This window comes from Mus musculus, chromosome 15 (assembly GCF_000001635.26).
Source record: "Mus musculus strain C57BL/6J chromosome 15, GRCm38.p6 C57BL/6J".
Classification (NCBI taxonomy): Eukaryota; Metazoa; Chordata; class Mammalia; order Rodentia; family Muridae; genus Mus; species Mus musculus.
Window position 1 is genome coordinate 56,382,282 of NC_000081.6, and position 72,089 is coordinate 56,454,370.

The following is a 72,089-nucleotide window of genomic DNA, read 5'->3' on the forward strand; positions in this document are numbered from 1 at the left end:
CAGAACAGAGAGGCAACGAGTACCTGAGATTGAAACTAGCCAAGTACAGCTGGCATAGGGTTGGGATGGCGGGGGGTGGGGGGTAATTTCAGAAGAGTAGTGTGTGAATAATAACTGCAGATGCTCTACAACTACTCCTGCCCTACAACTGCCCCTTTAAAGATCTGATTATTAGTAGGAGAGCAGGAAGAGATGGAAGGAGAGGAGGAAGGGGGAGATGTGATCCAGATGTAAAATAAATTAATAACATAATAATAACAACAACAATGATAATAATCTGATCTTTTTTTGTTTGTTTGTGCAAAACCAATCATTTTCGTATAAAACAGGTATCAGTTTGAGGATTGTCAGCCGTGCTTAAGCTTTTCTAATGTAAGTGAAAGGACTTGCATGGAATTCCCTGCATCTCTAAAGATGACTACCATTCCGTATCTGAGTGAAGTGTTTTCAAAACAGTTTGAAAATACCAAAAGGCAAGACGATTCATTGTCATTTCCCGGGTTGAAACAATTCTCATTATTTTGATGTTTTAGAGAACTGGCCTGTTAACTGCCTGGCTGGCTGATGGTGGAGTTTCTAACATAAAGCATGTAAGAGGTTATAAATAGAATAATCAAATGTCCAGGTGTGGAATGAGTGCTCCGACTCCCAGACAAGCAATGTTGTGTGGGCCTCATGAATATGGCCATTTTTAACTCAGCCAGAGTAGGAACAGGGGAATCTATGCTCTGTGGAAGACCAGTATCTTCAGTATAATTGGGTCCTCTGAGCGTCCAGCCTGGCTATGTGAGCCACACAGTGGAGATGTTGTCTGTAGACTTTGCACAACCCTAATATAGACTTCATTGTGCTACAACATCACTATCTGGCTGAAAAGATCACTTGTACCATAAATGGTGGTCCACATAGCTAACCCTCATCAGTAGATGGCTCCAAGAGGCTCCACATCGTTTCTGATTTTTGGACACTGATGGGTACAGGTAGTTAGATTTATTTTTATGTCATTGAATTCTCTTCCATAACATAAAAATAAAAGTTACATAAATTGTAAAAATTATCCTTGCCCCCATACTTTTTATTCCTTCATTCCCCTCCTTTCATTGCTTATTTTCATGTGTCAATTTAAGAAGCAGTCTAAAATCACCTACTATGTGTCTCATGCTTTGCCAGTGAGGACATGACAAACACAGAATATCAGCTACAGTTATTCTCATAGGCGAGTGTTGGTGAGTATAAACAGTCAATGGAATCTAAACAATACAAGTATGGTGTCTTAGATAGATGTTCCGTTGCTGTGATAAATACCCTGACAAAAACAGTGTAAGAAAGAAAGGGCTTACTTTGGCTTAGTTCACAGTTCAGTTCACCAGTGAGCTTGACCCAGCTGATCGTGGTGTACTCCCAGTAGGGAAAAACGGAATAAGGAATGCTCTCATTTGGATATCTCCCTCCTTTTTATGCAGGACAGAACCCAAGCCCAAGGAAATGGTGCTACCTACTTTTAGACTGTCTTTCCACTTCAATCAGCTGGACCTAGAAAGCCTCTTCTAGGCCTGACCAGAGGCTAATCTAATCAGGATAGATCTTCATAGATCTATACCCGGAGTCTTATTGCCTAGATGATTACAGAGCTTGTCACTTGGAACATCAACAGTAAAAATCACATGTTGAAATGGATTTTTCCCTTGGAAGGAGTTACAGAGACAAAGTTTGGAGCTGAGATGAAAGGATGGTCCATGTAGAGACTTCCATATCCAGGGATCCACCCCATAATCAGCATCCAAACGCTGACACCATTGCATACACTAGCAAGATTTTATCGAAAGGACCCAGATGTAGCTGTCTCTTGTGAGACTATGCCGGGGCCTAGCAAACACAGAAGTGGATGCTCACAGTCAGCTAATGGATGGATCACAGGGCTCCCAATGGAGGAGCTAGAGAAAGTACCCAAGGAGCTAAAGGGATCTGCAACCCTATAGGTGGAACAACATTATGAACTAACCAGTACCCCGGAGCTCTTGACTCTAGCTGCATATGTATCAAAAGATGGCCTAGTCGGCCATCACTGGAAAGAGAGGCCCATTGGACTTGCAAACTTTATATGCCCCAGTACAGGGGAACGCCAGGGCCAAAAAGGGGGAGTGGGTGGGTAGGGGATTGGGGGTGGGTGGGTATGGGGGACTTTTGGTATAGCATTGGAAATGTAAATGAGCTAAATACCTAATAAAAAATGGAAAAAAAAATCATCTCTTCAAGAAGTACTTACTATATACCAAGCACTACTTAAAAAGTCTTGCAGTAACTGAGTCTTATTTAAGTTCTCTAAGGTAATCACTACAAATGTCCCTACTTTGCAGAACAGGAAATTGAGGTGTTAACAGGGAAATAATATCAAATGAATATACATTTAAACAAGGCATATTGATCTCAAAACTAAAGCATAATCCGCTTTGGTGTCAGACTACTCAAATATGAACAGATTGTAAAGTGAACAGGGGGCAAGCTGGTTCTTGCTGTTGAGTATTGAAAAAGGCTTCAAGTAGAGGCCTTCATCAAATGATGTGCCTTTTGAACCTCAACACCAAGTTTGAGGTTCAGTTAGTAGAATATATGGCATTAAAAGCTGAACAATTTGCCTTTATTCATTTCAAGGAATTTATAGAAGAATAGGAGGGGTGGTAAAGATTGAGATATCTGTATCCGTAGTTAAGTCATAGAATTAACAAGAGAATACACAGTGGCATGCGCATATATATATGTGTATATATATGAGAAATCTTTTAGTGACCTCGTTCTCATAAATTTAATTTGCTTCATTTTTATCATCTACTCTTGGACCCCTGGTATTTAGCACCTTTCTCATTGATTTCATCACTTAAGAAGGAATGAATTACTATAATGCTTGTCATTAAAGTTCCCGGTAGTTAAGATGCTCCGAAGTCAACAGAAAATGTTTATGTGATCAGTGCAGGCTTCCTGCCAGGAAAGAGGAAAATAGACAACAAAGAAAAGCAAACAAAAACACCCCAAGCAATTTGACAACCAATGTGATTGGTGGCCTAAAATTCTGACACAAAAGGTATCTATTACTTAATGGAAATAAAGAAAATTGAGACTAAGAACTACTCCAGTAGGATTCTCAAACAGTAGCCTAAGTTTCATTTACTTAGGATAAAAAGGATAATTGAAAGTGATTTATGGGGTGCTGGAGAGATGGCTCAGCAGTTAAGAGCACTGACTGCTTTTCCAAAGGTCCTGAGTTCAAATCCCAGCAACCACTCAGTGGCTCACAACCATCTGTAATGAGATTCGATGCCCTCTTTTGGTGTGTATGAAAACAGCTACAGTGTATTTACATATAATAAATTTATATTTAATTTAATAAACAACTAAATATTTTAAAAAAGAAAGTGAGTTATGATTTTAAAATTATAATAAAATATTTTAGTACATATATAATGTTCATCTTGTTCTACACGTATGTGTTTCTTTCAATTGTGTGAAAGCAAGGCCTCTATTTTCTCAGAAAGAAAAAGTTATGAAACTGTAAAGATTGCAATTCTTCCTTTAATTTATATGGTCTGATTGTGCTATTTACTGATGTCCTAAGGCTTTACCTTTTAACCAACAGTGCAAAGCTGAGCCTTAAAAAAGCCAGTTCAGATTGTTATAAGTAGCTATCAATTAGAGAGAATTCATAGGCAGCTCCTCCCATATGCTTAGTATTTCCCAGGGGCCATACTTTAAATGTCTTATCTTTCTGAAAAGGAATGTCATTGAGATGAAACAGCTAACAAGCAGTCCATCTTCTGCCCTCTTATCTTTTCTTAAATCCTTTTTCCTACCCAATTTTATGCTGCTGCCAGGCACATAGACAACTTTTCTAAGGGGATAGTCGAAATGCATACAAGAAATTCGAGTTGCATATCTGTACACTCCTACAATAACACCTAAAAAGGGTTTAAATTGAATACAAGGAAATAAATATTAGACAAATTTTAGTCTGCGCTAACCAGTTAGTCCGAGATTATATATTATGGCTCTGTGTCTCTGTACATTTGATGGCTTGGCCATGGGTGTGAATTTTGAGACTGTTATTCCTAAGTAAATGGCTACATAGGAAAAAGATTTCAGCTTTTCTCTTTAATCTGTTTCATAAACAGAGGATGCTGGGACTTCAGACTAAGACTAAGTTAAGTGATGAGGGTGAAAAAAAAAAAAACACTGCTAAGTTACACTTCTGTAAACATGTTGGGACAATTTTGTTCACATACATCAAAACACTGCCACTACAGAAGACCTCACCAGATTGAGGAATTTAAACAATGAGAAGCAGATTTGATATCTGTAGACTATGATGAACGCAGAGCATGAACTCATAACAATATTTATAAATTTAAGACTTGAAATGTGTTAACTAAGAGATTAGTATTAAGTGGAGTCTAGAATCTAGGATTGTATCTGTCACAGGAATATATAGATACATAGATAGAGAGATAGCTAGCTAGCTATATAGATAGATAGATGATAGCTAGATGATAGCTAGCTAGCTAGCTAGCTAGCTAGATAGATAGATAGATAGACAGACAGACAGACAGCATTGTAGCCAGCTTGTTTTAAAAAATCCACCTTTTTTGTTCACTGTGTTTTGGGGCTACTTGTTTCATGTCACTGTGCTTAAATATACCAATCAAGAAATGACTGCCCTCTGAAAGACCCAACAAGCAGCTGAGAGAGTCAGATGCAGATATTTGCACTCAACCAATGGACAGAAGCAGCTGACCCCTGTTGTTGAATTAGGGAAGGCTGAAAAAAGTTGAGGCGACCCTGTAGGAAGACCAGCAATTTCAATTAATCTGGACCCCCTAGATCTCTCAAACATTGGACCACTAAACAGACAGCATACACCAGCTGATATGAGGCTCCCAACACACATACAGTAGAAGACTGCTGGGTCTGTGTTCATTCAGAGAGGATGCACCTAACCCTCAAGAGACTGGAGGCCCCAGGGAGTTTAGAGGTAAGATAGGGTGGAGGGTGGGGGTATTCATGTGGAGACAGGGAAGTGGGGAGGAGGTGTGGGATGTGGAGCAGATGGAGGGTGGGAGGGGAGTGGGGAATGTAAGACGGAGTGTAAAAAATATAAATTAAAAATAAAATAAAATTTACAAAAGGAAAGAACAAAACAAAACAAAAAAGAAATGGCTAATAATCTTATCAAAGTCATAGCAATGCTGTGTGCTAAAGAAATATACACACTACAAATGTATTTTATGCAATTATTATAATTTGTGTGTTGTTGTGGATAGCTCTGGGGCTAATTGTATTAGATGTTAATTCTGTTCTCCTGTGAGGGGCTGCAAACAAGGAATGAGTCAGCACTCAGGTGATTTCCAGTAAACCTTCTTCACATCTTAATTTATAAATAAAGGCTAGAGACGGTGATTGGGCAGAGAAAGAGGGGAATGTGGAGCTGAAGGTTTTGGGAGAGAAAAAGAGAGAAAGAGAGAGGGGTGTCTTATATGGGGAAGATGGTAGTGTAGTGTAGATCTGCCCAATCTAGGCGCACAGCCTGTATTCATATTAATTGAGTTGTGGTTTCACTGCCCGGGCTTATTTGGGTTGGAGATTTACCTAAACAGTGTGTCTACACAGATGTATACAAAACCTGAACAATGTGTAGCAGACGATGATCACTATATAAGCACTAAAATGTTTTATTATAATTTTAAAATCATTTCTCTTTCAATTCAGAATCACGTTTTTTTTATCCTTTTATTCCTAAATAAATGAAGCTCTGACTACTGTGTGAGAATCCTAACTTCATGATTCTCAGAAGAAATGTGTGTGTGTTATATGTGTGTATGGATACATCAGGCAAATATACCACAAAGGTTGTATTTTAGTATTATTTCATGTCCATGAATATATATGCACACATATATAATTTTTATTTTGATTTGAGAGAGATAATCATGATATAGCCTAACTTGGTCTTGAACTTACTATGTAACCTAGGCTGATGTCAACCCTTTTGAACCTTCCATCCCTGTCTCACAAGTGTTGGAGTCACAGGTGTTAGTAATCACCTTAGGTTCAAGCATGTAGATATCCCTCTGTATCATTGTTGAATTTGTTCTTTATTATTTCTTTTCATGGTTCACCATGTTTAGTTATGGTGTCTTCTTGTGTAGAGGAAAGCTTGTTTGTCAGTCTACATTTTGGGCTCTAAAAACCAATCAGGTACCAGTTTAGTTTTTCAATTAAACTATATTTGGTGTTCTTCTATCTGTATATACTATCCTTTTTGTTCCACTGTCCTTAAAGATCCCAAAGCATGACTTCTCTTAGGTGCTCATGCTCTGATGGTTTTTATTCCCATTAGAATGATAAAAAAAATGAGCTAAGATGCACTCCAAATGATGTAAACTTGTCCACAAGAAATGAAATATGAAATTCAATAAAATGATTCAATTAAAATTATGGACAAGGTTAACAATATACTAAGGAATATTGAAATAGCCAAAGACATACAACAGTAGACTTTGTTAAAGTGTAGAAAAAAATTATATAGTGTGAGACCAGCGAGAACTAGAATCATTGCAATCTACTGTCTTGCCTATAGGAGATACTGTTGTGAAAAGAAGCCACAGACTAAACAGGAAAGACATGGGAAGCTACCACAGTGCTGACCTCCTAGATTCTAATACTCTGTCAATATCTTCAGTTGTCCAAATCTTACCAGAGCTTTAAATCTTCAGGAGCTGGACTCCTTGAGCCCAGAATAAGAATGAGTGCTACTCATTAGTGCTGTATCAACAATTAGTAATCAGTATGCCTGAAATATGCTATGACAGAAATGTGGCATGTTTGTCATTTGTAGCCCTGTTATCATATGAAAAGTAACCACAGTGTTTGTCTTTTTATTAAAATTATCAAACCTGACTCTCATATTGGCTGAATAATTTTCACAAGTACAATTCTCTGGAAATTGACAAAATCGGGATATATGTTAATCTTAGATTTTTAGACTTAGTCTTCATGTATTAAAATGTTTTCCCGTCTCCTAATTGAATTCCTGTCTTTAGACAGTGTGCATGAATGTCATCCAAACCCCATATTCAATTCTTTTCATCCACCAGTTAAGCATACCCATTTCCGTTTGTTCAAAGTTGGCTCCAGTTCCTCCACTAGCTCATGGTGGTGATTTGGATAGGTTTGGCTATCATAGATTCATGTATTTCAATGCTTGGTCATAGGGAGTGACACTATTGGGAGGTGTGGCCTTGTTGGAGGAAGTGAGTCATTATGTAGGCAGACTTTAAGGCCTCCTACACTCAAGCCCTATCCAGGGTAGAATTGAGTCCATTCCTGGCTTCTAGTCGAAGGCAGTTTCCTCCTGGCTGCCTTCAGATCACGATGTAGAACTCTAGAATTTTCCAGTGCCATGTCTGCCTGGACATTACCATGCTTCCCACGATGATAACAACTGAGTGAACTGTCAGCCAGCACCAAGTCAATGGTTTCCAAGAGTTGCTTTGCTCATTGTGTCTCTTCACAGGAAAAGAGAAACCGTAGCCCAGACACTCACCTTCTTATGTCTCTAGATTTTCATTATTTATCCTCTTGCTATCTTGAAGTGTGATCAGTTTGATAACTCACAAAAAATTAAGAGAAATAAAGTCTAGATTGGATAAATAAGTTATCACAATAATGTACCTACCAGGAAGTAACAAAGAAAGTCAATTCCTGATCCTAATTGGCCATAATCAGAGTTATTGTCATGTTAAAATTGTAATTGTACAGACATTACAGTAATGACCTGATATGTTAAAAGATACAAATCATCTTTTGACTGAGTTATAGAAGAGTTAATAAATCAGCCCTTCTTGGGAAATTGAAAGTTTGTCATTAAGTGACATGAAGTAGGTATGATAACATTTAATGTGGCTTTTATAATTGCCAATCAGGGATAATATCATCCTGTTTTGACCTTTGGGAAATACATATTAGATTGCATTTTCAAAGTTGAGAGCCACAGGGTTACTGCATGACATATCTAAATTGTTTCCTATCTAGCTTTTTAAACACTAAAAGCGTATCTGTGATGAAGACCTGTGGATTTAACTAAGACCTCCCAAATTTTTACAAAGCAAATTTTCACTGCATTCTTACTGTACCAGCTTTTCAATGCTGAGGATACAAGTTTCTTTCTTCTATGTCTTATTTGGTCTGCTTCCAACACACAAAAGATAAGTGGACTCCATCTTAGAATCCATTCAGCTCCACAGAGGAAAGCCAACAGTATGTTGTTTCAAAAGCTGGGATGTTATACCTAAGTTCTAAGCATTAAGACAGAGGCAGGCACTGTGGATGCTGAGGGAAAGCCATAGACATTTGTTGCTTCAAGATGAGAGTACAGGGACTGTGGGTGGATAAAAATAATATCAACTTAAAGAAGAAAGACTATTGGTAAAGTTTATATTTAATGATTGAAAGGAAGTTTCACAGTTGAGAAGGAGAAAAGTGAAAGCTTTATAGTCAAAACTACTCTTACCACATTTAAGAAGTCTAGTAAGTAAGAAACCATGTCAAGTTATGAATCATCCATTTATCTTTCTCCAGTTTTCCCCTAAACTGATCAGGAAGAACTTTTTTTTTCCCTCTATGACATTTCTATGAACTTGTTAATTGTTATCTCCTATAGAAAAAGACAGAAGACAAAATTTCAACTGTAAAGATAATTTGGGATTTGGTTTTTTATTCTACTTTCTTCTTTACGCCTGCCATTATATTGATCCTAGACATGTCTCATAGAAAGCATCAAGATGTAACTCTGGAATTACAAGTGAACTTTCGGATGTCTCATATCTGGCAAAATGTAGTGATAATGTGTCTCTACAGATGGAGATGTTTGATCTATCAGTTTTCCTCAAATCTCACTGTAGTGTGGCTGCCATCTGCTCCCCCAGGACCTGATTGACCTTCCCACACAGAGAAGACTCCCCAGAAGGTCATTAGGTCCAGTTCTATTTCTCCAGGCAGTCAAAAGTCTAAGACATCAAAGCTGGTGATCATTCTCTTTTTATTAAAGTAGTATTCAAAATATCACATACACGCAAGACTATCATTTTATGGAATTACATCTCTCTTGATGAAATTGAAATTAATTTCCTGCATGTATGTTTCCTTCTTATATGGAAGAGTGTAACACTGAATCATGTTTTAGTTAAAATCAATTTTGTGGAATTTTTTTTTTTTTTAAGAAAAGACAACTTGCATCCATCTGCTTTTACACCAATCACAATAAACTGCTACATCAGGATGGATTCACGTGTAACAGGTTTACATTTTAATTTTTCAAAAATTTTATACACCCTAAAGGTGTTAATCTATAGCACTATCAATAGATCCTGTTTTCAATAGAGGATAAAGTTATTTTGTATTTAATGGGCTCTAAAAGATCCCAGCCAGGTCTTTTTTTTTTTTTTTTTTTTTTTTTTATTCAGACCAGAGAGCATCAGGCTGTAACAGCAGCCTGACTATATTAGAAGAATGACCATTTGCACCCTTGTTTAGTTTTGTTTCTTAATGGGTACCAGAATGCTGGGGGTCTTCCGAGAGAAGCTGGGAAGAGCATGGTTTCTGGGCGGGGCCTCATGGGAGAAGCTGGCTGTGAGGTATTTGTGAGGGCAAAATAGGGGGTGGGATGAGAGCAAGCAGAGATCAGGAAGATCAAAGAATCATCAAGGTCCTCAGCTTTCCACAGCAAAAAAAGCCTTTGGCAACTCTTTGATGTCCAATTTACCCTCTGCCCCCAATCAAGAGAGTGTCAGGGAGTTTGAGTGAGTAGGACTCAGGCAGGGCTGTTTTATGAGCCTAGGAAGCTGATAGTATCTTTGGGATCACCTTATGAAATAGTGGAAAAATCACTGTACTTTGTACTTACAGTGGGTTATCTTCAAGTAAATACACAATACCTTAGAGGCCTGGCTACTGCACTTTGCCAAGGCCCTCCAACAAAACATCAGAAATATTTAATTAGGTTATGGTTATAGTTTATACCCTTAACCAGAAGCTGACTAAATCAATTATTCTCAAGAGAAAAAAAATCCCTGAACACAGTGTCTTTGCTTTTTTATTAGGGTATGCTCCCTCGGTCATGTTCTTATATTGGTCATCTTTTCATTCTCAATGATGTATTGTTGACATTGGGTTTCTGAATTTCAAAGTGTCTGTGAGACTTATACAATGCTGCCATCATGTTAATTTTCTTTATGGCAAAAAAATATTCTTTTTTAGATTTTTGGGTTTTTTTGTTAATCAAGAAATATTTTTTTCTGTGTACCATTGGCTGTACCTGTAACTTACTCTGTAGACCATTTTGACCTCATACTCAGAGATCTACCTGTCTCTGCCACCCAAGTGCTGGGATTAAGGAGCCATTATGGCTCCCCCCCACCCCCCAAAATAATTCTTAATTCCTGCATACACCAAGGAAGAAAACTTATGACCCAGAAAGTTCATATATATATATATATATATATATATATTACTTTAAGTGGTGGCTGCTTGTGTTTTCTTCTGAATGTTCACTGTTCTGTAGAATCTAGATCACAGTTGTAAATTGAATTTTGGGCACTGAGTTTTCTTCCTTAGATATTTTCTTTATTTACATTTCAAATTTTATCCCCTTTCCTCATTTCCCCTCCCTAACCCCCCCTATCCCATCTACCCTTCCCAGCTCACTAACCCACCCATTCCCACCTCCCTGTCCTGGCATTCCACTACACTGGGTCATTGAGCCATCACAGGACAAGGGCCTCTCCTCTCATTGATGTCCCACAAGGCCATCCTCTGCTACATATGCAGCTAGAGCCTTGAGTCCCACCATGTGTACTCTTTGGTTGGTGGTTTAGTCCATGGAAGCTCTGGGGGGTTCTGGATGGTTCATATTGTTGTTCCTTCTATGGGTTTACAAACCCCTTCAGCTCCTTGGATCCTTTCTCTAGATCCTCCATTGGGGACCCTGTGCTCAGTCCAATGGATGTCTGTGATGCTCCACTTCTGTATTTGTTGGGCACTGGTAGAGCCTCTCAGGAGTCAGCTATATCAGACTCCTGTCAGCAAGCAGTTGTTGGCATCCACGATAGTGTCTGGGTTTGGTAACTGTATATGGGATGGATCCCCAGGTGGAACTGTCATTGGATGACCTTTCCTTCAGTTTCTTCTCCCATGGATGCTTTGATCGCCCTTATAAGAAGGACCAAAGTATCACAATGTGGTCTTCCTTCTCCTTGAGCTTTATGTGGTCTGTGAATTGTATCTTGGGTATCCGAAATTCTGAGCTAATATCCACTTATCAGTAGTGCATACCATGCATGTTCTTTTGTGATTGGGTTAGCTCATTCAGGATGATGTTTTCTAGTTCCATCCACTAACCTAAGAATTTCATGAATTCATCAATTTTAATAGCTGAGTAGTACTCCATTGAGAAAATGTACCATATTTTCTGTGTCCATTCCTCTGTTAAAGGACATCTGGGTTCTTTCCAGCTTCTGGCTATTATAAATAAGGCTGCTATGAACAGAGAGGAGTATGTGTCCTTATGACATGTTGGAGCATCTTCTGGGTATATGCCCAGGAGTGGTATATGTGGGTCCTCAGATAATACTATGTCCAGTTATCTGAGGAACCGCAAAACTGATTTCCAGAGTAGTTGTACCAGCTTGCAATCCCACCTGCAACGGAGGAGTATTCCTCTTTCTCCACATCTTAGCCAGCATCTGCTGTCACCTGAATTTTTGATCTTAGCCATTCTGACTGGTGTGAGGTGGAATCTCAGGGTTGTTTTGATTTGCATTTCCCTGATGACTAAAGATGTTGAACATTTCTTTAGGTGCTTCTAAGCCATTCAGTAGTCCTCAGTTGAGAAATCTTTGTTTAGGTCTGGACCCCATTTTTAGTAGGGTTATTTCATTTTCTGGAGTCTAATTTCTTGATTTCTTTGTATATATTGGATATTAGCCTCTATTGGATATAAAGTTGGTAAAGATCTTTTCCCAGACTGTAAGTTGCTGTTTTGTCCTCTTGACAGTGTCCTTGGCCTTTCAGAAGTTTGCAATTTTATGAGGTCCCATTTGTCAATTTTTGATCTTTGAGCATAAGGTATTCGTTTTCTGTTCAGGAAATTTCCTCCCATGCCCATGTGCTCGAAGCTTTTCCACCTTTTCTATTCTATTAGATCCAGTGTATCTGGTTTTATGTGGAGGTCTTTCATCCACTTGGACTTGAGCTTTGTAAAAGCAGATAAGGATGGATCAATTTGCCTACTTCTACATGCTAACCACCACTTTAGCCAGCACCATTCGTTGAAAACACTCTTTTTTCCACTAGACAGTTTTAGCTCCTTTGTGAAAGATCAAGTGACCATAGTTGTGTGGTTTCATTTCTGGGTCTTCAATTCTATCCCATTGATCGACCTGCCTGTCACTGTACCAATAAAATCAATTTTTTGTCACAATTGATCTGTAGTATAGCTTGAGGTCAGGGATGGTGATCCCACCAGAAGTTCTTTTATTGTTGAGAAAAGTTTTTCACTATCTTGGGTTTTTGGTTATTCCAGATGACTCTGGAAACTGTTCTTTCTAAATCTATGAAGAATTGAGTTGGGATTTTGATGGGGATTACATTGAATAGGTAGATGGCTTTTGGCAAGATGGCCATTTTTACTTTATTTTTATCCATGAGCATGAAAGATCTTTGCATCTTCTGAAATCTTCAATTTCTTTCTACAGAGACTTGAAGTTCTTATATAGATCTTTCACTTGCTTAGAGTCCCACCAAGGTATTTTATATTATTTGTGACTATTGTGAAAGGTGTTGCTTCCCTAATTTCTTTCTCAGCCTGTTTATCCTTTGAGTAGAGGAAGGCCACCGATTTGCTTGAGTGTTTGAGCCACTTTGCTGAAGTTGTTTATAATGTTTAGGAGTTCTCTGGTGGAATTTTTTGGGTCACTAAAGTATACTATCATATCAGCTGCAAATAGTGATATTTTGACTTCTTCCTTTCAAAGTGGTATCCCTTTGACCTCCCTTTGTTATCTAATTACTCTGGCTAGGACTTCGAGTAGTATATTAAACATGTAGGTAGAGAGTAGACAGCCTTGTCTAGTCCCTGATTTTAGTGGGATTGCTTCAAGTTTCTCTCCATTTAGTTTTATGTTGGCTACTGGTTTGTTGTATATTGCTTTTACTAAGTTTAGATATGGGCCTTGAATTCCTAATCTTTCCAAGACTTTTATCATGAAGCTTTTACTAAGTTTAGATATGGACCTTGAATTCCTAATCTTTCCAAGACTTTTATCATGAAGGGATATTCAATTTTTTCAAATGCTTTCTCAGCATCTAATGAAATGATCATGTGATTTTGTTTCCCTTTGAGTTTGTTTATATAGTGGATTACATTTGTGGATTTCCGAATATTGAACCATCCCTGCATCTCTGGGATGAAGTCTACTTGATCATGATGGATGATCATTTTGCTGCGTTCTTGGATTCGGTTTGCAAGAATTTTATTGAGTATTTTTGCATTGACATTCATAAGGGAAATGGATCTAAAGTCCTCTGTCTTTGTCCCTGAGGTGGGTTTCCTTTATGCAGCAAAATGTTGCGTCCTGTTTATGAATCCAATCTGTTAGTCTATGTCTTTTTATTGGGGAATTGAGTCCATTGATATTAAGAGATATTAAGGAGAAGTGGTTGCTGCTTCCTGCTATTTTTGTTTTTAGAGGTAAAATTATGTTATGTGGCTATCTTCATTATGGTTTGTTAAAAGATTATTTTCTTGCTGTTTCTAGGGTGAAGTTTCCCTCCTTGTATTGGAGTTTTCCATTTATTATTCTTTGAAGGGGTGGATTTGTGTAGAGATATTGTGTAAATTTGTTTTTGTCATGGAATACCTTGGTTTCTCTATCTATGGTAATTAAGAATTTTGCTGGGTATAGTAGCCTGGGCTGGCATTTGTGTTCTCTCAGTGTCTGTTTAACATCTGTCCAGGCTCTTCTGGCTTTCATAGTCTCTGGTGAGAAGTCTGGTGTAATTCTAATAGGTCTGCCTTTATATGTTACTTGAACTTTTTCCCTTACTGCTTTTAATATTCTTTCTTTGTTTTGTGCATTTGGTGTTTTGATTATTATATGTTGGGAGGAATTTCTTTTCTGGTCCAGTCTATTTGGAGTTCTGTAGGCTTCTTGTATGTTCATGGGCATCTCTTTCTTTAGGTTGGGGAAGTTTTCTTCTATAATTTTACTGGCCCTTTAAGTTGGGAATCTTCTTTCTCTTCTATATCTATTGTCCTTAGGTTTGGCCTTCTCATTATGTCCTGGATTTCCTGGATGTTTCAGCTTAGGAACTTTTTGCATTTTGCATTTTCTTTGACTGTTGTGTTAATGTTTTCTATGGTATTTTCTGCACCTGAGATTCTCTCTTCTAACTCTTGTGTTCTGTTGGTGATGCTCACATCTATGACTCCTGATCTCTTTCCTAGGTTTTCTATCTCCAGCATTGTCTCCCTTTGTGATTTCTTTTTTTTTTTAATATAGGTCTTTTCTTCATTTACATTTCCAATGCTATCCCAAAAGTCCCCCATACCTCCCCCCACCCCCCTACCCACCCACTCCCACTTTTTGGTCCTGGCATTCCTCTGTACTGGGGCATATAAAGTTTGCAAGTCCAATGGGCCTCTCTTTCCAGTAATGGCCGACTAGGCCATCTTTTGATACATATGCAGCTAGAGTCAAGAGCTCTGGGGTACTGGTTAGTTCATAATGTTGTTCCACCTATAGGGCTGCAGATCCTTTTAGCTCCTTGTGTATTTTCTATAGCTCCTCCATTGGTCCTGTGATCGAACCAATAGCTGACTGTGAGAATCCACTTATGTGTTTGCTAGGCCTTGGCGTAGTCTCACTAGAGACAGCTATATCAGGGTCCTATCTGCACAATCTTGCTAGACTATGCAATGGTGTCAGCATTTGGAGGCTGTATTGGGATGGATCCCAGGATATGGCAGACTCTAGATGGTCCATGCTTTTGTCTCAGCTCCAAACTTTGTCTCTGTAACTCCTTCCATGGGTGTTTTGTTCCCAATTCTAAGAATAGGCAAAGTGTCCACACTTTGGACTTTGTTCTTCTTGAGTTTCATGTGTTTTACAAATTGTAAATTATATTTTGGGTATTCTAAGTTTCTGGGCTAAAATCCACTTATCAGCGAGTAAATATCATTTGAGTTCTTTTGTGATTGGGATACCTCACTCAGAATAATGCCCTCTAGGTCCAACCATTTGCCTAGGAATTTTATAAATTCATTCTTTTTAATAGCTGAGTAGTACTCCATTGTGTAAATGTACCACATTTTTTGTATCCATTCCTCTATTGAGGGGCATCTGGGTTCTTTCCAGCTTCTGACTATTATAAAGAAGGTTGCTATGAACATAGTGGGGCATGTTTCTTTCTTACTAGTTGGAACATCTTCTGGATATATGCCCAGGAGAGGTATTGCAGGATCCTCCAGTAGTACCATGTCCAATTTTCTGAGAAACCACCAGACTGATTTCCAAAGTGGTTGTACAAGCCTCCAATCCCGCCAACAGTGGAGGAGTGTTCTTCTTTCTCCACATCCTCGCCAGCATCTGCTGTCACCTGAATTTTTGATCTTAGCCATTCTGACTGGTATGAGATGGAATCTCAGGGTTGTTTTGATTTGCATTTCCCTGATGATTAAGGATGCTGAACATTTTTTCAGGTGTTTCTCAGCCACTCTGTATTCCTCAGGTGAGAATTCTTTATTTAGCTTTGAGCCCCATTTTAATGGAGTTATTTGATTTTCTGGAGCCCACCTTCTTGAGTTCTTTATATATATTGGATATTAGTCCTCTATCTGATTTAGGATAGGTAAAGATCCTTTCCCAATCTGTTGGTGGCCTTTTTGTCTTATTGACTGTGTATTTTGCCTTACAGAAGCTTTGCAGTTTTATGAGGTCCCATTTGTCAATTCTCTATCTTACAGCACAAGCCATTGCTGTTCTATTCAGGAATTTTTCCCCTGTGCTAATATCTTCAAGGCTTTTCCCCACTTCCTCCTCTATAAGTTTCAGTGTCTCTGGTTTTATGTGGAACTCCTTGATCCACTTAGATTTGACCTTAATGCAAGGAGATAGGAATGGATCAATTCACATTCTTCTACATGATAACCACCAGTTGTGCCAGGACCAATTGTTGAAAATGCTGTCTTTTTACCACTGGATGGTTTTAGCTCCCTTGTAGAAGATCAAGTGACCATAGGTGTGTGGGTTCATTTCTGGGTCTTCAATTCTATTCCATTGGTCTACTTGTCTGTCATTATACCAGTACCATGCAGTATTTTTTTTAAATCACAATTGCTCTGTAGTAAAGCTTTAGGTCAGGCATGGTGATTCATTCCACCAGAAGTTCTTTTATCCTTGAGAAGAGTTTTTGCTATCCTAGGTTTTTTTGTTGTTCCAGATGAATTTGCAGATTGCTCTTTCTAATTCATTGAAGAATTGAGTTGGAATTTTGATGGGGATTGCATTGAATCTGTAGATTGCTTTTGGCAAGATAGCCATTTTTACAATGTTGATCCTGCCAATCCATGAGCCTGGGAGATCTTTCCATCTTCTGAGATCTTCTTTAATTTCTTTCTTCAGATACTTGAAGTTCTTATCATACAGATCTTTCACTGCCTTAGTTAGTCATGCCAAGGTATTTTATAATATTTGTGACTATTGAGAAGGGTGTTGTTTCCCTAATTTCTTTCTCAGCCTGTTTATTCTTTGTGTAGAGAAAGGCCATTGACTTGTTTGAGTTAATTTTTTATCCAGCTACTTCACCGAAGCTGTTTATCAGGTTTAGGAGTTCTCTGGTGGAATTTTTAGGGTCACTTATATATACTATCATATCATCTGCAAAAAGTGATATTTTGACTTCCTCCTTTCCAATTTGTATCCCCTTGATCTCCTTTTGTTGTCGAATTGCTCTGGCTAGGACTTCAAGGACAATGTTGAATAGGTAGGGAGAAAGTGGGCAGCCTTGTCTAGTCCCTGATTTTAGTGGGATTGCTTCAAGCTTCTAACCATTTACTTTGATGTTGGCTACTGGTTTGCTGTAGATTGCTTTTATCATGTTTAGGTATGGGCCTTGAATTCCTGATCTTTCCAAGACTTTTATCTTGAATGGGTGTTGGATCTTGGCAAATGCTTTCTCAGCATCTAACGAGATGATCATGTGGTTTTTGTCTTTGAGTTTGTTTATATAATGGATTATGTTGATGGATTTTCGTATATAAACCATCCCTGCATCCCTGGAATAAAACCTACATGGTCAGGATGAATGATTGTTTTGACGTGTTTTTGGATTCGGTTAGCGAGAATTTTATTGAGTATTTTTCCATCGGTATTCATAAGGGAAATTGGTCTGAAGTTCTCTATCGTTTTTTGATCTTTCTGTGGTTTAGATATCAGAGTAATTGTGACTTCATAGAATGAATTGGGTAGAGTACCTTCTGCTTCTATTTTGTGGAATAGTTTGTGAGGAACAGGAATTAGATCTTCTTTGAAGGTCTAATAGAACTCTGCACTAACCCCATCTGGTCCTGGGCTTTTTTTGGCTGGGAGACTATTAATGACTGCTTCTATTTCTTTAGGGGATATAGGACTGTTTAGATCATTAACCTGATATTGATTTAATTTTGGTACCTTGTATCTGTCTAGAAATTTGTCCATTTCGTCCAGGTTTTCCAGTTTTGTTGAGTATAGCCTTTTGTAGAAGGATCTGACGGTGTTTTGGATTTCTTCAAGATCTGTTGTTATGTCTCCCTTTTCATTTCTGATTTTGTTAATTAGGATGCTGTCCCTGTGCCCTTAATGAGTCTGGCTAAGGGTTCATCTATCTTGTTGATTTTCTCAAAGAACCAGCTCCTCGTTTGGTTGATTCTTTGAATAGTTCTTCTTATTTCCACTTGGTTGATTTCACCCCTCAGTTTGATTATTTCCTGCCTTCTACTCCTCTTGGGTGAATTTGCTTCCTTTTTTCTAGAGCTTTTAGGTGTGTTGTCAAGCTGCTAATGTGTGCTCTCTCTAGTTTCTTTTTGGAGGCACTCAGAGCTATGAGTTTCCCTCTTAGAAATGCTTTCATTGTGTCCCAAAGGTTTGGGTACGTTGTGGCTTCATTTTCATTAAACTCTAAAACGTCTTTAATTTCTCATCTGAGGAATACCGAATGGCAGAGAAGCACTTGAAAAAATGTTCAACATCCTTAATCATCAGGGAAATGCAAATCAAAACAACCCTGAGATTCCACCTCACACCAGTCAGAATGGCTAAGATCAAAAATTCAGGTGACAGCAGATGCTGGCGAGGATGTGGAGAAAGAGGAACACTCCTCCATTGTTGGTGGGAGTGCAGGCTTGTACAACCACTCTGGAAATCAGTCTGGCGGTTCCTCAGAAAACTGGACATAGTACTACCGGAGGATCCAGCAATACCTCTCCTGGGCATATATCCAGAAGATGCCCCAACAGGTAAGAAGGACACATGCTCCACTATGTTCATAGCAGCCTTATTTATAATAGCCAGAAGCTGGACAGAACCTAGATGCCCCTCAACAGAGGAATGGATACAGAAAATGTGGTACATCTACACAATGGAGTACTACTCAGCTATTAAAAAGAATGAATTTATGAAATTCCTAGCCAAATGGATGGACCTGGAGGGCATCATCCTGAGTGAGGTAACACATTCACAAAGAAACTCACACAATATGTATTCACTGATAAGTGGATATTAGCCCCAAACCTAGGATACCCAAGATATAAGATATAATTTGCTAAACACATGAAACTCAAGGAGAATGAAGACTGAAGTGTGGACACTATGCCCCTCCTTAGATTTGGGAACAAAACACCCATGGAAGGAGTTACAGAGACGGAGTTTGGAGCTGAGATGAAAGGATGGACCATGTAGAGACTGCCATAGCCAGGGATCCACCCCATAATCAGCATCCAAACGCTGACACCATTGCATACACTAGCAAGATTTTATTGAAAGGACGCAGATGTAGCTGTCTCTTGTGAGACTATTCCGGGGCCCAGCAAACACAGAAGTGGATGCTCACAGTCAGCTAATGGATGGATCATAGGGCTCCCAATGGAGGAGCTAGAGAAAGTAGCCAAGGAGCTAAAGGGATCTGCAACACTATAGGTGGAACAACATTATGAGCTAACCAGTACCCCGGAGCTCTTGACTCTAGCTGCATATATATCAAAAGATGGCCTAGTTGGCCATCACTGGAAAGAGAGGCCCATTGGACTTGCAAACTTTATATGCCCCAGTACAGGGGAATACCAGGGCCAAAAAGGGGGAGTGGGTGGGCAGGGGAGTGGGGGTGGGTGGATATGGGGGACTTTTGGTATAGCATTGGAAATGTAAATGAGTTAAATACCTAATAAAAAATGGAAAAAAAATGCTTTCATAGTTTCCCATAAGTTTGGGTATGTTGTGGCTTCATTTTCATTAAACTCTAAAAAGTCTTTAATTTCTTTCTTTATTCCTTCCTTGACCAAGGTATCATTGAGAAGAGTGTTGTTCAGTTTCCACATGAATGTTGGCTTTCCATTATTTATGTTGTTATTGAAGATCAGCCTTAGTCCATGGTGGTCTGATAGGATGCATGGGATGATTTCAATATTTTTGTATCTGTTGAGGCCTGTTTTGTGACCAATTATATGGTCAGTTTTGGAGAAGTTACCATGAAGTGCTGAGAAGAAGGTATATCCTTTTGTTTTAGGATAAAATGTTCTGTAGATATCTGTTAAGTCCATTTGTTTAATCACTTCTGTTAGTTTCACTGTGTCTCTGTTTAGTTTCTGTTTCCACGATTGATGAAAGTGGTGTGTTGAAGTCTCCCATTATTATTGTGTGAGGTGCAATATGTGCTTTGAGCTTTACAAAATTTCTTTAATGAATGTGGCTGCCCTTGCATTTGGAGCATAGATATTCAGAATTGAGAGTTCCTCTTGGAGGATTTTACCTTTGATGAGTATGAGGTGTCCCTCCTTGTCTTTTTTGATAACATTGGGTTGGAAGTCGATTTTATTCGATATTAGAATGGCTACTGCAGCTTGTTTCTTCAGACCATTTGCTTGGAAAATTGTTTTCCACTGTTTCACTCTGAGGTAGTGTCTGTCTTTTTCCCTGAGATGGGTTTCCTGTAAGCAGCAGAATGTTGGGTCCTGTTTATGTAGCCAGTCTATTTGTCTATGTCTTTTTAATGGGGAATTGAATCCATTGATATTAAGAAATATTAATGAAAAGTAATTGTTGCTTCCTATTATTTTTGTTTTTAGAGTTGGCTTTCTGTTTTTGTGGCTGTATTCTTTTTGGTTTGTTGAGGGATTAGTTTCTTGCTTTTTCTAGGGCGTGGTTTCCATCCTTGTTTTTTTTTTTTTTTTTTTTTTTTTTTTTTTTTTCTGTTATTATCCTTTGAATCGCTGGATTCCTGGAAAGATTACGTATGAATTTGGTTTTGTAGTGGAAAACTTTGGTTTCTCCATCTATGGTAATTGAGAGTTTGGCTGTATATAGTAGCCTGGGCTGGCATTTGTGTTCTCTTAGGGTTTGTATAACATATGTCCAGGATCTTCTGGCTTTCAATGTCTCTGGTGAAAAGTCTGGTGTAATTATGATAGGCCTGCCTTTATATGTTACTTGACCTTTCTCCCTTACAGCTTTTAATATTCTATCTTTATTTAGTGCATTTGTTGTTCTGATTATTATGTGTCAAGAGGAATTTATTTTCTGGTCCAGTCTATTTGGAGTTCTGTAGGCTTCTTGTATGTTCATGGGCATCTCTTTCTTTAGGTTTGGGAAGTTTTCGTCTATAATTTTGTTGAAGATATTTGCTGGCCCTTTAAGTTGAAAATCTTCATTCTCATCTACTCCTATTATCCGTAGGTTTGGTCTTCTCATTGTGTCCTGGATTTCCTGGATGTTTTGAGTTAGGATCTTTTTGCATTTTGTATTTTCTTTGATTGTTGTGCAGATGTTCTCTATGGAATCTTCTGCACCTGAGATTCTCTCTTCCATCTCTTGTATTCTGTTGCTTATGCTTGCATCTGTAGTTCCAGATTTCTTTCTTAGGTTTTCTATCTCCAGTGTTGTCTCACTTTGGGTTTTTTTTTTTTTTTTATAGTGTCTACTTCCCTTTTTAGGTCTTGGATGGTTTTATTCAATTCCATCACCTGTTTGGTCGTGTTTTCTTACAATACTTTAAGGGATTTTTGTGCTTCCTCTTTAAGGTCTTCTACCTGTTTAGCAGTGTTCTCCTGTATTTCTTTAAGTGAGTTATTAAAGTCTTTCTTGATATACTCTACCATCATCGTGAGATATGCTTTTAAATCCGGGTCTAGTTTTTCTGGTGTGTTGGGTTGCCCAGGACTGGGTGAGGTGGGAGTGCTGTGTTCTGATGATGGTGAGTGATCTTGGTTTCTGTTAGTAAGATTCTTACGTTTGCCTTTCGCCATCTGTTAATCTCTGGAGTTAGTTGTTGTAGTTGTCTCTGGTTAGATCTTGTTCCTCAGGTGTTTATGTTAGCCTCTATCAGCAGAACTGGGAGACTAGCTCTCTCCTGAGTTTCAGTGTTCAGAGTACTCTCTGCAGGTAGGCTCTCCTCTTGCAGGGAAGGTGCCCAGATATCTGGTGTTTGAACCTGCCTCCTGGCAGAAGTTGTGATCCCCTCACAGAGGTCTTAAGATCCTGTGGAGGGTCCTGTGTATACCTTACAAATGTCTGCAGACTCCATGCCCAAGGTACTCCTGTGCTGGTGTGGACAGGAAGGGACTTGTGCCCGTGATCAAGCAGGGTTTTCTGCTTCCCTAATTAATGCAGTCTCAGGTCCCTCGTGATTGGATTGGAGCAGCAGCTGTGTTCCACTCACCAGAGGCCTTAAGATCCAGTGGCAGCTGGGTAGCTGGCGGGTGTCAGCTGACTCCACCCCCTAGCTACCCAGGTGATGGCCAGACACCGGAAGGGCCCTTTGTGATTTCTTTATTGTTTCTACTTCCATTTTTAGACCATGGATGGTTTTGTTCAATTCCTTCTCCTTTTTGGTTGTGTTTTCCTGTAATTCTTTAAGGGATTTTTCTGTTTCCTCTTTAAGGGCTTCTAGCTGTTTATCTTTTTCTCCTGTATTTATTTAAGGGAGTTATTTATGCCCTTCTTAAATTTCTCTATCATCATCATGATATGTGATTTTAAATCCAAATCTTGCTTTCTGGTGTGTTGGGGTATCCAGGACTTGCTGTTGTGGTAGAACCGGGTTCTGATGATGCCATGTAGCCTTGGTTTCTGTTGGTAAAGTTCTTTCACTTGCCTTTTGCCATCTGGTTATTTCTGGTGTTAGTTGGTCTTGCTGTCTCTGGCTTGAGCTTTTCCCTCCTGTGGACCTGTAAGCCTGTGTCAGCACTCCTGGGAGACCAGCTCTCCCATGGCAGGACCCATGCACAGAGGGCTGATGAACAGCCCCAGCTCCTGGGTGTAGACGGACGCCAGAAGGACCCTGTCCCAGCTGCTCCTGAGCCCTGTGTTCTCCTGGCTGGTCCCACCTTAGACAGTCACCGGATTTAAAAAAAAAAAAAAAAACAAAAACCTGCATCTCCTTATCTGGCTTCCTTAATTTGCCCTCATGAGTCTTCTGTCTGCTAGAAACATAATAATCTTATTTTAACTCACTGGGCAGTAGAAGATACAGAGATCTAATCTCTATCAACTAGTGGCTTTAGCAAGATCATGGAGTTACTTTTTGTGGTCAACAATAAAGAATTGTTTACCAGGACCACATAAACAAGTTAGGTTCTATTTGTTTTGAGTTTATTCTATCATCTGCATTTTCTGGACAGGAAACAAACAGAGCCACATCTTAATGATTAATTCATAGCAAATATCAGGTTGATAAGGATACAATGGGGTTATATTCTTTGGGATGAAGCCACAGTAAATACCTGGTTTGTAATCAACATTTTGCAACATACTCTGTCTGACCTATTTATTGTTTTGTTTTTTTTCCATAAGGGTGTGACATTTGATACAGAGAAAGTTCATATAACACTTCTCTTTTCTCTGTATCATTCCACTAGAAAACCTAATTAATCTGTTTTGCTTGTTTGTTTGTTTGTTTGTTTGTTTATAGACACTTCAATGTAGATAGGCCCTTCAAGGAAATGGTAAAACTACACAGTTATACAACAAACTAAATTTTGTGTTTCTGGTATATTTCTCATTTTGAAGTTTTAAAGGAAAAATCCTTCCTGTGTCTGTATGTGGTGGGGGACCATGCATTTGTGTATATAATGCCTAGCATTTGGAAAGAAAACGAATATGCAGACCATCTGAAAAGAAGTTAGACCAAACTTATGTTTCTGAACTTAAGAAAGGAGAAAACTGGGAGATTGTGATAGAAAGTCCTGCCTAAATTGAGTTTTTAACATATTGAGATTAAACTAAATATTTAGAAGAACTTGGTCATAAAACATAAATTAAAACTATGGTCCTATATGTAGGTACATATAAATAGAGTATCTGTAGAAGAGAAACCTATTCAAAGCAGTGTCTTCCTTTTGGTTTTTGAAAGGATCATAGTAATTTAAAAATGTAAAATGTTGGTCATTGGGGTATAAGGGAGAGTGAGCAAGGAAAAAAAAACCATAGGATTTGATTTATATTCATTTATTTTTTAAATTTTATTTATTTTTTGTTTTCACACTCCAAATTTTATTCCCCCGTCCACCCTCTGACTGTTCCATATCCCATACTTCCTCCCCACCTCCCTGTCTCCACATGGATGTCCCCTCCCCCCACCCCACCTGACCTTGGGGGTTAGGTGCATCATCTTGGAATGAACACAGACCTGGAAGTCCTCTACTGTATGTGAGTTGGGAGCCTCATATCAGCTGGTGTATGCTGTCTGTTTGGTTGTCCAGTATTTGAGAGATCATGGGGATCCATATTAATTGAAATTACTGGTCCTCCTACAGGATTGTCCTTCTCCTCAGCTTATTTCAGCCTTCCCTAATTCAACAATAGGGGTCACCTGCTTCTGTCCATTGGTTGGGTGCAAATATCTGGATCTGACTTTTACAGCTGCTTGTTGAGTATTTCGGAGGGCAGTAATTATAGATCACTTTTCGTGAGCATTCCATAGCCTCAGTAATAGTGTCAGGCCTTGGGACCTCCCCTTGAGCTGGATTCTACTTTGGGCTTGTATCTGGACCTTCATTTCCTCAGGCTCATCTCCATTTCCATCCCTGTAATTCTTTCAGACAGGAAAATTTATGGGTCAGAGATGTGACTGTGGGACGGGAACCCCATCCATCACTTGATGTCCTGATTTTCATACACATAAACTGAGCAGAGAAGCTCTTGAGCTTAGATATGATTTTCTATTATAATGAGCAGGAACTCTGGGGCTTTTAAGAAATTCAGAAGTGCTTTAAAAAGAGCACTGAGCAGTCTGTAAAAATAATCAAATCTACATGAAAATGCTTGTTTTTCCAACATTTCAATCATTTATGAACATTTCTCCCTACTTCAGTTCATTGAAGAGAAATGGAGTGGATTGAAGAGAAATAAAGTATTCTGGAAAAAATGTAGATGGAGTCTGGGGATTTGTAGGAGAGATCAATTAATTTTTCCCTTTTAAAATGTTAGTTAAAATATAGATTTATATAAAAGCAATGATCATTCTATCTTATGTCATTAGAAAAACTTGGTTTATTATACATAAGAGACAAAAAAGAAACAAGAATTAGACATTTAAATAGCTATTATATAAAACAGTCACACAACAGTCCTATAGTTTCAACTTAATTAAAGACAGAGAAAGATAACAGTATTGGATTCCAATGTCGCCCTTGAGTTTACTATGAAAAATGGCACTCAGGGAAGTGATACATCAGAGTCTAGATTGCACCACACTGATTGATTAAGTTTGTCTTATCTAATTTGTTGTTGTTGTTGTTGTTGTTGTATATTGCTGAGTGCCGGAAATATGATTGCCACTATGTCAGCCTTAGGGGAAATATATCTAGTTGATGTTAAAAACCAGCTTAGCTCTGTGTATTTTATTCTTTTGCAGAATCAGAATACTCAGTCATATTGTATTCATTTGCCACCATGCAATTTATCAAATTCCAATAATGTCCATTTATGTTTCACATACATGCACCTAAAATTTCACTTTAAAGTTCTATATATTCCAAAATCATAATCATGGGATATTTAGTTTATTGAAATTGAGTTAAATTATTTGCAAATTAATTCTTATCTATAGCCTTAACCATATGAAGCAAATAAATAAAGTCAAACTGGCATGTAGTGGAGAAAGTAGTTTTTCCACTTTATTTATGTTGCTGTAGGAAAACACTCAGGACAAAAGTATATCAGAGGAAGGAAGGGTTTATTTCACAGTGTAAGTTATAATACATTACAGTGGGAAATCATGTGACTGAAGTAGAAACCTAAGGCAGAAACTATGCCTGCTTTCTAGCTTCTTCATGGGTTGATTCTCTACTATCTTTACTATACGCATCAGAATAACCTTTCCAGGAAATAGTACTACTCACAGTGGGCTAGCCTCTTCTATATCAGGTAAGACAACTCCTCAGGATCATGTCCCTGAGGCCAGTCTGATCTGGGAAATCCTACAATTGAGACTAGCTTTTCAGGTAGCCCTGGGCTGTATCAAGCTATCAGTTTAAACAGGAAAATGAGAATATTCTAACAAAACTCATAGATATCTACATTCTCAAATATTCTTTCTTTAGACTGAAAAAATTATATGCTTTTCAGTTCAACATTCAGGAGGCTAAGAACCATCTTTGCCTTTTGGGAGGAGTAACATCTTTCTTAAGTCTGGGTTTGAGTTCTGAATTTCCCTAATCTCTAACATACTGAAACTATATACCTCACATGCCATGAAATTGAGAGATGGTAACTTGCATAAAACACTTTGAAAAGTGCTACTGAAATTCAGCAAGCACTCCATAAAGAGTGATCCATAAAGAGTACCACTCAAGACTTCTTGAACTGAAATCCATGTGAAAGGTTGAAGAAAACTATTGTCAAAGAAAATTACATTACCTTGCATTATCTGATAACACGTATGTGGAATAAAGTGTCAAGTCACAATGGACAAGTTTTGTTTTTTATTTATTTTTGACACATTTTAGTCTGAGCTATGCATGTCCTCTTTTGTAAGATGTCAGTAGTTATAGACACATGCATTTGCTCTGATAATGATTATCCCAGGTATAGGCATAGATTTCATTAAATCTACTTTAATAAGGCTTCCCAAAAGTTTGACCCACTTCTAGCCCACCATCCAAAGGTGTTGTGGTAAGATTCTAACCCCAATAAGCCCATATAAGGGAAACACAAGTCACTTATATATTTATAAACTGCACACCTATATTGGACAAATAGTTCTCTATACCACTTTCTTCCCCAGCTATGAAATCCCTGCTACTTGCAGTTTTTCCATGCCATGTGCTTTTGATCTATATTCCTTCCACCTTCTCTCCCTCTGTCTTCTTCCATCCACCATCTCTTCCAACTCCTCTTCCCCTTTTTTTCCTGTCTTGCTCAAAATCCTGCCTCCTCATTTTCTCCCAGTGATTAGCTTTTTGACATCTTTATTAGCCAATAAGGTAGTTAAGGGGAAATGCTCTGCAAAAAAAGCAGGGAATGAAAAGATGGGTAATAGTACAGTGGGGATGTAGACCTGTTTAGAAGTAGTTCTTTGGAGTGGTTCCAATCTCCACTGTCTGGATATCAGCAGTCCAGTTCAAGTGTCACCAAACATGAATCAGCAAACACAGCACAATCCAGTAGAAACAACCAGGCCTCCATCTGAATCAGCACTAGTCAGCAGGAGAAACCAGAACTAGGAGAAGTTGTCTGATGTGCCTCTTTCAACAAAGTGAAGATTATTGAAGATGAGAGAGCAATGAAGCCTTGCAAAGCTAACTATGCAAACATACAGTTACTGTCCTTTGAGTCCTACTTATAATCTTTCCAAACATCAAGAGTCCTCCCACAGGTTTTGCCTCAACAAAACACATATATTACTGGTGGTTTTATATTACTTATTTAATTTTTAAGTAAGAAATAAAATTATATGTATTTTGGTACTTAATGTAATGTTTTGATATATTAATGCATTATAAATGAAGTAAATCCAGATGTTTGTTATATGTGTAATCTGATATACTTTATGTTTTAAAACCATATAAAGGTTACTCATTAGCAACTTTCAAGTCTCCAACATACTGTTATTGGCCATATCCTCCAAATATTTTCTGGAAATAACCTAAAAATTCTGTATCTGATTACAATAATTTCTACAAACTCCCTCCTCCTACCCTATTCCAATTTGCTTTTAAAGGAGCATTTAAACTGCTCTGTGATTGTGGGAAGCCACATATGCCATTACAAGGTGGCGCTGGCTACCGCTGGCCACCACGCATAAGTTTGGGTAAACAACCAATGTGTACATATGCAGTAAAGTTTTTTGCCAAGTCACTGCCTGGACCGGACATGATAATGAGGTTCTGTGAGGTATGAGAGTATAACCAATCAGATGTGAGACATGTAAATGAGGTATGTTAATGAGGTTCTGTGAGGTACTGAGAGAACATAACCAATCAGATGTAGATATGTAAATGAGGTAGAAAGCATAACCAATCCGGGTGTAAGACACGCCTCTCCTAGGCCTAGATAAGCAGCACCAGTTCTGGGCTTGGGGTCTTTTCGCCTCTGCAATCAAGCTCTCCCAATAAACGTGTGCGGAAGGATCCTGTTGTGGCGTCGTTCTTGCTGGAGAGTTGGATGCTCACATGTGATCATTGTATTTATTTGAATCTCCATCAGTAAGTCTCAGAGATATATTTCTTTGCACATTTTTTCCTTAACAGCCATTCTCCCAGGTGTAAGGTGACAACTCTTGATGGTTTTCATAAAAATCTCTCATAAATAGCTCTATTTAGTTATATTGAGCATTTTTCATTTTCCTTTTGTCTATTTTTTATGACTGTTGGAGAAGAGTTTGTTCAAATTCACTAAAAAATGTGCCCTTTTTTATTTCAGGTTGGTTATTTTATTATTGTTTTGAGTCCTAGTATTTTTTTTTTTTTACCATTACACCCTTATAAGTATACATTTTCGATCTTTTTTTTTTCATAAGCTGTTCTTCAGTAAGTTGTAGGGTCTTTTGCTGGGAAGAAGCCTCTGAGTTGATGTCATTCTTCATTTCTATGTTTGTTCTTGTCTAGTATTAGGGTCTATTTTTAGAAACCCACAGAAATACCATAGTGGTTTTCCCCATGTTTTCTTTTAGTATTACTGGCTTCAGATCTTACATTTAAGGCTTTAATATTTTTAAATTGTCTCTTTTATATGATAGGAAATGGAGCTCCAATTTCATTCTTTTGTGTGTGGATAGCCAGTTGTCTAGCACCATATATTAAAGGTATTGTCCTTTCTTTAATCTATGCTTCTGGGATCTTAAGCAAAATCAGTTGATTATAAATAATGACATTTGTTTCTAGACTATCATTCTGATTGAGCTGTATGTCTGCATGAATGGCCATTCCATGCTATTTTGACTATTATTGCTTTGTCATTGATTTTTAAATCCTCTAATATGCTGTGGTTTAGCCACAGAGCCTGGGTCTAGAAAGTGAGTACGTGGAGTAACTTGGTGATTATAATCTAGTTGTGGCTGGAGGATAATGGATCCTTTCCTGGAATGCTCAGCTCTGGGTATTTCTTGGTGGAGGAGAATTCTTTGGTGTGTCTCCCTTTCTGTGTTTGCATGCTGGGAAAGTGTTGGTTTATTTTAATGGCAAAAGTCTCCACATCTTTGGCTGAGTCGGTGGCTTGAATTCATATTGGATGATACCAGTAGTTCCCACACTACTTCATTTGCTCATCTTTTCACTGATTCCGTCATTAGGAATGGCTTAAGGGCTTAAAAAACTGTACAAAACATATACAATCAATTTTTATATAATTTTGTGTTTTGCTGAAGGTTTTCTCCTTGCACTTCTGAAAACACATGCTAATAGTATTAAACTACAGCGGCAATGAATTAAATGGTGAAATGACTTTAAAGAGCTTAACATAGTGAATGTAACCTAATAAATATTTGTGTGAGATGTCTGTAAAAGCAAATGGTAAAGACATAAGGTTAGCTAACTTGGGAAACTGTGTAGTTGATATTTAGTCATATTACATTGTCAACTATGTTTATAGACCCAAAATTATATTATTTTAATCTGTTTATGTTGCTATATCAGATAGACCTTGAATTAGGTAATACATTTAAATCAAGTAAACTTTTCGCATAGTTCTGGCATCTGTGGTGTATGATGTAACAGCACCAGATGCCTCAATGCCTCATAATGTCCTCCTCCACCAGTGCCGTACTTACTCGTGGGTTAGTAGAGGAGGTCAGAAAATGTCAGAGCAGATTCCCTCAGCCTTTTTATATGAACACTAATTCCTTTAATTAGAGCAGAGATCCTATAAACTAATTCCTGAAGGAACCTGATTGTCATAGGAATTATGGAGGTACACAAATAAACAAGGGCATACATGTATGGGAAAGCATTCATTGAGAGAGAAGGGGGTGGGGGAGAGAGAATCATAAAGAGACAGTCACTGAGAGGTAGAGATACAGAAAGAGACAGAGAGACAAAGAGGGACAGAGACAGAGGTATACAGGGACAAAAAGATAGAGAGGTACAGAGAGACAGAGACATAGAAAGACAGTGATACAGAGAGAGACAGAGACAGGGAAAGAGAGACAGCAACATAGAGAGACAGAGATGGAAAAGACAGAGAAACAGAAAGCTACAGAGGCATGAAGAGACAGAGACACAGAGACAGAGAAAGACAGACAGAGACACAGGGAGATAGAGATACAGAGAGAGACACACAGAGAAAGAATGATGTATTTTTTTAATCTCAGTCTCACTTGTGGTTGGTAGGCTTGGGTTGACATTTCAAGGTTCTTCTCTTCCTAGTTTATTACTCTTTGAGGCTCACCTGATTTTTTTATGGCAGCAATCTAAATATTTAAAGTAGCTTGGAGAACTCAGCTGTTCATCCACACTTTTCTGCAGTGAGGAGGTCTTCTAAAATGCTACACTATAATTTATTATCTCCCCAACTTTATTATTTCATAGTAAGTCCTGCATATCCAAACAAAATTCAGCTGTTCAAAAGTTTCCTTAATGAAAACATCCTTCAAAGTCTTTGATTTAATACAGACCTTAAAAATGTTGCCTTTCCCTGATTGTAAGAGAAAGGGAAATGACAGAGCAAAAAGGATTTGCAAATATTTTGCACTCCCCTCTAGTGCTCCTTTGAACTTTTGACTCTTAGTTTCATGAGAAAGAAACAGAATACTGGAAATCAGACTTCCCCAATGGGATCAAATAGCCGAACAAGATTCCTTTCCTTCCATGCTGTTTTAGTGGAATCAACCATGCAAGACATGATTTTTAATCTCCAGACTTATCATTTTCTTGGCCTTTCTTCAGAAACACTCAGCAAAGGTGATAATGATAGCTGACAGCTCTGAACAGGAACCCAAGAACACAGAGGTCTGAGCTGAGCCATCTCCTCACAATTCAGAGATTATACTAGCCTCCTACTGAAAGTAGCTTTCATTACTGTTCAGGTGAGCTAGGCTGAAGTGGTAAGACACAAGGTAATGTTCTTGTGTCTTATTTTGAAGCCTGGCTGACTACAGTATCCTAGTTGATTTACACACATTATGCTGTGTACCACCAATGACATCACAAATGCGGAATGGATTTTTCTTTATACCTGTTGGCTTAGGCTTGTCTTTGGTTGATTTGTTCAGTATGATCTGGCCGTTTATTTTGTTGCCCTATGAGGACCAAAGTACACCCATTTAATGGACCAGATAGGAGTTAGGAATGGCCTCATTTTCTTCTTGAGGAATAATTAACTAAAAAAAGCTTTCCTTTTTTTTTTTTTTGCTGGCCTTGAATCTCCCTGATTATTTAATACTATCCATAACTGAGGATCCTCTATTTAATATTGAGTATTAAATTGTTTCAAAAAATACAAAATATTCTTTAGGAGTTAAGCATAGTAAAACAGCATAAAACATTGAAAATTAATCATTAAGAAATATATTCAAAAGCCCTTATATGATGCCATCTGACATAATGAGAGAATATTTAAAACACGTTATATATCTGTGTACATTGTCTGCCAATGAGTTTAATTTTAAAAAATTGTAAGAGTTACTAGGAGAGAAATTATGTTATCAGTAAGTATATTTTAAAATTTTCAGAATAACAAAAACTCTTTAAATTTACATTTTAAGAAATTGCTAATTTCAAGCACAGAGAGAAATATTTTCAATAATATTTCCATGATGTCTATATAACATCATTTTAATATTTTCAACTGTTAATATTCAACAAACAGAATAATTACTTTAAGCTATATTTCTTTGTTACATCTCCCTTTTCGTTTCTTATTTTATTAATTTGGATACTGTCTCTGTGCCCTCTGGTTAGTCTGGCTAAGGGTTTATCTATCTTATTGATTTTCTCAAAGAACCAGCCGATTCTTTGTCTAGTTCCTTTTGTCTCTATTTGGTTGATTTCAGCCCTGAGTTTGATTTCTTCCTGAGGTCTGCTCCTCTTGGGTATATTTGCTTCTCTTTGTTCTAGAGCTTTCAGGTGTGCTGTCAAGGTGCTGGTGTGTGCTCTCTCCAGCTAGTTTTCCTTTTACCACTGTTTTCATTGTGTCCCATAAGTTTTGGTATGATGTGTCTTCATTTTCATTAAATTCTGAAAAGCTTTTTATTTCTTTTTTCATTTCGTCCTTGACCAAGTTATCGAGTAGAGCATTGTTGAACTTCCATGTGTATGTGTGCTTTCCTTTTTTTTTTTTGTTGTTGTTGTTAGTATTTAAGATCAGCCTTAATCCGTGGTGATCTGATAAGATGCATGGGATTATTTCAATCTTCTTGTATCTGTTGAAGCCTGTTTTGTGACTAATTACATGGTCAATTTTGGAGAAGCTACCATGAGCTGCTAAGAAGAAAGTATATTCTTTTGCTTTAGGATAAAATGTTCTATAAATAGCTGTTAGATTCATTTGGTTCATAACTTCTGTTAGTTTCACTACATGGCTCACGTGTTTACAACACATCCAGGATTGTTGCTGTCCATACCTGAGAACAGAGAAGCCCATGTAGATATAGTTAGGTGATTGCATTCTCAAGGAAAAATTTACATGAAATATTTGAGTATGAGATCCAACACAGAATAAAGTTCTCGATGCAAGGTCTCAATGAAAAACATTCTTCAGCTGAGCCAAGAACAGGGGCAAGAGGTGTTCGATGATGTTGTCTTTGCCCAGAATGGGAGAGAGGCCCATGATGACTGAAACCAGTGCTGACTTGACATGTTGGTTGGCATCTGACACAAGCTCCTTGATGCAGGGCAAGATTTGGGTCATGATCACATTCTCCCGGCAGTCAGCTGAGAGATTTTCACAGACCTCTTTGACCTTGTGGGAGGCTGTGGCCCTCACCTCAGCCTCATTGTCCTTCATCACCAAGCACATGCTGCTCACAGTTCTTCGTATGGCTGGGGAGCCAGTCGTCAATGTCTGCTTCAATGTGGCCAAATCACTACAGAAGATAGGACCCATTCTTGATAACAGCACCCTACAGAGTGAAGTCAAGCCCATCCTGGAGCAGCTGACTCAGGACCAGGATGTGGATGTCAAGTACTTTGTCCAGAAGGCTCTGACTGTTCTCTCTCTTGCCTGATGCAAGAAGAAGCAGCATTGCCGGCCTCTGGTGTCTACCCTCCAACACCTACAAAGTTACTGGGGGGGGGGGGCAAATGACTGTCACTTCCTGTGCATACTCTGAACCCAGGCTCCTCCCCCAGCATGGTTCCATTCCTCCTCTCTGTAGCTTGGGAAGACTTCTCTGTCCAGTTCCCAAGGGGCTAGAGCAGTACAAGTTGTTGCAGGACAGCAGCCTGAAAAGAAGGGCTGGTTGTTCCTGCCCATATTGGAAGAGATGGGAGCATCCTAGGTCACTGGCTTTTGCTGCTGTAATAGAGACCCCTCCCCCATCTATTTACCACCACCCTTTTCTAACCCCAACCATGTTTTTTTGTGTGTCAATTGTGTCATCCATTTTTATATTATTCCCTTCCCTACTCTACATGGAGAAATAAAAGTGTAGAAATAAATAAATTAAAAAAAAACATTCAAAGATGTCTAAATCAGTGTTATCACCAGAAGAGAAAACTACACATATGAAGCACACTCATGTATAGATATAAGCTGGCAGACACTGAGGGTGATAATATGAACATTTATGTTTATTTGTGCACACATAGATTCTCTAGGAATGCTATTAATAAAAATTATAATTTAATCATAATGATATTCACATTTTAATGGGGGAAATAATTGCTTTGTGCTCTAAAAAAATGTAAAGGGGATGTAAAGGGGATTTTTTTCCTAAATCATATTTGTGCAAAAGCAAAATTTTCCCCATCTTTCAGAAATAAATGGATCAATGAATGAATGGCTCAGGACAGCAGTCTTATTTCAACTATTATTAGGATATAGCTGGGGAGATAGCCTTGTATATAAAAGTGCTTTGAATCACAAGCCTATTCATTTAAATTCAGATTACAGAATCCACGTAAGGAACTGGACATAATACTATGTAATCCCTCTGTAATCCATGTACTGTGAATATGCTTTACAATAAGGATGTGCGCCCCCCATTTGGGACAGCAAAAGTGGTCATATTCATGATCGTTTAAAGCTTGACCCAGTGGGATTTGCATTGGATAAGAAAAAAAAAAAAAAAAGAAAGAAAGAAAAAAGAAATCCAGTGATCCTCATCAAATCATCACCAAGAAGTACATAGATAAAGGTTTTAACCAAGTCAGTGTGAACAATGAATCAGAAAACTTTGACCTTAAATGTCATTCAATTAGAATTACTTTTGAACAGTCAGTGTAAGATATTTATGTCCTGAACAAGAGAAGTTTGGGGACTGTTATGGAGATTCCAGGTGCATTTAGCGTATGTCATTGGATGGACCTGGTACATTGGTAAGCATTAATGTAGATCTAAATAATTTGTGGTTTGAGGCTTATGACGTATGCAACTTAAAGGCTGATAGTGAAAAGCCACTGGACTTCAGAAGCAGATGTAGAGCTTGGGAGGCTGAGCATGAAGAACCTTTCCCAAGAAAAGGTACAGTTTCCATGGACTGGTTTATGTGGATATTTTCAGTAGATTCAATCATAAAATTAACTCTGCAAGTTGGTTTTAGAAAAGGAAAATACAAGTTGGTGAGTTTACTGTACAAAGTCAAGATGTAATCCTGCAAGGTAACTCATAGCTGACCATGGTAGCACAGAGGTATTGCTTGGCAATGCCATGCTTTATTGCTATATATAGAGAAAAATATTTTATTCCAAACATGAAAAATATTTTTAAATCTGAGTTTTAATTCCAGATTTCATATTTAGAAACAAAATATTATTCTCTTTCAAGTTCAGTTTAAAATTTTTAAAAATCTGACTTTATTTCTTTTATAATTAGAAGATTCAAAATCCATATAGAGAATTTACAGAAGAAATACATCAAGATCAAAATCAAAATCAAAACTTTTTCCTTGAAAGAGTTAAATATATAGATCTTTGCAAAACCGAAGACCTTGACATTTTCAAAAATAGCACTAATCAGAAGAGGAAATATGTCTGTAGGAAAACTGGAATAGTGATTCCTAACAGAACATAACATGAATTTACAGTTCTTATAAATGTTCAAATACTAATCCAGAAATCCTGATTTTGAGGGTTTAAGTATAAGCAAAGAAAATATTTGCTGAGATTTGATTACAGGACAAAATTCTGGTGAGGGTAGAATTGTGCCCTGTGTCAGGAAAGGTTTTTCTTCAGAAAATTCTGACTTTACTTCCTTGAATATTTTCTAGTAAAATTCGGTGAAGGGAACAGATTAATAAATTAAGAAAATGGGAGGACTTAGTGGAAGAATATGAAATAAATATGATAAAAATATATTGTATTAATATATGTTTGAAATTCTCAAAAATTAATATGTATTCATTTAAAATAATATGTTAAAACACTTTAAATTTAAGAGAAATTCATGAGTACACACACATACACACACATATATAGATAGACATATAGATATATTTCAGTGGTATATGAAATCATTAGTTTGGGTTATTTCATCAAGAAAGGATAATATTTTGTCCATGTCAAGATGAGTGAGTAAATTTATTTAACTAAAATTATTCTGAAGTGCAAGGAGCAATGAGCAGTTTGACTGAATAAATGTATTCAATCCCTGAAGATTGTCATAGATTAGTAAATAAAGCTAGATAAGTAGGTATATTCCTACCCATTAATCTTAAGAAAAACAGAGTTTTTTTTTCAAAGAAGGGAGGCTATTTAATGATTATTTGTTCTTTTTCTTGGATAATAAATAGTAATATAATATAGCTAAAGTCGATCACAGTAGTTAGTCTTCAAAAGATGGTCAGGGAATGTGTTGCTAGCTGTAGAGTATTGCCAGACAGCAATATCCCAGTCATGCTTCTGCTTGTAAAAGCACTGCTTATACTTGGAAAGATATTTTGAAGGAAGCTCAGCTTATGGCTACTCTTGAAATATCATGGATACTGAAATCATTCTACGATTGTAAGAGCTCAAATGGAGATTATTTGCCTCATCAAATTATTGATTGTTCCAAAGAACCAAGTACAGTCCTTTTGTTTTGTTTAATAATGGATCTATTTCAGAATCTTAAAGTGGTTTACAGGCAGGAGCTTTTCATTCATTACCTTTACAGGTTTTTTTTTTTTTTTTTTTTTTTTTTTTTTTTGGAGGAGACTTAATGAAAAGTAATGATATTTCCGGGAATTTTGGACAGACTGAGTAAAACCTGACAAGGCTGCCAATATATCTGAGGATGAGCCAAGAATAGCAAACAGGATTTCTACATCTGTATTTTAACAACCAGACACACAGACATTATATTCATCAATATTAAATAATTAGAACAACAGACTAGAATATTGTTTAAAAAAAAAAAAAGCTATTGACCAAAGACTGTCTGTGTGGGCACTGGAGCAGACTTATTCAGACTGGGGTTTTAGTGGTTTCCTTACCCAATTCCAGGTGAACTGAATTTTAATATTCCTTCGAGAATATCAGTTCAGGGAGTGTGAACATAACTCTGCACCAGGGACCCTGACTGAAAATAAAGATGGCTGGAAGGATTTGTGAAAATGGCCTGGCAAGGTAAATTCCTCATGTTCATTTATACACTTCTGTGGAGAGTCAATGAACATGAGAATTTAAATTTAGCACAACACTGCATAGAAAGTAAACAGTCATGTCGCTTTTTCTTTCCCCTTGGTAGATGTCTTCTGCAGATTCATACTCTATGCTACACCAAAGTGTATGTGTGTCCTATGGACGGAGCCCAGGATCTACAATTCCCACAATGTGCCTTCTGGCTTACATTTCTTCAGTGGGGGAAAAAAAAGTTTCTTGAGATTCTGAAAGCAGAGGAGAGACATTAATAAAAGTCCTCTTCTGGGGGACAGCTAGATGCGTTTCCTTAAAGGTTACAAGAATAACAGGTTTTGGCAGTAGCTTCCAGAAGTTTCCCTGATATTTACCATTTTAGTGCAATGAATAGCTGAGGACCCTAACTGTCTTCCAACAACTTTTGTCATATACTAATTTCTTTAAAGAAAATAATTTTTTTATTTGTTTGTTTCTCTGTGTAGCCCTAGCTGTCCTGGAACTCACTCTGTAGACCAGGCTGGCCTTGGTTAACATAAATTTCATCTTGTTTTTCCTTGAATTGAATGGCTTCTAACTTGAGTGCTTATTATTCCTGGACTAATCACCAGTTAATAATTTTTTCTGTCTTCTTAATTATTGAATTATACATTACTGAGGAAGAAAGGCCGGTAGAGAAATGACAGTGATAATGCTTGTTAACACTGAGAATTTTATTCACCTCACATTGTCATTCTCGTCTGTGCTTTCTGAATACCCTGCCAAAAAAAAGTGACCCTTGCCCCACTCTCTCTGCTTTTCATTCTCTCCACTCTGCAAACAGTGAAATCCACACAAACCATAACCAGAATTTGTTGTATGGGGAAAAAAATCTCTTTTTAACTTAAAATAATTGTGAAAATAAAAATCTACGTTTTCAGTGTTTTACAAAATAATAATCTCTGTGGGTCTTACCTATGATGTTTCTACCAAAAGTATCTCAAAACTCCTGGAGACAAGGGACTTAACAGATTTTCTGCTGAGTAGCTCTTGTTTAGGACATATTTGGAATGTAGCAAGTACTCAGTAAATAATTGTTGAGTGAAGGAATGGTGGTATGTGTACATAAATTTAATCCTAATATGAAGACTATTCAATAATGAAGAAAAGCCATTATTACAATGCCTAGCACGTAACAAGCAGGAATTTACATCTATGTGATAGACTGAGACTGAACTCAGACAAACAAACCTTTGCTATTTACTATCCTAATGAGTACCTTTGCTATTTATTTTCCTAATGCATGACTTTTAACTCCTTTATATTAAGTCAGATCAAGATACAGCAACTATGTGGCCCAGCTCAATCCCTTTTCAAGCTCATGCTCCCATTGATGTCTCAGAATGGTGTAATTTACCAAGGTAGGATACCTTGAAAAATCATCCAAATGATTTTTTTTTTGTTTTGTTTTTTTAAATACAAACTATGAAGGAAAGTTGCAACACATGAAAGAACATGGTCTCATACATGCTGCCCTTGGGCAAAGCTGGAGGAAAAATAGTTACCCCTACACATTCCTTTATGCTAACAGGAATACTTCAGAATATGGGAGGTTTGTCAGATATTAGCATATTGTGAGTTATAGAATATTATTTTCATTAAGTAATTGCTAATTCCAGGGTGTGGGCCTGATTTTGCTTATAATTGGCTGTAGTGTAAACACCATGCTCCTACTTCCAGAGCTCCATAAAGAAAAACAGCTGTTTAAGATGTGGCGTTTTTATAGGATGAGTGACTAGCTCATCCCGTCACACAAAAGGGCAATTTTATAAAAACCACACTTGGAAAGTTAAGCTGTGTTCTGACCATTCCATTTCCTCTCTCTTGCTAGGCAAATATCTGAAGAACATTGGTAATAAGAATAATTAGAGTGTCTCTGGATATGGTTGTTATTTTGAAAGAGATCCTACACTGCATTCAGTAGTCATATAAACATAAGATGAAGAGTGTAGTCAAAAGGAGAGACAAGATGCTCAAAACAACCACTGCTGTTTCTATCAGCAGAGACAAACAAAGGCCTCATTGTGCAAGGCAGGGACTACAGATGGGTGTTCCCCATTAACTGCAGTCACCATTTGCATGCAAGAGAAGGATGTGGTCGGACAATGAGCTGTCTCTTCTCAATGTTCCAGTCCTTCCCAGTTCCACAAGGTTTTTCCCTTAAACATGCATATATCAGATTCCTTACTTTTCATAGCCTGCTTCTATTGCAGTGGGCTTTTAGAGCATTATTATATATTTATTTCTGCTTGAATATAATTTTAGTGTGGCAATTTTATCACTGGTTGGAATAAGAAAATTAAAATAAAACAAAATTCAGAGCACAGACTGAAGGAATGACCATTCAGAGACAGCCCCACCTAAGGAGCCATCCCATAAACAACCACTAAACCCATACACTATTGTGGATGCCAACAAAAGCTTGCTCATGGGAGCCTGATATAGCTGTCTCCTGAGAGGCTTTGCCGGTACCTGACAGATACAGAAATGGATGCTCACAGCCATCCATTGGATTGAGCATAGGGTTCCCAATGGAGGAGCTAGAGAAAGGACCCAAGGAGCTGAAGAGATCTGCAGCTCCATAGGAGGAACAACAAAATGAACTAACTAGTACCTCAAAAAATGGAGTATAGAACTAAATTGAGAATTCACAACTGAGGAATCTCGAATGGCTGAGAAGCACCTACAGAAATGTTCAAAGTCCGTAGTGATCACAGAAATGCAAATCAAAATGACCCCGAGATTCAACCTATACCAGTCAGAATGGCTGAGATCAAAACCATGGGTGACAACACATGTTGGAGAGGATGTAGAGAAAGAGGACCACTCCTCTTTGCTGGTGGGACTGCAAACTGGTACAAACACTCTGGAAATCAATCTAGAGGTTTCTCAGAAAACTGGAAATAGATCTACCTGAAGACCCAGCTATACCACTCTTGGGAATATACTCTTGGGAATATACCCAAAAGATGGCCCACCATGCCACAGGGGCACATGTTCCATTATGTTCATAGTGACCGTGTTTATGATAGCCAGAAGCTGGATACAACCCAGATGCCCCACAACAGAGGAATAGATACAGAAAATGTGGTTCATTTACACAATGAAATACTACTCAGCTAATAAGAGCATCCTGAATTTTGCAGGCAAATGAATGGAACTAGAAAATATCATCCTAAGTGAGGTAACTCAGACCCAAAAGGACATGTATGGTATTTACTCACCAATAAGTAGATGCTTGCCCCCCCTCCCCCCAAAAAAGTACAGAATACTCAAAATACAGTCCACAGAACTCAAAAAGTTCAACAAGCTGAAGTGCCCAAGTGAGGATGCCTCTGTCCCACTTGGGGGTGGGGAGAAGAAAGCAATCACAAGTAGGGAGGAAGGGTCCTGGGAGGACTGGGGATGGGAGTGATGGGAGGGAAGAGGGGAAACTGATCTGTTTTGGGTGAGGGAAAAGGACTGAAGCCCTGAGGGCCAGCAGAAAGAATGGAAACAGGCAACCTCAAGAGATAGGAAGTTGGGGGAGCCCTCCAAAATGCACTAGAGACCTGGGAGGTGAGAGATTCTCAGGACTCAAAGGAGGGACCTTAGACAAAATGCCCTACAGTAGGAAGAGGGAACTTATAGAGCCCACCTCCAGCAGGAAGATAGGTCATCAAATGAGGGAAAGGGGGCCATCCCACAATCACAACGCTGACCTATAATTGTTCCTGTCTGAAAGACTTACAGGGATGGAGATGGAGAGGAGCCTGAGAAAAAGAAGGTCCAGTGACAGGCCCAAAGTGGGATCCAGCTCAAGGGGAGGTCCCAAGGCCTGACACTATTACTGAGGTTATGAAATGCTCACAAAATTGGACCCAGCATGATTGCATTCTGGAAGATCCAACAAGCAGCTGAAAGAGTCAGATGCAGATATTTGCACCCTACCAATGGACAGAAGCAGCTAACCCCTGTTGTTGAATTAGGGAAGGCTGAAAGTAGCTGAGGAGAAGGGTGATCCTGTAGAAAGACCAGCAGTCTCAATTAATCTGTACCCCCAAGATCTCTCAAACACTTGACCACCAAACAGGCAGCATACACCAGCTGATATGAAGTCCCCAACACATATATAGTAGAGGACTGCTGGGTCTGTGTTCATTCAGAGATGATGCACCAAACTCCCTGGAGGCCCCGGGGAGCTTAGAGGTCAGTTGGGGTGGGAGGTGGGGACATCCACATGGAGACAGAAGAGTGGGTAGGAGGTCTGGGATGTGGAACAACTGGAGGGTAAACAGGAGCAGGGGAAATAAAATATGGAGTGTAAAAAGATAAATAAATAAATAAATTTTAAAAAAGATAGACATATCCAAAAGATTAGAGTCTGAACTCTTATGGAACTAGAAGAGTTCGTATTCTCATAGGAATACCGATACTTCAGGAATCCCATAAGCTTACCTTAACTTACCCTTGTCCTTGAAAGCTTAAAAAGTCTAGCAAGAGTGACTTTCTGCAAATATTCTGGCATGTCTACGTGCCAAGTACAAGGCTGATCTGCTTTAGTATTTATGTCTTTCTGGATCACAAGTAGCAGGCTTGTCATTTTTACTGACTCATTAAATTTTCTCATTATTTTTACATTCATTATATATTTTCTCTGAATAAGAATTTTACCAATTATATATAAATTTATGTATAAAATAATAATATAACTATGGATAATTTATAAATATCACCAATTATATAATGTATCATTTAAAATATATATGAATTAAAGAATATAGAATAAATATATTAACTATATATTATATTATTTATAGTGACATATATACATATATATGTGTATATATACATACACATATACATACATATATACATGTATATATATACATATATATATACATATATTATATATATATATAGTCATATTGTTTTTCTAGAGAAAATACATACACATATACATACATATATATGTATACATATACATATATATATATATAGTCATATTGTTTTTTTTGAGAAATGTGCATGTTACTGTTTGAAAAGAAACTGCCGAGGTTAGAGGGTGCGCCAGAGAACCGGACAGCTTCTGGGACAGGCGGAAGCACAGAGCCACTGAGGCAGCACCCTTTGCAGGCTGCAGACACCGTCCGGACCAGAGGACAGGTGTCCACCTGGCTCGGGAGGCGGCCTCAGCCTCAGCAGCAGCGGTCGCCTACTAGTTGTCCTTTTGAATGGATTTGGAAGCATCTAGAAAACATGCTTCTGGGCATGCATTTTAGGATACTTCCAGATACATTTAACTCATAAAGATTACCATGAATTGTGGCACCCCATGGCAAAATGGAAGTCATCTGAGAGTCAGCTCTCATATCTCTCAGCTTCCCGATTGCAGCAGATGCAGCTTGATGCGATGTTCATGCTCCTGCTTCCAAGAGCTGGAGTTGCTTTCAGGATTGTGCTTCCCCCTACCACAGAAGACTGAAACCTCAAACTGTGAGTCAGTTTAACCCCTTCCTTTCTGAAGTTGATGTTGTCAATTATTCTGTGATGGCAATGAGAAGAACTACTAACATAGATGTCACTAGAGAAACAAGTGTGATTGGTCTAGTGGAAAACTTTGGAAGCTGGGGTTAAAAAATGGAGTTCCAGTATATTCTCACAAGGCAAGTTAGGAGTGGGGAAATAAAAGGAAGGGACATGGGCTGGAAAAACCTTCAAATAACACTAAACACTTTCAAATAACAAGGTGGAAGAAAGAAAGAAAGAAAGATCCAAAATAAAACTCCAGTTGTGGTCTGACACAGGCTCTGCTGGTCTGGTAGCAAGCTTCCAAGGAATGATCATTAGAAAGATCTCACTTGGGTAGAAACTAACAGGTCCTAGAACCCTTTCTACATCAACTTTCTGTAAAAGATGACCAGAGACAGCAAGTGCTACCAAAGGCATGGAAGGCATTACCAGTTAATTGCACTGCTTGCAACTGAACAGAGGGTTCCTTCTTGAAGGGTGATTGGAGTGGGCTCCTCCATGACAGGAACAACTTTGTGTTTCTTGGGTTCTTTGTGTTTTTTGTATTAGTCTCTGCCTTCAGTTATAATATCGACATATATTTATGAGAAATTCCAGACAACTGAACAGTCTGCTGGAGGTCTTATTAAATATGTGTTACTGGGTCTATATCCAGATTTCTAGCTCAAGTCGTCTGGAATGGATCCCAAGAATATGACTTTATAACATTAGGCCTAAGGAGGTGCTAATGTGGCAGGTCTCAGGCTTCCACCTTAAGAATTATTTGAGTAAAGGATAGAAAGGAACCATGCACAGCCAAAGGACAGGGTATAGCTAAGTGGAATTTCTTTTTTTTCCTGGAAAATTTCACTCACACTCTTAATAATTTTCTAAAAAAAAAATTAGTCATTAGTCATCACCACTAAACTTCTCTACAACTCAAAGAAAATTAGGTCAGACGCTTAGATATCAAAAAGAAAGAAATAAAAATAAAAGTAAAAATTGTGCTCATGATGTGTGTGTAGTATGTGCTTATCTATGTGTGTGTGATATTTATTTGTTTGTTTGTGGGGGGACATGGTGTACTGTGTGTATGTAATATGTGTTTATGTATGTGTGGGAATGTATGAGTTGTGTGATGTGTCTATATAGTATGTTTACATCTATATTATGATATATGGATGGGATGTATGTATAAATGTTGAGTGAGTGTGTATGTATGTATGTATGTATGTATGTATGTATGTGTGTGTGTGTGTGTATGTGTGCTATGGGGTGTTTATGTATGTGTGGAGCATTGTGTTGTATGTGTGTCTTGTGTTTATATATGTTTGTGGTATGTATGTGCTTGTGTATGCTATGTGTTGATGTATATATGTATATACTATCTGTTTATGTATGTTTGTGGTTGATGGGATAGTGTTCGTGGTGGTATAACTGTGTGTGTGTGGTATATTTTTATTTGTTTGTATGTGTATTATATGTTTACATGTATGGTAAGGTTATAGATATGTGTGTGTGTACTGTGTATATATGTGCATTGTGTAGTAGGCATGTGCATGCTGTGGGAAGTTGTTATGCTATTCATTTAATCTTTTATGTTGTCTTATGTCTTTTCAGGACTGGGCACTCTATGAGTTATGAAAATGACCTATATCAAAGGCTTTCATTTTCCACAGTGTCAGTGAAATCACTGAGTGTTACCTACCCCACAACTACCCAGGGACTTGCTCTGCTTAATGTGTGAAGTCAGGGAATGAGGTCATCACATCTCCATATAGGAGCCCTCCACAGAACATTCCTCTGCTCTCATCCTTCTGCTAACCAGGACTCTTTGTTCTTCAAGGTGGGTGGGCTGGGCGGAGGTCATTAAGTCTTAATGACCTTTGCATCCGGGAGAGAGTGTTCTCTGCCTGCCTGACAGGCAGGACCCTTGCTGTCTCCCTTCTCATCCATAAAGGCAGTCTTGGCTCTAAAGCACCGAATGCAAGGCTGCATGCTCCCTTACTTGAAAGGGAAAGAGTGACGAAAACCACCTGCTCATGATTCAGTTTCACACTGACAGCCCACTTCTCACCAAGGAGGTGCCACACAAATGCTTACTGGACTCTCCATGCTCCTGCTCAGACTCTAATGCTTGAGCAATACCAGTGATTTCTTGATTCCTTCTGAATATTGTTAGTTGAGTCTCTTTTAATTCTGATAGCATCTTGCAGATCATTATAGGTTTAAGCACCAGTTGGGAGTACATTAAAAACTACAAAGCAAAAACTAGACAGTTACGTCAGGTAACTGTGGGAATAGAAAGAGCCCTGGAAGTCATCCTTTTAAAAGAGCTTATTAATACTTTTAAGAATTTCATACACGAGCACCATATTTGTATCATGGAAATACACTTTTTAGAAGTTGATCAAGAGCTTGACATCTGCCAGTCACTAAACAGAGTAACATGAGTATGTTCTTGAGCCACTTCATGTCCATCCTATGTTAGAAGGGCTAAGTGATATTTCCATCACTGGGAACAATCAGTTGAAGATATAGGTGAACATATTTTAGGCAATATATCACATGTAGTGTGCTCTGTACCATGAGTCATGCTTTGCAGCAACACAACACCATCTATTTTCCACTCAGGTCTAATTCTGCCTTTCATGTCACCCATTCTATTGGAAGATACAGTGATTCCTTCATCAGGCAGACTTAATGGATACGTGAATATGAAGACTGGGAAGGTGGCTTAGTACATAAAGTGCTAGACACACAAGCATGAGGAGCTGAATCAGATCCTAACCCCAACTAATACAAAAATGGGATGTAACTTTAGCCCTTTGGATGGGAAGACAGGCAGGTTTCTGGAGCTTGCTAGCCAGCCAAGATAGCCAAATTGGTGAGCTACCAATTGGTGAGTAAATCAAGTGAGATGCCCTTTCTAAAAAGTCAGGTAGAAATGGCTAGCGTGATGATTCAGTGGTTAAGAGTTCTTGAGGGGAAACAGGTTCAGTTCCTAGCACCCACATGGCATAGGCTCATGACCAACCACAATGCTAGTTTCAGGGAATACAGTGACATTTTCTGACTTCCACAGGCACCAGACACACCTAGTACATGATGTATGTATCGAGGTATATTCACAAAATAAGTCTTTAAAAAGCTTCAAAATAAAATGGAAAGAAGAGGAAGATCCCTGGTGTAAAATTCTGGCATCTAGAGGCATGTGCACACAAGTGCACACACATGCACACACACACACACACACACACACCACTGTGGACCTCTTTGGTAAGTCATAATAGAGAGATACGAATAGTGCTGTGTCATGACTTTAATGATGTCTTTGATCTTTTGGTTTTGTTTTTTTTTTTTTTTTTTTTTTTGGTTTCTGGTTCCATTTGTCTTCATTTGCCCATAATTTGATATATAAGTATATTTAAGAAAAAATACCAGACAATTTAATACTCCATTGGTTTCCCCAAAGATGTATGCATTTGAGTCACCTGAAAGTCTGGGTAGAGTATATATTTCTAAGCCACATATATGCAGCAGTCTTGTCCATGCTATTCTCAGAGCTTTGCACACTAGCTCTGTATGTACCAACTACGCCTTCCCAGAACCCCTGTAACTCTTCCCACTTTCTTAGTAGTCTTTGTTCTATTCTAGAACAAAATCCAGAGGGGAATCCAGACTACATTTTGCTATAGTCTACTACTTCCCAATTGTTCCTTGATGCAAAAGTCACTTCCTTCCAGTCATTTTGTCTTAGTCTGTGTCTATTTCGCTTTCTGCTTCACATATGCCTTGCCCCAGCCCAGTTTACATCTGGCTGGTATAGCATGGCCCTTCACATTTCCTCTCATGTGTAAATTCCATGGAGAATGCTCTGTAAACTTACAGTAAAATTAATGACTCCCTCTTAATGTGCTCAGTATCAAACATTGTACTGGTCAGACCTTCTATCCATTTACTTTCTGCTGCCTCTCACAGTATACTGCTGCTTATAATGAGTGTTCAGCACCAAAAAGAGGAACTGACTGGGGTTCTCCTTGGCATGCTGTGTGGACATTGACTAATTATATTTAGAATGTGCTTGTAAAACTACAGTAAAGAAGAAAGTTCTTCTCTAGTTGCTTGTTTTGGTTATTTCGACCCAGACCTATTTTATGTTCCTTTCGAATTTAACAAGTAAAGTATTGACCCCTATAATTAGCTTTGTTTTGTAAATTTCATATATCTTTATATAATTATCTAACTAAAGATTCAGTTTTCTAACTAGCAGGAGTCATTACAAATTAGTTTAATAATAATTTAAAAATAAAATCGGTTCTATCACTTGCCACAAGACATTGAGGATGACATTCAAATGCCTTCTATAAACATGATCCTTTCAACATCACAGGATTATGACAGCAACCAGAAACAAACACAAATATGAAACAGTTAAGTTAGCATTTGCTATGTATTAGATGGCAGCGCCTTTCCAACTCCCTCTTCAATCAATAAGTGTCCCTATGAGCAGAGTGAAACCCACACCCTGCCTTTGCTCATTTATGGGGTAGAACTGCAGACCTTCTCATAGTAGAGCGGAGTGCTTCTCAACAGCAGCTGAAGCCCTTCTAACTTTCAGAGGAGTCACTATGTTATTTCAAATAGAATCATTTTTATTATTATTCATTTAGACACCCATGTAAAGGTGTGCATTTTAGTTGAGTTTTAAGTAGTGAATACTCGATTTTCATCTAAGACTACAGAAGGAGGATGGGGAGAATTTCGTGTGCCAGCTGCAGAGAGCAGGCTGCTGTGGGTTTCAGGTGAAAGCCCCGCTCTTTTGTTTCCTTGAGACATCAAGGGAAGGGGCTGTGGCAGTATTTATTTGCTTTATGGTGACCTCTCAGATGTATTGCATCTGCTGTGCAGTCAAGGACGTGGGGCTCCCTTCTGATGACTCGCCGCCTGCCTCAGACAACAGACATGTCTGTACTTCTTTGCTTTGATCTTTTTTTGCCTGGTATCTAAATGAAGCCTTTCTTGTGCCTTTCGAAGCTAAGGATTTTGTTAGCTTCCAGTCACAAGGTGGTTGTGTGCCTGTGGTCCTGAGGGGTCAGAGGAGGGGCTCTGTCGTTTATTTTGCTCTAATACTTTTCATAATAGAGAGGCTGGGAGCCAAGCTGAAGCAAATACAGTGTGTGTAAGATGGGCCTTCTGGGGGTGTAGGTAACAGAAATCAACTTGTCGACTTGTCTGAAACTAGAACTTGGGAGTTGAAATTTGGAGTAGCGTGAGGGAGATGAGAAGAACACAGTAACAATCGGCATTCTTTTACGCACACATAGCAGTTTGGCTAAAGGTGTAAATGCTGGGTTTACAATGTCAGGCCTGCAAACACTGAATTTGCACTGAAAACACTGAACTCACCCGTGAGTTGTCAAGTTTCAGTGAGTTCTCAAGTTTCCCAGAGTTAGTTTTAGAGGTGACAATAGTAGTCTATTGGATTCACTGCCTTGGGGTCTGGGCTGTAGTGTGTGATGGAGCAGAGATGCTCACTAAGAACTTGCTGGAAGCCAAAAAGGCCCACAGAGAAGGAGAAGAGGCTTGGCAAAACCTATGTCCTTGACCAAGCAAGCTCCAACTTCAGAAGTTTCCATCATTTTTGAATAATGTTGTGTAAGTGCCCACCAACATATGAATAGATAATAAAATATAGCATACATACACAGAAGGATAATTTTGGACCATTTAGAAATAAATTAAGAGATTTGTGAGTAAATGGATGGATTTGGAAAATGTGGTGATATTAGGCAAGATGATCCAAATTCAGGAAAATAACAATAAAAAAAGGAAAATCATAGCCTCCCTCACATGTGGATCCAAGAGTATATATTTTTTAAATATACATGTGTATTAGGTGAAAGTGTGTGTAAAATTTCAACATGTAAATAGGACATAAGGATAGGATGGAATTAAACTATGAGAAAGTATGGACCTTGGCAGAATGATATATATGTCAGGAAAGAGGATTTGATGCTAGCTTTTTTTTCTAGTGCCAACTCTACAATCACTGCTGTTTTTCAGGATGGTTCTATGTATCGATCTTTCTGTGTATCATGTATCACACACCAATTTTGTATTCAAAAGGAATAGAACATGTGGGTCTTTTGAGGCACTTCTTGTGAGAGCTGAGCTTATTTTTAATTCCATTGACATGAATAACCACTGAATAAAATTGTCACAATTACTTGGAAGATGTAATTTTAAAAAATGTTCTAAGAGCAGTTTTATACTTTGATTTTTGCCCCTCTCCCCATTTCTGTTTTAAACTTTATAAAATCATCCTGTTTCTTTTATTTTAATATTTCAAATGTATTGTTCTATATAAAGTATACTTCAAGATATTAATAATTCTAAAAAGAATTGTGACATGCTCATGTACTATATTCTGAATATTTCTACTATATTTTATTGATTCTTTGAGAATACCATGCAGTATATTTTCATCATAATCATCTCTTTTTCGAGTTTTTTCCAGTCCCACCCAACTTCTCTACTTACCCAACTCCCTACTCTTCTTAGTGACAATTTAATAAAACAGAAATAGGTGCTTACTACATCACTGACACACAGAAATGTGTGTGTGGATTTCTGGTCATCAACACACATTATATTTTCAACAATACTTAATACCCAAATGGAACAGTCTTCCCTCTCCGTATCAGAGGAAATATCATTCATTTATAAATACCAAGTCCAAATATCTTTGTCTGTGAATACTCCCCATAGCTTTGATATATAGTCTGAATTATTTAGTTTCCTTTATATATTTCTAAAACTTGTAATGTAATGTGTAATTTGACTACAGGGCAAATCATATCCTGAATATATTATTTGGCTAGTTGGTTAGTACATAATACTCTAGTCTCCTTGACGGCAGGGACCTGGCACACTCCACTATTGCATGCCAGCTCCTCTGTTGAATACTTGAACCAAATGAATGTTGTAATATCCGAGCATCTAGCCCACCACAAACTACACACACAAAAGAGAAACAATGCTCCAAGAGCTCTTTGTTCCTCTGTTTCTTCTTCTGAGATATAGAATAATTTAACTCAATGTTTAAGTCAGCGGAAAGAGTGGAATAAGAGACTACACGTTCCCCAAAAAGATTGCTCTGTGTGTATGGCTGTTAGTTTTGGAATGGCAGAGGTGAAGGATTACTGTCACAGACCTTGGTAACCCTTGTATCTTTTAATCACCACTTTGTGCTTCTCTTCTCTTTTATTTCTTTATGCCACTGAGGAAGAATGATCCCGTATAAAAGTAATTTAAATAATGAAGACATACGAGGTGTTGGGATTGTCCATGTGTTGGAAACTAGAACAGTTGGTGATCTGGCGGCCAATGGGTTCCTCCCTGTGCTTCCCTTACTTCAGCTGGCATCTCAGAATGGTTTATCAACTGCCTTTTTAGTCCCTTCCCACTCCTCTATTAGGATTTTATAGCTTTTAAAATTCCTTTTCCTCCATCTAAGCCCCATTTTTTTTGACTCCGTGTTAATAAAGGATGTGTGACATCCTTTCAGGAATTGCTTAGAGCTTAAAGTATGAAGAAAAAAATACCATTAAAATCTCCCCCATTCACTACCTGGAGAATTGGTGATTATTTTTGAAAACCAAATTCAAAACTATTCAAGTGTCTTCTCTGAGAATTCCCTAGTTATCTTGACTCTAGTCAACATCTTTGCTCTAATCTTATAACTTAGAATAAATATATCCTTGTCATATTTGTCTATTTCTTCCTTCTAACTAGCTGGATGTACAAGAATTTCCCCATACCAAAAAAAATGCATTTTTCTTATTGTTATGACTACCTTGAAATTTTATCTCATTAACATCTCAGAGATAAAATTTACAATAATTAGATTTGTTAATATAAATCTTATATTATCCCTGGTCACTTCTTAAGCAAAATATGTGGCTGATTTTTTATTATTAATTCTGGATGAATTTCATAAATACATTCTTAGATAGGAATTTGAATTCTCTGTTATGATGTGCTGCACCTTGACCTGTAAGATAAGATAACTCTTCCCTTCTCTAAATTGCTTTTGGGAGGGTATTCAATCACCACAGTGACAAGGGAGAGACAAAGACAAGCAAACAGTGTGATTTTCTCCCCAATAGAACCAAAATTCTTCAGAGGTAATTTTGCTTTATAGCTATTAAACATGGCATCCTAGAGAAATAGAATGGTCTTCTGATATGATTATAGAATCAGATCAGGTAGGATGATTTTCCAGTTCAATAGGGAAACAAATCCCAAGAAGTTTAAGAAAATGTTGTAAGCCAGAATTAACAATCTGAAAGTAGAGACTTGCAATCAAAGATTATATAGTAAAGCCTAGGATGTAATCTCATCCCGCTTCTGTGCTATCATTTTTTTTTAAAGTAGAGTCTCATGTGTGGTTATACTTGCATACCACTATGCCAGCATTGTTATAGGAGTTGAAAACAGGCTATTTTGCATACCAGGAAAGCATTCTGCCACTAAGCTACATTCCTAGCCTCTCTATGTATGTCTCCCCCCCCCCACACAAAAAAAATAAGATACTAAATTTCCCCAAGAAATTGAAGACTAATTCTACTAAATTTGTATGACCATTTTGGTTCTTCCAAAATTGGCCAATACATCAAACCCTAGAAACTTTTATGCTTCATGACCAGTACTTTGTTTCTCAGCTTCAAATCCATATACAAGATGAAACAATTCATGAGACCAATTTCAGTAGGTTTCTACTTGGTATGTTAGTTTACCACATTACATAGCTATGTAGTTATATTTGGAATGAAATTACAATCCCAAAATAACACTCAATGGTCAATTTGATTAACCAAATTAGATTTGTTTAAAATTAAACTTTACTGAATCAACTATAAATAAAAAATTTCCTATGGGATTTTATAAAAGTGTTTTAACTCCAAGATTCCTTACATTAGTGCAGGGAGAACGCTGAGTCTGAGATTTCTAAGACTTGAAAAATATTTATAAAATATGTATTTGATGACGAATATAGGAAATAAATTCCATCATAAGATGTATTATTTAATTTGTTGTTATTTGTACAGTGTTGCCCTTTGGGAAGATTGTTTTAAGAGTGTCTGAAGTACACAGTGGGGTTGTACTTAGTTGTAGAGAAGAATGAATTATGTCATTGGCTGGAAAATGAATGTAACTGGAGATCATCAGCTTGAGCCAAATAAATCAGATCTGGAATGAGAAATATTGCATGCTTTCTCTCGCTGGTAGGCTTTTTAATTTAAAATAGATACACAACAAAATCTATGCACACAGGTACACATATAAATGTGTATATATTATGTATATATGTAGTATATACATAAATACATATGTACAGGAAGTGGGGGATGTAAGTATGACTGAGGTAGTAAATGAAAAGGCATGAACATGGTTAACATACATGATACACTTGATGAAAACTGCCTGTATAGAACAGAACATATGTATATTAAACATACAACAAAAAATTATTGAAAATTTTTACAGGTAATATGTAATTATGGTGATTGCCAGTTTAAGTCTGTGTGTTTCTTTCTAGCCCACTGAGCTCAGTGGTACTTTATTGTCTAGTCCATATGCAAGCTGGGGCATAGTGGCTGCACAAACTTTGTTGAATAATTTCAATGAATAGATGCCTACATAGCTAATCAATATCTCATTGCTCATTTTTTAAAATTTAGAAACTAATCCTCATTTTAAAAAATTTAGAGACTAATGTGGGTATTTTGACCTACCTCTACCCAGAATTTTATTGCCTGTATACTACTTATCGATTGGTTTACTAGGTGGAGTTATGAAGGGAAAGAGGTATGACACTGAGCCTAAGATACTGCCCCAGGGTGTCTTGGGGGAAAGTCAGAGAGCTGAGAGTGAAGCAAGGAGGCCTGTGCTAGGGCTGGATTTGGATCGTCTTGCTCAGGATTGTGCCTACATTGCTGGAAGCAATAAATAAACTGTAAAATAAGATAAAACCTACCACATTGGAGCTGGACAAGATAAACCAATAGAAGTCATAAGAATCACAGTCCCATTTTGGCTGTGGGTCTCTGTATTTGGTCCCATCTGCTGAAGTAGGAAACTTCTATGGTGATGGCTTAATAAGGCCCTGATCTATAAGTGTAGCATAATATTGTTAGAAGTCATTTTACTACTACACTTCCCCCCTCTTCTTAGACCAGTATTATTTGGTTTTACCCTAGGCCCTGGGGTATCTAGCATCAAGACAATGCTTACCTCTTAACTAATAAATCTCTCCAAACTAGTTGCCTATGGGTCTCATTGATAACTTCTAGATACCAGTTCAGTTCTTCATCTTCTCTTGGCTGGTCCTCCTAGTCTCAGCAATCCTCACAGATAGGAAATCCTGCTCTGCCTTGTGTCTCTATAACACACTACATGACCTGACAACAGGTATAACCTAACCTATAACCTAATCTTGGAAACAAGTAGTGCCAGTTTAGGCAGACACTTTAACAGGCAAACGAGGGAGTGGTTTTAACACTAGACGCAGAGTCTGCGAAAGTGACCTTAGCTATTGGATGCATATGGAGACATGTTAAAAATTATGATACTGACACAAGGAAATGTGAGTGCAACAGGGAATAGGAGCAGCTTGTTTCATGGCCTGTTTCTTCAGGAGATCTGCAAAGAGGGAATGTCTGCCTCTGAGTCCTTGGCTTGGCAGTTACAAGCCAGGAGATGTAACAAGAGTAAAGAGGATGTTATGGGGGAGAGTTGAATATTTTAGATCAACAGTTATGCACAATTTTTGTTTTTTAATACAATAGGCATCATGAAGGACAACACACTGTAAAGCCTGACTCTATTTTCTTACAGAAAACAAGATACGTGGGAAGGTGAGGAGTATGTGTTCGGTGGCACAGAAGCCTAATATCTGAGAAAAGATGTTCAGTTGAGAACAACAAGCACTTCTGCATCAAGCTGACATTGAAGAGCCATGTCTTCATTCTCACACTCACTGGCTTTTGCGATGACCCCATCCCCTACCATACCATACAAAGATGTCACCTTAGACATCCTATCCAATTAAGCTTCATCTCACACAGAACAATCAAGTTTTCTTATTTCCAATAGGCTTCAGGCAAATGTGTACAGGAGCATTAGTAGATCAGTAGTTCCACATGACTTGACTGTCATTCCCATGAGACACTGTGTAAATGCCTGGCTTGGAACCTCTTGGAAATTAAGGTGTTAACAAACACAGCGCACAGAGCTGAAGTTCAGAAATGATTACCTGGAAGAACTATGGCCACTGAATCCCAGTCTCCTAAGAAGAACTAAACCACTACATGCCATACTGGGGCCCAAACTCATCATCCTTCTCTGGAGATTGACATCACTAGAGAAGCAAGCAAGATTCAGACGGCTACTGACTTGTCTCTTTCAAGGGTTTAGGACAGAAGCTAGACCGTATTTTTCATCAAGACAATACAAAAAGGCAATGTGGCAGATCTGAACCCGCGCACACAAGGGCATGTCTTCATGTCACTAGTGTAGGGGTTTCCGGGGGCAGGAGGGTGGGGAACTGGAAAAGGGGAAAACATTTGAAATGTAAATAAAGAAAATATTCAATAAAAAATTTAAAAAATAAGTTTGTCAGCATTTTCTGTATCTTCCCCAACCTCACCTTTTTTTCCTTATGGTTCTCTCTCTCTCTCTCTCTCTCTCTCTCTCTCTCTCTCTCTCTCTCTCTCTCTCTCTCTCTCTCCCTCCCTCCCTCTCTCATTGCATTTCAAATCACTAAATTCACTTTTTACAGTAAGACAATTTTTAGGAATGAGAAAACTTATCTGGACACATACTTCCCAGCCTGGACCAGTGATTCAGGGCGATGGCACTCAGAGATCCCTGACATTATTCTCTGAATGTCGTGACCTATATGTTGAAGAGAGTGGATGCTCATGGACATTTCTCGTCTTTGAAAAGTAATTCTCCAGAGACAAAGAGGCCCTTTTACTGGGCAGTAATGACAGCCACGAGGTGGGAGCCGTAAACCAGACGAGCCTGGGCAGTTGCATGCTGACATTTTTCATTCCTAATATCCCACAAGTATTTCAGCTTCAACAGAGCCTCTGTGCAAATGAAAAGGAACTTTTTTGTTTCTAAATTTTGTTATATTATGTTTGAAAATTCCTACCAGTCTTCCAATTACCCACTTGAAGATAGCCTGGCAAGCTATTTTTTTTTCACTACCTTTATGTCTACCCTCTTTACATGCAGACTGGAAGATGAATAGTGGTTCTGCTTCCGATAGGTAAATGAAGTTGATATCTCTTTATTCTCTAGACCTGGTAGTTTCTGAGTCTGGAAATCTCATCAGTGATTTCTGAGCCCACCCACATCTAGCTCCTGCTATCCAGCATGGCCCAGAAACATACATACATACATACATACATACATACATACATACATATATACATACATATATACATACATATGCACCCACACACTCTCACAAGAAAAAAAAAACCCACAACCTATTAGTGAAGAAAAGAACAAACATTTTGCACAAATAGAAACTGAGATATGGGGGTGGGAATAGGCCAAAAGTCAGTAGGGAATGGATTTAAACGACTGAGAAAGCACACATACAGCATGTTTTCTATAGGCAGGGTTGGTAGAAGATGTAAACAGCATTGTGCCATGTCTGTGACAAACTCATTGCTTCCAATTCTTGGTCTGTGTGTTCCTGTGCTTCTGTAGGGGTTGCTATTCACTTACAGATACTTTTTTTTTAATTTATTTTTTAACTAGGTATTTTCTTCATTATATTTCAAATGCTATCCCAAAAGTTCCCCAGACCCTCTCTCCCCACTCCCCTACCCACCCACTCCCACTTCTTGGCCCTGGCATTCCCCCATACTGAGGCATATAAAGTTTGCAAGACCAAGGGGCCTCTCTTTCCAATGATGACCGACTAGGCCATCTTTTGATACATATGCAGCGAGAGACACGAGCTCCGGGGGTACTGGTTAGTTCATATTGTTGTTCCACCTATAGGGTTGCAGATCCCTTTAGCTCCTTGGATACTTTCTCTAGCTCCTCCATTGGGGGCCCTGTGTTCCATCCAATAGCTGACAGTGAGCATCCACTTATGTGTTTGCTAGGCCCCGACATAGCATCACAAGAGACAGCTATATCAGGGTCCTTTCAGCAAAATCTTGTTGGTGTATGCAATTGTACCATTCCTGACTGCTTTCCTGATGCTTCTGCTTCTACTATGAGTCAAGCCAACTGTATGATCTGGTGCAAAATTTCATTCAGAGCCCCACTAGACTCTTCTTCTCTACTTCCTCCTTTTCTGTCTTGTCCTGTTCTTTCCTTCTTCCATTTGTTGCAACCCTACCTAGATACCTTCTTCCTCTCTCTAGTTTGTAGAGTGAATGAGAAATATTAAATAGATAACTGCATTTACAGATACACAAATACCAATGACGATGAAACCAGAGTCTAGGAAGCCAACTTCTCAACTTCTTGGCCCCAGTATGCATTTCCTGCTTTTCCTCTGTGTTGTTCTTTAGGTTTGAGATTATATTTTAAGTAAAAGTGTCTCCCTTTCCTTTCCTCTCTTCTAACTCTTTCTGCTCTTCTTCCAAACCACAGATTCTTCTTTCCTCAATTGGATTTTCAAGAGTGAGAAAGTTTCTCCTTTATGTTCAGCAATTTTAAGGGCTTGCATAAAAAATTCTTACACAGCTCAAGGTTGTATTTTTGTCCTTATTTTCTACTCCCCCCCCCCAATACCTCTGTGTTCTTTGTGGAAACACTTATTTAGAAGTTCTTTGGGTATGAGGCAGAGATCTATCCATTCACTGGTCACTAGAACGAACTATAATTTAACTCTCTGTATCATGTGTACACCTGCCACAGGTCAGGTGACTTTTCATATGGGCTCTTTACTGATCCTCTCGTGTATCTCAAGTTCAATTGATCTGTCTTTACCACAGCATAACTTTGCATATCATTAGTTTGGCACTGTGGTGATTTTGGCAAGTGGACATTACACACATTTATTCTTCACTTTAAACTGTTATCAGTTAACAGTTTCCTTAAGAGTTTAGGATCCTCTTTTGAAACTTCATAAAAATAAAGTTATTTGTCTTTAAGTTAAGTTGCAATCAATCAAAAGCTGGTTTCGAGAGCTGAATTCATTGCCATGAGGCATAAAGCCACGTGCACATGACTCATCCCATGACTTTGAAGAATTTTAGAATCCCCCAAATGTATTTTACATTTTTATACAATGAATGCACACACATGATTGTTTGTTCATAGCTGCACTGCTTATGTTTTTTTTCTGATAAATTTATCATCTTAAAGTACATATGCCCTTAGCATTTATTCATGCTATATAGAAACAAAACTCATCCTACTCATTGATTCTTAGATCACTGGTGGAGTTTGAAATGTCTGTATTTATAATGGCTTGTAAGACAATTCATCTCAATATTATTTTGCATAGTTATCATTTTGAGATGTGAGTTGAGAACATTTAAAATCTCGCATTGTGAGGGATAAAATTCATCATTTATTACTTCTATCTGAAATAATATTTTGCACTAGAACAACGCAATTAATTATTGCTGTCGAACTGAAACTGTATACACTTTAACAAGAATGTTTACAATCTGTCTAATTAGTCCTACCTCCAGTCCATGCAAATGATCATTCTGACCCTTCCTGAGTTAGTCCCTTTCAGATTCCACATCTTTCTGACATAATTTCTTTTTGCATGCTTAGATTACTTTACTTGGCACACTCTCTTCTGTATTGTCACAAATAAGCCATTATCTTTTTGTGACCAAATACTATGGTTCTATAGCCAACAGACAAATTAAAACGCTATATAATAGATAGATGATAGATAGGTGATAGATACAGAGATAGATAGATAGATAGATAGATAGATAGATTGATAAATAGATGATAGATAGTAGATAATAAATTAATAGATAAATTTTACATTTTTGTTATCGGCTGATTCACTGATGAAAATTTAGGTTACTTTTTTTGGTCTTCGATAGTTTGAATAATGCAACAATGACCATGGGAATGTAATTACATCTTTTATATGTCCATTTAACTTGTCTTGTATATTTGCACAGTGCAAAAACTTTTGGACTGTATGGTTGTTATGATAGCCCTCCTATCAGCTGTGGTGGGTCCTGAACATTCAGGTTAGTATAATGTCAAATTAAAGAAAAGTGACCCTTCCTTTGCCTGATGCTATCAAGCTCCAACTTTATTTTTGAATAGCTGCTAATATTTCACCTGTGTGACAGTGTTACTTATCATATGGACAGAGTCTAAAATCATCTGGAGGGTAGAACTCTAGCCATGCCTGTCAGGAACTGTTGATTAGCTAAATTGATGTAGAAATAGCCATATTAATTGCAGGTGGGGCTGAGCCCTGGGCAGAGGAGCCTGGACGATATGAAATGAACAAGCAAGCTCAGCAGAAGTTTTTATTCTTTGTTCTCTTCTTTCTGACTGTAGATGCATGTGGCCAGGGACTTCTCTGCAGTTACAGACTACACCAAGATCTGAGAGTCAGAAACAACATGCACATCTGCATCTCCTTTAAGATCTTCTACCAGGGCATTTCATCACACTAGGATAAGCAGCTAAGACCACCCAGATACTGAAGTTCAGCAAAAGATGATACTTAGAGAGCTGGAACTTTATGTACTTCATTTGGGCTGTGTGTATACTTTAAAAATTACTAAATGACATTTACCCCCATTTGAAAATAGAAGGAGACTACCAGGGATCTGCTTCATGGATACTTTAAGAGTTAACTAAGGAATCTCATTAGGAATAGTCAGTCTTCAGAAAATACTCACTCCATTACTGCTGTTTCTGGACGATTTATACGTAATGCTTGGCTTGCTCAAGAAAGGCTATATGGGTAAGCTTGTGTTCTGTTCAGAAACATATTTTAGTCACAGATTCCAACACCCTGTCCAATACTGAATCACAGAAAGATAGTTTTGTTTGGTTTTAGCTTAAACCCCCGTGAGTCACCATAATATTTTTTGAGAAACAGTAAGAATTCTACTTTCAGAGAAAGCATTAGCCCCTTGAGAAGGCTGAAAAATTATATTGTGACGTTTGTGTTTTAACTATTTTTAATGGTTCCAATTATCTTTCTAAAATTTAGCTATGGCATATTATGAAAATAATTTCATCCAACTTTGCTAAGGTATTTTATAATAAAAGTTCTTTCTAGAAAATTTTTCGTGCTGAAAAAAACTTCAAAATAGATATTCATTTTATAATCTTACCTTGGTGTTATTTTATCCTTTATTCCCTATTATACTAAGTAATGTATGTAAGTTTTCAAGAGGCACTGAATATCCTATACATTTTAAGCACTGAAGCAAAATTTTGAAAATAAATAAGTAGATTTGTTCTTTTTTTTTTTTTGCCTAAAAAGCCTTCTAATTCAGATATAATACAAACACAATATTATGAATATAAAATGGCCTTTTAAATAAAGTTGTGTATAGAAAGATTTGTAAACATCTAATTGGCAATTTTGATTTATTAAAATAGACCTCCAAATTTTTGAACAATAGGGAATAACTGAGGGCAAACCTCTAAAATGAAAATACCACTAGATAGAGAGGAGATATAGATGAGACACTGTGGTGAATACATGCTAAAAGGCAGGAGGGGAAGTCACGGGTCATGTATGCTTGCTCTAAAGTTCCAGAGCACAAAGGAAAAAAAAAAAAAACCATTATGGTGACTCACGGGTAGGGCTAAAACCAACTGAAAACATTTTTCTATGATTCAATATTGGATGTGGAGACAAGAACAGAGCAAATTATGTAAGGCTATGTTGGCTCTGCTAAGATTTGGACTCTTTATCATCCAAACAATGGAAAAACAAATTATTTTACATATCATCATATTTTCATGTTGAAAAGATTATTACAGCTAGAAGTGGACAATAAACCGGAAGCCACATGACTGGATGTCAGTGGAGCACTGGACAAAGAAATGGATCCTAGTTTGTAAAAACATGACACTGTTAGAGAAACTGCAATTCACAAGATATTAGGACATAAAGCGTTTACTTGATAAGACTGATAAAAGGATTGAATGAAAAGGACTTGTCAAAGTGACTTAACTGATTCATTCTTCAGTATTCTTTCTTGGAGAAATGCTAACATAAGTGATCGTGATCTAAATGAGACAGAAATGTAAGTTGTCCAGGTCAATTAAGACAAGTAGATCTACTGTATTCAAATAGCTCAGTATAAAACCATGCTATTCACAGAGAAAGCATGCATACTGGGTACAAAAAATAGACTTGAATACCCATTATTATTTCCCTTTTTAATGGCCTTATCCTCAGTTTGGCTTATCTAAAACTCAAGACCATGTAGATGGTCTCATTAAATTTTTATAACTACTTGATGAAACCCAGTGCTGACTGCCTCTGGCTCAATGTTTTGACAATGTGCATTCTGAGAATTTCCAATTCACAATAATTCAGGAAACTAATTTCAAATGAATATTCCTGGACTTTCCTCTATAACCAGTAAATCATACTCAATGGTGGTAGGGCCAGGAATCTGCTTCATAAACTATCCGGATAGTTCTTTTCTGGACGCAAGTGTGAGACTTACCAAAGGCAACCTGAGAAATTGCCATAATTTTAGGAATTGGAAGCCTGTGCTGTCCATAATAATCTCCTTGGTAGATACTAAGTTCACTCTGATGCCAGATTGGTTTGCCCCATATGATGTAGCATGAGGTCATCCTTCAATGTTTTCTAAGATGTTCGCAAAAGTGAAAAGGAACTTCTTGGTGCTAATGTGAGTGATTTCTTAAGCTGGTTCCCATATTCAAAACAGATGTTTATAAAAATCGCTGTCTGTGAATGTTTTTTAATACTGTAAGAGTCTTTTTTCTGTTTGAATTGTATTGATGAATGGCATTATTTATTGAGTTTCTCATCTTTCTTTTATGTTATGCCTATTCTACTCTAGATGCAGATGAATATGAGAAAATGTAATTTGCTTTATATCTTTTATGAATAGCACATAATATGTAAGACTGGGAAAGAGCCAGGTTTTGTTTTCTACTTAATGCTTATTGGTGAATACAGCCAACACCTCCTCATCTGGTTAAGGTAAGCATTAACTATCGTTTTATTCTCTGGCACAAACCCTATGTTATATTTTACTTTCAGAATGGCAACATTTGCACAGGGCATGGATTTCCTCCTATTGAGTAGAGTTTAAGTTGAATTAAATGGTTGTTGGTTACTCTGAGGATATAAGTACCACTATTGCACTCTTGGGATGTCTTATTGTGCTGGTCATTGTAGTTGGTAGGCTTTGAAGCTGGGTAGGACTGATGGTTGCTTTTCTCTTTTGGAAGCTTATAAACCTTTTATTGTTAAGCTTTTATATTCTGTATATGCTTCTAGTGATATGAGTTTGCCTTAGAATCCCCATGCCTATAATCGGATTCTTTCCCATGAAATTCTGTGCTTCTAGGAAAAAAAAGGCATGCTTTCTGTGCTGTTCAACAGAGGAACCTGGATGCTTCCACACAGCTCACCATGCGGCAAGGTCTCGATAAATATTGATTGAAGGAATGAATCTCATTTAACTGATTTATAGTGTATAAGACAGGGCTGTGTCTCTACCATGAATCATTCTTTTCTTATGAATATGTGTTTCCTTTTGATTCCGCCAGTTTTGAAATGTCATTTCCCACGAGTATGGCCTTTCATTCTGAAATGGGTTTAGAATGAAATATGAAACAAACTATTGTTCCTAGAACTAAGGGTATCTGACAATACAAGATATGCTACAGAGGTCAGTGGAGAAAGTTTTTATCCTAATATATTTCATTGCACAACACACTCAAAATAGACATGGAAAATTTCCTTATAAGTTCAAATGAGTAAAACTCTAGTGTTATTAATTTCTTGCTTTGTTATTCAAAAATATGTAAAAGCAAAAATACTTATTTTATGCCCCCAAAGCATCAGAAAAAATTTACTAAAAGAATTCAATAAATTACAGTCAGACTATGAATTCCAAAAGAGCAGGTAAAAAGTTACCTATGAATGCATTTCTGGTAAAGGATTAGTTTAAGAATGTAATATGAGCAAATTTGCTTTTGACCACGTTTTTTTAAGGAGGGAATATTAAAATTCTAATGGTTTTATATTCCACAGTGATTTATACAGGAAGATAATGTGCCATTTTCCTGGTTGGTGCATATTTCCAATGCTTATTAGACCAGGGTCCATCTAACAAAGCAGCTAGTTACTCACTCTATTTTCCTAAGCATAATAGTAATGTTGCTTATGTAAGCGATCCCCATACAGTCTGGATTATAAATGAGTCTTCGCTATTCACACAACTGTACAAGTTTTGGTTGTATGTGTAAGACCATCTATCTACTTAAACATCCTGACACATACAAAGACTTCAGAGAGACACAAAATCACACAAACCCACACAGACAGAAAGGAAAGAAGACAACAGATACACAGATAGAAGTGATTAACTACAGTAGACATGATCGGATGTGACCGACATATTATCTGAGTTAGTTCATATAATTCTAATACAGAATTATTCCTTTTCCCTCTATGGTGTTATCTGAACTATTGTTTCTTTAATATTTTCCTATAAAGTGATATGTTATTTAAAATCTATTATTTAAAAATAAATAACTTCATTGCATCATTTTCCACTACTGGAAGTTGAAAGTAAACTGCGGAGCACTGACTGGAAGGTGTTGCCTATCAGTGGGGTTCTGCTAATGGCAGCAACCTGAGACTCCTGGAAGGTTAATCAGAACTTGCAAGGGAATTGAAAAGGTAAACATTTTCTCACTATGAAATTCAGTACTGTTTTCCCTTCATTTATTAAAATTACTGTTTTATTTAATTCAAACATTTCATAAAGTTTCATTTGTATATAGCTATAGTGGTTTTGAATGTATTTTTCAAAAAGTTTAAAATAGTAAAATTTTTAAGTGGATGTCCTGGGCATTACACATACACACACATACACATATACATAAATAAACACACATAGGCACAGATACACCCAAATACACATTCACATACACAACCACTATCTATTTATATGACCACTGCACCAAGTACTGTGAAGAGCAGAAACTTCCCTTTTCTTCCTTTTAGCATTCTTCATTACTTAAATAAAAGACATCTGCAACTGTTCTCTGTACACATAGATAAACAGCAGGTGGAGGTAGGCTGTTTGCTTTACCAGGCATAATATAGAAATCATAATTTTTAATCCAAGAGGAGAAAAGTTTATTATATTTACATATCTTTATTTACTCTGGGTTTGCGGGAGAAGGTTATTTTACCCTCCCAAGAAATTGGTTTTCATCTGACACTATTCAGGGGAAGCAGAGGGGCCTCTGACAGAGATGAGGAGGGAGTGCCTCTTCCCGGAATCCACACAGCATTCCCTGATCTGCTTCTCTGACACCACACCAGAGGATGAGGTAGGTACATTGTATTCACCAGGAAAAATGTCTAGGTTGTCCACATGGCTTTTGCTGCTAAGCATGGAGATGTTTTCAGATGATTGTTCTGTGGTGTTTAGCTGGAGTATTTCTGAAAGTTTCTGTGGATCAAGGCTGCCTGTTTTATGGTTATTTTGTTTGTTTTGTTTTGTTTTAACTAGTGATGGCAAGCTTCTGGTAAATTTCAGATTGGTTTTTGTTGATGCTGTTGTTTTTAATCTTTAAAAAATTATACCTAGGCTGTTGTGGCATACTTTGAGAGTATAAATAGAAAAAAAAAAAGGCATCTCCAACTTCAAGAGTTGAAGTCACATATAATACTATTGAACTTATCAATGATTAAGATTCATAGTTACCTCAGAGATTACTAATGTGACAATTCCACAATCAATGACATAAAATAGCTCACAGTATTTATTCTTACTCAGTTTATTTTAAAATATTTTGTCATTTGGTCTTATGAGAATATGTTGTCTTTAAAATATGCTAAATTTAGAGTAAAATATTATATTTGTGATTAGTTATATCATTTGATAGTTGAATGATTTTGAAGAATTAAATTCTCCATCTTATGAATTACAGTCTTTATGAATTAGTAATATTAGTATGCTTCTCTTCAATGATTTATTATAAGGTTAAAGGTATTGTGCATAGAAGCATAAAGACTTTGGTATATAATATGTATTTAGTAAATATTCAATGTGCTTTTTAACTAAACAGGTAAATGTTGTTGTAAGATATTTAATAGTGTTATTAGTTCTTATTATGACCCAGCCAACCCCCCCCAATAATTGATACAGAGTATTATTGATTTATTTAATCAGGTTTAGCACAATTACTGGGCAATTGCCTCTAAGCTATTTTTCTACACCAGACTGGATATATCTCAGCTGTTCTCTCTAAGTTACTTGCTGTTTGAATTTTGCTTGGCCTGTTTCGCTTCATCAGTCTGTCTTCAGAGTGCACTATTCTCAGCCAAGTACTCCTCCTGGTCCATCCAGTCTAGTAGCAACCTCCTGCTTTTTCTGTCTGTCTTCTCTCCTCCTCCTCCTCCTCCTCCTCCTCCTCCTCCTCCTCCTCCTCCTCCTCCCTCTCTCTCTTTCTCCTCTCTTTCTTCTCTCTCTTCTCTCTCTCTCCCTCCCCTCCCCCTCCCTTTCTCCTCCCCCCTCACCCCCCTCCCTCATGGTCCATACCTGTGATCCCCAGCTGTGTAGCCAAAGCCCCACCTATTCTCTATTCTAACCAGTAATTGGTTGTTAACCACTTTTATTTAACCAGTCAGAGAAGAGTGATGCTCAAAGTTTATACAGCATCATTTGGTGTACATAAGAAACTGCTCATTTAGACAGCAACCAGATCTGGGAGGAGGGGCATTATTTAACTTTTGAATACATAGCAGCACCAGACCAAATGCTAATAGGTAAAATTGCTTTTACTTAAGTGATAGAAAGAAAGACAAGAGGTTTACAGGGCTAGGCTGAAGAAATAAATAAGTCAATAATCATACTTTACCAGCTGTGCCAATCATATTCAGCCAAAAGTCACAGTCTCCAGAGCTTTAGCTAGTAAAACCTTGTTTCTCAAATACTCAGTTCTGCGGTGTGAATGGAAAGAAGAAATTAAAAGAAAGACACGACTGCTCCTAGGTATCAGGCAAAGAAGAAGGCTTACTGTTGATATGAGGGAGAATACAGAAAGAGGCAGACAGATGTATGGAAGAATCTAAAGTGAAGATGGCTAAATGGAGTCAGACCATGCAAAGAGAGATGGGAATGTGCCACCAACCAAGAGGGGTAACCTGGGTCAAGAGACTGTCAAGGGGTAAAAGGGCCAAAAGGGCAAAGATGAAGAAAAACACAAAATACAGAGGAATGAGGGCATGACTATTCTAAAAGACAGAGGTTTATTATAGATATGTGGGGGAGCATAAGAGGAAGAGAAGGTACTTGAAAGGGTCCAGATTGGACTTTGACAGCAGACCGAACCTGGCCATGAGAAAGGAGGGTATGCCAGCTAGGAGGATCCTGTAACTGGTAGAGATCAAAGGATGCTGGGAGTCTGCTTAGATATGTTTATAGGCATCTCAGCTATTTGCCCTGGGTTTACAACTTAACACCGTGTGTCTGGAAGACTCTCCAAGGAAGTTGCCTTCATTTCAATATCCACTATTAAAGAATCCAAGGAAAGGGAATAACAGAGGTTGATCATGAAAATGATTTCTACCCAGAACTATCACAACTCATGTGCGTTGAATATAGTTGACTAAGTTACACAACCTGACCTCAAAATCATAAGATTGTAATTCCTTTCTGATGCTAAAAGAAAAAAGAACCCTCTCTGTTACACTCAGATAACTATCCACTGGACCACTGGGAAGGCTGAAACTGAATACATATGGAGGGTAGGTACAGAAACTCATTCAATCTTTTGCCACAGAAACAGGAATGGTTGTGATATGCCACACACACATACTTACAGGCAGTAACAATCCTCCTTTTCTCCAGGAGATGACTCCTTAATAATTAAATAGGTTCTGGCTGATCATTTTCTTCTGGCAAATGACTAGTAAACGACATTTGATGCAGATTTCTTGAAGACGTTAAGGTCTTTAACCTATGGTGGACTCCAGCATCCTTTGATCCCTACCTGTTACAGGGTTATCCTAGCTGGCATGTCATATCTCCCCTTCATCCTTCCTGATCCATCTATAATATCATGACATAGCATTAGGAAGTGTAGCATGTCAATTATGACCATGAATGAGCGAGCTCTACACTATTTGCAAAAAAGGCAGAGCAAAAAGCCGTTAACCATCTGGGACTTTGAGGCTATTAAGTTATTCTTCTTCTATATAGACCAATTTGTGACAACAGAGCCATTATTGAGTCTCTTTTTAGCTGTTTCAACTCATAATTGATGATGCATCTATAAAATAATTGTGGCCAGTATCACAGAGCATTTGGAAGAACACAGAAGTATATTCATTTCTCAGTCTTGTCTCAAATAATTAAAAAAGAAATCAATATAACCCTGCCTCTTTTCTTCAGAGTGGTGATAATTCCTTGTCCCCAAAGCTAAACAATTTCATGAAAATAAATGGTTCCGCATAAAGAAAAGCCCACTTTAGGGGATATGTAAATACAGAGAAGAAATCCTCTCATCCAGGGCAGTTGTTGACTGATTAGCAAGTCGTCAGATCACTGTGTGAAGAAAGGGATGGGTAGTTTCATGCAGATCCCCAAGGCCTGATTCTCCTGGCAACACTGACTGCTGGTTCTCCTCCCTCAAGCATTAGCTTTAAACTCCAGAAGGCTGATACTCCCAGTGGGTAAGCATTGACATACAGCCAGAGTGGTGTGTGAAGTAAGTGATGTGCTTTTAATCATTTTGGAATTTACTTTTAAAGCTGAAGCCTCAATTATAGGAATTAAAGGTAACCGAAGCATGGCTTAAGTCATCTTTCCTGACGCTAGTCTAATGTAAGCAGCGCCATTCTCATGCCAAGCTCCCTAGGAACCCATGCAGAGAAATACTGACCGATTTACTGGCTGATTGATCTCTTGGCAGAATCCTGCGTCATTTAAACAACATCAAATCAACAAGGTGGTCACAAATAGCCCGCGGAGGAATGGGAATACTGAAGGGAAGTCATTGAAAAGAGATGGCAATAGGACGAGGAGGAAGCAAACACAGAGAGAAGTTGCACATGGAGGCAGGGTTTACCTGGGAGAATCCAGAGAGGTTTGTGCAGGAAGTGACCTTGAGATGAATTTGCTGAAGATGTTACTAGCATAGGGAATTTTAGTATTATAATACTATTAAAAAACATAGTATTTGTGTCTGAACCATCATGGGTTTGCCTATTGCCTTTCGCCCTTTTAGGAAATGAGTTAACCATTTTGAAAGATTTCTTCACTTTAAACTTAGTACAATGATTCTCACCTTAATAGTTTTGTTAGCAAAGTGTGGACACTTTGCCACCTTCTTAGAATTGGAAACAATCACCCATGAAAGGAGTTACAGAGACAAAGTTTGGAGCTGAGACAAAAGGATGGACCATCTAGAGACTGCCATATCCAGGGATCTATCCCCTAATTAGCCTCCAAGCGATGGCACCATTGCATACACTAGCAAGCCTTTGTTGCTAGGACGGTGATATAGCTGTCCCTTGTGAGACTAGGCCTGGGCCTAGCAAACACATAAGTAGATGCTCACAGTCAGCTATTGGATGGAGCACAGGGCTCCCAATGGAGGAGCTAGAGAAAGCATCCAAGGAGCTAAAGAGATCTGCAACCCTGTAGCTGCAACATTATGAACTAACCAGTACCCCGGAGCTCTTGACTCTAGCTGCATATGTATCAAAAGATGGCCTAGTCGGCCATCACTGGAAAGAGAGGCCCATTGGACATGCAAACTTTATATGCCCCAGTACAGGGGAATGCCAGGGCCAAAAAGTGGGAATGGGTGGGTAGGGAAGTGGGAGGGAGGGTATGGGGGACTTTTGGGATAGCATTCTAAATGAGGAAAATACGTAATAATAAAAAATATTTAAAAAAAATAGTTTTGCTAGCAAACTTAAAGTTTATGATCGTTGTTTGCTTCAAGTTTTCCTGCAAAGTTGGCATTTCAGACTGTTCATTTTTAAAGTAAAAAACATGTTCATAAAAGCCAAAACCAAAGAAAACGAAGAAATTCAAAGAAAATGTACACTTCCGTCAGTGTGTAATGGAGGCCAGTGAAAACATGCTGCCTCATGGACCGAACACCACTGGAGTTTTGAACTTTCTTTTAGGAAATAGGCATTGTTGGACTAGCTGAACCACAACCTATAAGATACTCTAATAACTCGTGTGTGTGTGTGTGTGTGTGTGTGTGTGTGTGTGTGTGTGTGTGTGTACAGAAGGAAGCAGGTTTTTTCCAGACACATCAGGACTGAGGCGCGTGTATACTCACATAGACTGTGATAGCATCCATAGGACTTGTATAGATTCTAACCAGACAAAATCCCAGAACAGAGAAGGGGAAATTAGGTGCAAAGTCTCAACCCTAACCAAGAAGCTATTTGCAATAGATAACTGATAGGAGGGATTAATCAGTTATTTTTTGAATGGAGTAACAACATATATACCAACCAAACCCCGGGGAAACAGAATTCTTTTGTCTTGAATAGTATTATAATACTATAATAGTAATATATCTGTATATATATTATATAATATTCAGTCTATATATACTATATACCATATTATATGTGTGTATATATGAATATATATGTATGTATATATATATATATATATACACACACACACTTTTCACCTTAAAATTTTCATGCCTCCTCCTCCAACATGATCCCTGAGCCTTGAGAGGAGAAATGTGATACAGACTCAGAATTTAGGGTTGAGTATTGTCCATTTGTGGCTCTCTGTGTTAATTACTTTCTATTGCACTACAAAGTTGCCTTGATAATGGGTCAATGATACACCGATCTAAAGCTATTACAATATTAGGAATTATTGCTGTTCATTTCACAGAATCTAGTCTCAAGTTCTTAGCCTCATTAAAAGTGTCATTTATGAATTTTTATCTCATGGAATAGGCCTCAAATCCAAGTAAATAGTGGTTGGTTACTCTCATAATGCCTGTGCCACCATTGTAATGGTAGGAATATCCTGCAAGTGGGTCACTATTGTAGCTCATGGGGTTTGTGGCTGGGTCAGGTTGATGACTATCTTTCTCCTCCAGTAGAGCGTCTAGTACATTCTAGCACTGATAATGCTAGTCAATAGGAGTGAAGCTTCTATTTGAGATCATCTAAGTTTTGCTCCAGGCTCAATGGCATATGTGGTCTCTTCAGCAACCGGATAGCAATAACAACATTGCACAGGACAACAAGAAGCACTGGCAGTAACCTGCAATGTTTTAAATTCTATGCAAACTAAATAACTAAAAAAGATGTAACCTAAACCTGGTATGAGAGGTTTCACTTGGTAGCATATGATATCTAGTTAGAGTGTTGTCTTTTCTATTTTATGATATCTCCTTTTACACTCCTTTCATCTATGTATATAATTTAGTGATATTCTACAGCAGTAGTTTTCCAAATGGTTTTCAAAAGCCTTTAGTATTGGTTATCCCTTACCACATTTCTTTATCTACCCAGCCCTTCTTCACTCTTTAATTTGTCTATTCTAATTTCCCTTTTGTCTTGTTTTAAAACTATATGTCATTTCTCCATTCTTGGAAGATCTCTTCCATCCACCAGACTATGTGGTAAGTAATCTCTTAGAGTTGAGAAGAACTCCTATTCTACAGTCATGAAAGAAATGGAAACATATGTCCTACAGCTACTTGAAACACCATTCTTTAGCAGTTTGATGACCTTGGAAGTGTCTACAGGACCATCATAAGGTATCCCTGATGATACTGTGGTATCAACTCTGTAATTCTAAAAAAAAAAAAAGAAAGAAAAAAAAAAGAAAAGAAATAAACAAACAACAGCAAAACCCAACTCACCTTTGCTGAATTCACATTTTGACTCATAAAACCTGAAATAGCATTCATCTTTAGACTTACACATCTAAGCACATGATTATTCATAATAGCAATAACTAATAAATAACAGAAATTATATTTTAAGAAGTCTGTTTTGACTTCTAAGTGCCCTGAAAAGGAAAAAAGAAAAAGAAAAAAAAAATCCTCCTGAATTTAGGTATCTTCCCTCCACAACAAGCAAGAGAACACTCACAGAACACAAGACAATCAAAAACTTGTACTTATCTCCAGGAAAATTCAGAAAGAAAGAGTTTACTAAAATCACAATGCTACATCAGTTCCCTCTGAAAGTGAGCACGGTGGTCTGTGGGTACAGCTGCAGTTCCCCGAGATCGAATTCCAGGGTCAGTTCTTCAGGAACGGGAAGCAGGAAGCAAAGGAAGCAGAAAACCAAATTAGTCAGATTCATCGGGATAAAAACTCACATTGAGTTTTCTGCCTGTCCTCCATAGCTGTGGGTAATAAGGACACAATGCATGAAGGCAGATAAATCCTCACATTCATGAGAGCTGTGTGACAGGTGTTTCCCAGCTCGGGGACACCAGAGCCCTGCAGAAATCTGGGGTAAATGAGAAGAGCTAAAAATAATAATTGCATGGCTCTTTTCCACTGTCTAGATGGCTAGATTACAAAGCTCCAGCTGGTCCTCTCTTCTAGCACTCACCCACACTTACAGCATTGTGTACTCGGTCCAGATCACCAAGGTCCTCAGACTGAGGCTTTATTTTGATGCTGGTGTCAAATGAGTGATATCATGTACACACTGTCCTGTCCAACGCTATTTCTTCATTTTCCTCCTCTTGCCCTTACATCCTCTCCCTTCTCCATTCTACCACCTCATGACCTTTTCCTTCCTGTCCTCACATTCGTTGGGCATCTCATGGAGGTTAGATAATATTGTCATCACATTTTATAGATACAGATTGAGATTAGATAATTTTTATAGCTGGCCCAAGATCTAGGAAGAGAAAATTGAACTGCTGAAATCCATCTTCAGGGTGTATTGTTTACCCTGTAGTGGGGCCCCTCTTTGGAGGCTTCCTTGATCCTTTAAAAAGTGTTACCCAAAGACTCTTCGGCTCTGGGGGATGAGTTTAAATATCAAGCTGGGGGAAAGTAATACAACTTTGAGTTTCATGAGGCTCCTGATACCTTAACAGCAGGAATTGAATGATGATTTCTTAATATAAGCTCTTGTCTGTGCCAGTGTGAGCCTAGATACTTCTCTTTTCCAAGCTTCCATAGCCACTGGGGTCCACTCCAAGTTCCTTCCTAACCCCATCCCCATTCCTAACTCTGCCCTTCGAGCCCTTACCTCATTACTGGGCTTTCAGTGTTTTCTATTATATGGCCTGCCATGAGATATTACCAATAGCAGCACTCTCAGCATCTTATGAAGACTGTGCCCTCTTACAACATCCCAGTTTAATCAAATACTGCTTTGAGAACATATACCCAGCTCTTACTTTCCAGGCTCCAAGCGTGGTAAGAACACAAGGGAAGCAGTCATGGAAACTGCCGAACGTTCTCTTCCCATCTCCTTGCATCCTGAGTACTTTTAATTCAATTTAACATGTTTTCCAAGGCAAACAACCTGTCTTAAAAGTTCTCTCATCTAACTATTCATACATTAATAAAGTCCCTGGAATTGTGCTCATTGAGCATCCCCTGAATCATCTGCCCATATTCACAGACTTCTTCCTCAGAAGCAGCATTTGATGTTCTGCAGCCCTCTTACACACCCCAGTTAGAGTCTGCCTTCATCTGGTCAAGTTTCAGCATTTCCTTACTAACACAACTTTTTTGTGTGTTTTTTGGTGTGTTTTTTATTGCAACTTCAAAACACACCATTTGTTAAAAAGTAGCAAGTTCATGTAGTAAAAATTTAGGAGGTGGCAAAAAGGCTTTGTAATAAGCAGCAGCCATTTCCCCCTCCATTTGGTTAAAGATGCCATGGTTACTCTCCCTGCTCTAGCTACCTAAAACTGTTCTGGGCAGATAGAAGAGACACAGGAATCACACACATACATACACACACACACACACACACACACACACACACACACATACACACACACAAATATATTACATATATGTATATATATATATATATATACATAAAGGCATATGCAGAATATATATTCATATGAATATATTCATATATATTCTGTATATATATTAATCTACTCACATATATAAATAGATTCATATGAATATATTCATATATATATATACATATATATGTTCTGCATATGTCTTTTTATTTATTTAAACAAATCAAACACTGTCCAGGCTTCTAGTGTGGTAAGAACACAAGATAAGCAGTCATGGAATCTGCCAAACGTTCTCATCCCATCTCCCTCCATCCTGAGTACTTTTAATTCAATTTAACATGTTTTACAAGGCAAACAACCTGTTTTAGAAGTTCTCTCATCTAACTATTCATACATTAATAAAGTCCCTGGAACTGCCACCCATGGCTGGCTGTATGTGTATGTTTACCATTTGTGCTGGTTGGTTTTTGTCAACTCAACCCGAGTTAAGCTTATCTGGGAAGAATCTTAGCCCAAGAAGAAGTACCTCATCAGAAGTACTGGCCTGTGGGCATGTCTTTGGCAAATTTGCTTGATTAAGGGTTGATGTGAGTAGGCCCAGTCCACTGTAGGCAGTGCCACCCATGGCTGGGTGGTCTCACACTGTATATGAAAGCAGGTGAGCTATCCACAGGGAACAAGTTGAGATCTTATTTAAGTTGTTTCTTTATAGTTCTCCAAAAATTCCTCAGAAACCTTGTCTTCGGCCATCTTCTCCAACCCTGTCATATCATGTGGTAGGACCCTGTTAATCCCACTGCAGACTAGTTTGTTGTGTCAGTGCCCTTACAGACTAATTT

General features: G+C 37.9%; 1 long non-coding RNA gene across 1 annotated transcript; it reads left to right on the forward strand.

The window, feature by feature from the left end:
- The first annotated feature begins 27,894 nt into the window (after nucleotides 1-27,894).
- Nucleotides 27,895-53,569, forward strand: Gm41326. Its single transcript, XR_875350.2, has 3 exons — nucleotides 27,895-27,994; nucleotides 28,528-28,593; nucleotides 52,928-53,569. It is a non-coding gene; the product is annotated as a predicted gene, 41326 (long non-coding RNA).
- Nucleotides 53,570-72,089: the final 18,520 nt, after the last annotated feature.